The sequence below is a fragment of the Coregonus lavaretus genome (assembly GCF_964263955.1).
Source record: "Coregonus lavaretus genome assembly, chromosome: 38".
Taxonomy (NCBI): domain Eukaryota; kingdom Metazoa; phylum Chordata; class Actinopteri; order Salmoniformes; family Salmonidae; genus Coregonus; species Coregonus lavaretus.
Genome location: NC_140025.1, coordinates 28066882 through 28138970, shown reverse-complemented (window position 1 = coordinate 28138970; position 72089 = coordinate 28066882). Strand labels below are relative to the sequence as shown.

Below are 72089 nucleotides of genomic sequence, written 5' to 3'. Positions count from 1 at the left end.
GGTAACTTTGGAAAGGGATTAATGATACGATGGCAATAGCAAATGTAGGAAGTATGACACCGACAACAACTTTTCTGAAATTAAAGGGGTAGCAAGAAGGACTCAGGTTTATGTTACGGATGGAGAGTGCTGTCAATGATAGTACGAATAGTATTAAAATAGGAGAACAGATAGTAGTAGAGAGAATATAGATTCATCATGGAGGTACAGGATGAGGTCTTTGATTTTAATGACAGACAAGGAGAGGTATCTGATCAGTACCACTCGTTAGGGAAGAGAGAAACTATATGCATGTGGTTTGATTCTTCTGTTGTGAAAGTTAAAGATAAATGGGCAGGTAGGAATCTTTGGTTACAGCAGTTAACTCATTCTGTAAGATCAGGGAGGAATCTTGAGGGTCCATGTCTGTTGAGAATTCCAGTCAAACATGTTAGAGACGGTCGTTCGATCTCTATCAAGTATGTGTCAATCTTATGCTTGGTCATGACTGTTGTATCAGCAACAACAATCAGTAACAGATAAAATAATGTCGTTGTCAAAACATTTGTTTAAGCCTAGGGTTAGGTGTTATTGGGTTAAGTGAATTAACTTGTGTGCATTTGTTAGATGGGAAGAAAAATCAGGTAACAGCAAACCCTGAAGCATTTGAGGTGTAACCATTGAGGGCTAAAAGTTGTTTTGTTCTAATAAAACATATGATGTAAAGGGTATGTTCATGGGAATATCAGATTGTGATGATTATATGATGACTTTGGATAAGCACGAACATAAGGTTAGAGAGGACAAATATAATGTAACTTTTTATGTACCAGTTAGTAAGAAGAGCAGGACTTTGATGGTTAAAAGATTAACTCTTGCCTGTCAATGTGACTATTGGGAATGTTAAAGATATTTAGAGGGTTTGTGGTGATAAAGTATATATATTCTTACCCTATGGATGGACAGGATGTTGTTACATGTCGACGTTGAAGCTTCCATATGAGGTTTCTATCATTAAAAGAGGGGTAGCACCGGACACAGAAATCTGAAGCTAGGTTTGAAATTGGATGAAAAGAGGCATGGCTACATGTCATAGTCTTCAAGCCTATCATTGAAGTATAAATCTAAGGGAGAAGGGGGGACTTTTTCCATGGTATGGTGTAACATTTGGGAAGATCATATTGATAATATTAGGTATACTTTGAGTCCAGGTAGTTCAGATATTATCACTAGGGTTATATATGCATTGAAGAATATAAGGGATGAATTTTGGGAGATCTGAGGGAGCTGGATGGTCAGCGAAGACTTGGTTGCAAGATCAGGTAGGCCAGTAGGGGCAGTGATGGGTTACATTTAATGGCAGCTCTGATAGCACTGTGTGTGATGTTTGTAATTTGTTACTGACCTTTGAGAAAGTTATGATATTGAGATAGGTTGGAGAGTGATGCCTGGAGACAACACTCAGATGCCGTTGTTGACTGTTCCTGATCTGGATGAAGATGGACAAGTGGAACTGAATGGATAAATATCATTTTTGATAATTTGATCATTTTTCAAAAAAAAATGTAAGATACTGTTTGGTTTTTCCTTTTCTTCCAGAAGCATTTGGGGGACATGTGGAGATTGAAATACTCAAACAAGGACAATATGAAAGGACAATATGAAGGGACAATATGACTGGAGGAGATGAAACAAGGAGGGTGTGGAAAGATTCAGATTCCATCATCAACAAATCCATTGGAAGTCGAGACTACGGGGAGATGAAGTGTAGTGGACTACATTCCAGTGTCTGCAATGAAATATAGACATATTTGATGTATAATACATAATTGTGTCATATTCTTAGGTATTAAGTTTTGTAGAGTGATGTTTGATGTTATTGGATACATGTGAGGAACTTAGATGTTTTTGTTTATTTTGTGAATACTTAGGGACAGGGAGTCTAGGCAGGGAGAGGTCCACTGTACGGTCCAATGGGTTGACCAGCCTTAGAGTGGATATTTTTTGGATAGGATTTTGTTTGCAGGGGCTTACATGTGTATTTAATTGCATCATAGTTTCAAATACATTTACATTGTTTATGAGTTTATCGGGAGTACCGAGGTGGTTGCCTGGGGCAGAGGGACCGTGAGAGAATTTTACTGTCTTGATTGATGGATGGATATCTGAAAAGATGGCTGCCGGACAGTTTTTCGCTCTTACACTCCATAGAGATTTGTTCATATTTCATAGTAATGTATTCACACTTCATAAACAGTTATTCATATTTCATAGAAAGGTATTTACACTCTAGAGAAGAATGTTTTTGGTTTAATGTTAAAGATACTCAATAAGATAAATTGTTACTTGTCATAATCCTATTCTGTTTGTTTTCGAGACTTTTAGTTCGTCTCGAAGGGGGGAAATGTCGTGTATTGGGATTATGCCTTTGTTAAATGTTTTTCTTGAAGAAATGGAATGTTGTTTATGTTAGGTCAAATGTAGCCGTTTGGAGGGTGACGCCCCAGGGGAGACTGGTGATTGGCCAGAAGAGGGAGCCACCCATCTTTTTGCATTGTTTATAAGTAGGGGCTAAACGAAGGAGAAGGCAGAGCGGCCATTCTGAGGCGTCGCTCTCCGGGTGGGCATGTCACCTGTCACTTATGCTGAAGCTTGTGATATGAATAAACCTTATGATCCAAGTTCAGTATGAGCGGACTCCTTTGTTCATCAGCAATAATTGCCACCATTCACCCGATACGACACCTCTCCCTTGATCTCCTGCTATTGTGAAACCAAAACGCCTGTGATTTTCTTGTAATCCGGTAGATTCATGGCCATCTGAATATCACATTGTATTTGAATGATACTTTGAGTTCCACTTTGTAAATGAGAGAATAGACCAGTAAGCATAATACTAAGGTTTTGCCTCTACAGCCTGTCCACTTGTATGACATTATCTGTGCCTTCACTTTCACCACCAAGGGTTACTGATTCACAAGTTAGCTGCCAACAGTTTCTGCTGATCATGAAGGGGGACCCATTGTAGAGAACTAGACCTTGTCTTGACTGATCCTGCTTGTTTGATACCCTCCATATATAACAAACAGTATAATGCTTATTTTGTGAATAAATAAAACATAAATTACCTGCTCTATATCTTGATCAACACCCCATCTGTAATAAGGAGACAATCCAGAAAAAGATGCATTTCACATTCTCCATAGTGCACTATAACACCACGCCTACGTCTCCCGAGTGGCGCAGTGGTCTAAAGCACTGCATCGCAGTGCTAGCTGTGCCACTAGAGATCCTGGTTCGAATCCAGGCTCTGTCGTAGCCGGCCTCGACCGGGAGACCCAAGGGGCGGTGCACAATCGGCCAAGCGTCGTCCATGGTAGGGGAGGGAATGGCCGGCAGGGACGTAGCTCAGTTGGTAGAGCATGGCGTTTGCAACGCCAGGGTTGTGGGTTTGATTCCCACGGGGGGCCAGTATGAAAAATCAAAAAAATTATGTATGCACTCACTAACTGTAAGTTGCTCTGGATAAGAGCATCTACTAAAATGTTTTTAAAAAGTTTTAAAAAAGATAAGACACAGGAGGAGGAGAGAGAAGTAAATAGTGAGAATCCCATTCTTTGAAGAGGGCAGTTGTTAATCATAGAGTGAAGTTTATTTGTACCTGAGTGCATGGTCCCTCTCCTTTGCTTTTCCAGCTGTCGTAACATCAAAACCTTCTGTGGGTAATTGGAATGCTCTGGTAAAACGTATGACCATCTGACATATCACAGTGTATTAAAGTTCTGCTTTGGAGCCCAAAATGGTAATAGAAGAGAAAAAACAAGTTATCCCTCTCCTGTCTGTCCACTCCCTGCCTTTAAGGTGTTATCTTTACTTTCACATTCTCCATGGTGCACTATAATACTACGCCCAACACCTATCATTTTATATTGTATGTTCAGCAGTTTCATTATTGATGAGGGCTGCGAATAGTGTAGCTTGTCCCTGAGCTGGTCAACAAATGGTTGCCTCTCTACCTACTGGAGGTACTGCAAGTTAGTTCCAACCTTAAAAGTAACAAAGAAAGCTATGAAAAAAGTGTTTATGAACTGACACGCAAAACAACACCGGATTCAAAAATTAGAATCTTTCAATTTAAAATATTATATAAAATTCTTGCTACCAATAGAATGTTATTTATATGGGGGATACAATCTTCCCAGCTCTGCAGATTTTGCTGTGAAGAGACAGAATCATTAGATCATTTGTTTTGGTTCTGTCCATTTGTAGCTTGTTTTTGGACACAGGTCCAGGAATGGCTAAAGGATTGCAATATTTACCTGGAACTAACCTTGCAGATAGCATTACTGGGTGATCTGAAAAGTCATAGTCAATCAATCAATAATATAATAATACTTTTAGCAAAAATGTTTATTTTTAATTCACAATCTGTAGAAGCAATGAGAATAGAAAGGTTCAGAACTTTTGTAAAACATCACAGTACGGTTGAAATATAGAAATCCTATATGGATGGTGTTAAGAGATAGATGGGAGGTATTGAATAGAGTTGAAGGATGGGACTAATAACAAATAACAACAAATAATAACAAATATAGCTAATATTGTAAGCATACTGTGTCCATAATAAGTATATGGGTTGTATGTTGGGAGCTTTTGGGAAAGAGCACAGTTAGAAAGATATGGCATATAGAAGCAAACCGGATGGACATCATGAAAATGATCGGAGAGGTTGAGAGTAGAAGAAGTTCAGGAGCAAAAATATATATATATGTAATAGAATTATTGTAAAATTAACTCTGTCCATAAGGTGTAGATAGTAAGTATAGACCGGAAGTAGAGGCCTGGGCATTGTTGTTCACTAATTTACTCCAAGTAGGGAAAGGATGGTGGGGTTGAAAAGTAATAAAGGGGAGTATATTTATAAAAAATTAAAATAAACATGGGGGATTGGAAGTGATGCAGACAATTACATTGATAGAAGATACAATCTATCTGCAATATTAAGCTGATCCATTCCCCCCCCCAAAATAAAAAAATAAAATAAAAAAGAAAGCTAGCAGGTCAGTTAGGAAATACCTTTGTCACACCATCTGGGTAAGGGCATTCCCGTGCTGCACCAGAAATACTCTAAATGGAGAGATGGGAAACTCCTTTCGATTCGTGTTATTATATTCCTCTTTCATTTACAAATCTGATTACATGACTGAGACCGGGCTGTATCAAGGGGGATTTTTATTTAGTTGAGCCTGATATCTAGCTATATTTCGTATTTGTATAGTTAGCTACAGTGCCTTCGGAAAGTATTCAAACCCCTTGACTTTTTCCACATTTTGTTACGTTACAGACTTATTCTAAAATGAATTAAATAAATACAAATCCTCAGCAATTTACACACAATACCCCATAATGACAAAGCTAAAACAGGTTTTTAGAAATGTTTGCAAATGTATTAAAAATGGAAAACAGAAATAACTTATTTACAGTATTCAGACGCGTTGCTATGAGACTCGAAAATGAGCTCAGGTGTATCCTGTTTCCATTGATCATCCTTGAGATGTTTCTACAACTTGATTGGAGTCCACCTGTGGTAAATTCAATTGATTGGACATGATTTGGAAAGGCACACACCTGTCTATATAAGGTCCCACAGTTGACAGTGCATGTCAGAGCAAAAACCAAGCCATGAGGTCGAAGGAATTATCCATAGCGCTCCGAGACAGGATTGTGTTGAGGCAGAGATCTGGGGAAGGGTACCAAAACATTTCTGTAGCATTGAAGGTCCCCAAGAACACAGTGGCCTCCATCATTCTTAAATGGAATAAGTTTGGAACTACCAAGACTCTTTCTAGAGCTGGCCGACCGGCCAAACTGAGCAATCGGGGGAGAAGGGCCTTGGTCAGGGTGGTGACCAAGAACCCAATGGTCACTCTGACAGAGCTCCAGAGTTCCTCTGTGGAGATGGGAGAACCTTCCAGAAGGACAACCATCTCTGCAGCACTCCACCAATCAGGCCTTTATGGTAGAGTGGCCAGATGGAAGCCTCAGTAAAAGGCACATGACAGCCTGCTTGGAGTTTGCCAAAAGGCACCTGAAGGACTCTCAGGCCATGAGAAACAAGATTCTCTGGTCTGATGAAACCAAGATTGAACTATTTGGCCTGAATGCCAAGCGTCACGTCTGGAGGCAACCTGGCACCATCCCTACGGTGAAGCATGGTTGTGGCAGCATCATGCTGTGGGGATGTTTTTCAGCGGCAGGGACTGGGAGACTGGTCAGGATTGAGGGAAAGATGAACGGAGCAAAGTACAGAGAGATCCTTGATGAAATCCTGCTCCAGAGCGCTCAGGACCTCAGACTGGGGCGAGGGAGTGGCTTCGGGACAAGTCTCTGAATGTCCTTGAGTGGACCAGCCACAGCCCGGACCTGAACCCGATCTAACATCTCTGGAGAGACCTGAAAATAGTTGTGCAGCGACGCTCCCCATCCAACCTGACAGCGCTTGAGAGGATCTGCAGAGAAGAATGGGAGAAACTCCCCAAATACAGGTGCGCCAAGCTTGTAGCGTAATACCCAAGAACACTCAAGGCTGTAATCGCTGCCGATGGTGCTTCAACAAAGTACTGAGTAAAGGGTCTGAATACTTATGTAAATGTGATATTTCTGGGTTCTTTTATTATACATTTGCAAAAAAATCTAAAAACCTGTTTTTGCTTTGTCCTTATGGGGTATTGTGTGTAGATTGATGAGGGGGAAAACTATTTAAGCCATTTTAGAATAAGGCTGTAACGTAACAAAATTTGGAAAAAGTCAAGGGGACGGAATACTTTTGAAAAGCACTGTATATGTCATTTAGTAGACACTTTTATCCAAAGCGACATGGAAGAACTTGGACATTTTCAGCTTCCAGGAATTGTGTACAGATCCTAGCGACGTGGGGCCGTGCATTATCATGCTGAAACATGAGGTGATGGCGGCGGATGAATGGCACGACAAGGCGCCTCAGGATCTTCTCCCAGTTCTTCCATGGCCTACATACTCAGACATGTCACCCATTGAGCATGTTTGGGATGCTCTGGATTGATTTGTACAACAGCGTTCCAGTTCCCGCCAATATCCAGCAACTTCGCACTGCCATTGAAGAGGAGTGGGACAACATTCCACAGGCCACAAACAACAGCCTGATCAACTCTATGCGAAGGAGATGTGTCGCGCTGCATAAGGCAAATGGTGGTCACACCAGATACTGACTGGTTTTCTGATCCACGCCCCTACCTTTTCTTTAAGGTATCTGTGACCAACAGATGCATATCTGTATTCCCTGTCATGTAAAATACCTAGATTCGGGCCTAATGAATGTATTTCAATTGACTGATTTCCTCATATTAACTGTAACTCAGTAAAATCTTTGAAATTGTTGCATGTTGCGTTTAGATTTTGGTTCAGTATATTGAAACATTCAACAACACCAGTGAAACTTTATCAACAGATTACAGTAATTTATGAATTGGGACAACATTTGAACAGAATTCAAGAATGCAAAGGATATTGCTAATTTGTACTACAGTAGCTTCACAGTATACATTCATAATCTAGCTACAGGAAGAAAAAAAGTTAAGGATTTGTGGTTGATTTTATAGAACTCGCCAGCTTGTAGTCCTAAAGTTAGTTCTGGTTGGTTCAGCCATTCTTTTGGGGAAATAATTGGGTTTTGGGATAAACGCAGAAAATAGCATCTGAGGTTAACACAGGCTTAGGAGATTTTGATCTGAGATAATATCAGTCAGTTAATATGAACGTTATGAATTAAGCCTTTATGTGCTTTTTCTGATTACATAAAAAGTGACGTTAGCTGATAAAGATGATCTCCTAAGCCTGCGTTTACCACAGACCTTATTTTCTATATTTATCCAAAAACCCTACAAAAACTCCTTTCATTTTCCCATAGGGTTTGTTCAATGAACCATGGCGGGTTACTGCCAACAAAAAGACGGCATTAATATTGCTCTCTTTTTCTTGTGGCGTCTGAAAACTTTTCGGGAAAAAGACACACACATTTACAACTGGGCATCACTGAATAACACAAAATGTGTATAACGCATGTCTCATTTGACATGAATTTCACCTGCATCTCGGAACCATTTCACACTATAGTGCTAACCCAACCGATACTGTGCTGGCTCTGATATTGTCCTTTCCAGCACGGTTCCAGCAACTACAGTGGATGCTTAACCCGGCCAACGCAGTACAGCTTAAGGGTTTTGGTAGTCATTCCAATATTCTCAATGGGGTTTTGTCACGTTGTCCTGGGCTGAACACAGGAAAGTAGTTTAATGTCTTCACATCAGTAAATGTGTAGAGAAGTGACTCTGTATCAGCATTATAAAAAGACAGAGTGTGTCTGTCACAGTCTAGAAACACTCCCACTATAGTGAGCTCTGCCACAGTTATCGGTGTTTGAGGGTCAGTATTGACATGGAAACCCTTTTCTTTATCATAAGAAAGAATCCAAAATCCATTCTGTGGAGTTAAAGGAACAATAGATCTAACATTTTCTCTGGCCACACCAACATACCATGACAGTTTTTTGACTTTTTGTTCCTTTACCCTCACTTCCCAATAGTGTTGTCCTGAACTGAAACTCTCTACACAAAATACATGGAGATGCATTCTCATAGAGGGGTTTTCTGTATCTTTTACTTTTACGTAAATAGCCCGCTTTCCTCTATTGACTCTAATAGCAGGGTGCACAGTCTTTGTATCCAGAATGATGTTCTCTGATGGAACTGGAAAGACAAGATTTATTTCATTTACACAATAAATTGGGATGGATTGGTAAGGATTTCAGATAATGTGGACCTACAGGTAACTGCCAAAATAAAGGAAACACTTGAGTAAATGAAGTTTCTGGCGGCTCGGTTATGGTGTGGGGTGCTTTTCCTAGCATGGTTTAGGTCCACTCAACCCCTTAGATGGCAAGGTAAACGCCAATAAATACACAGCCATTCTGAGTGATCACCTTCAACCTATGATCAATCATTTCTATTCTGATGGGAGTGTTCTCTTACAGAATGATAATGCCCCCATAGGGTACGAGTGGTCACAATGGTTTGATGATCATGAAAACAATGTAAATTATATGCCATGGACATCTCAGTCACCAGATCTCAACTCAATTTAACACGTATGGGTGATTCTGGAGCGGCGCCTTAGACAGCATTTTCCACCACCATCAACAAAAGAGCTCCAGACACTTGTAGAATCTATGCCAATGCTGTCCTGGCAGCTCTTGGTGGCCAAATGCCCTATTAAGACACTTTGTTTGTTTCCTCAATTTTGGCTGTTAACTGTATATCGTATTAATTTAATGAACATACAATTTTCCTGTCCTATTGTGATTTTGTTTTACCTTTGAATCCTTTCACCTGGTGCCAATCTGCATTGAAAAAAGTAAATTGTGAGTGTCTTGTATTTCAATTGCTCCAAAAGTTGTATAAATTATAAATGGTTAAATGCACTCCAACACGTCAGCAGAATTAGTTTTATGAACAATGCATTCACTGTAAATTATACAATTCAGAGGGTAACGCATTTTTTCCACCTATATAATTGGACCTATCAGATTAACTTCTTTACCAGATGCTATGTGTTTGGTAGGAGTGTTCTCTGTGTTTTCTGCCCCTAACAGAGCAAATGTAGGTAATTATATTGCAATTCATTATCATAAATATTGTATTGATACAAAACTAGGCTAATACATAATTATCAAAGTTATAATATTACACAATATACTGTATATCATGATAGTGAACATTACCTTCAATGGAGTTGTGGAACTGGGACAGTCAAATCCGATTGAGATTATGTCAAATTATCATCCATTATACAATTAAAAGTGAAATATATATTTTTTAACCTATTACTTTACCTGCCAGATTAACTTCTTTTCCAGCGGCCATCTGTTCGGTAGGTTTCGGCACTGAGTTGTCTGCCCCTAACGGAGACCATTTAGGTCATATTGAAATGAATAAGTTTACTACATTATCAAAGTTATATTATATCATATACAGTACATCATGAGTGAACATTACCTTCAACTAGGTTTTTTGTCTCTGCTGAATGGAAAATGTTAAAGTTATTGTTAAAAGGTGAATGCGGAACTGGGACAGTCAAATCCGATTGAGATGATTTCAAATGATCATCCAACTATAAAATTAAAAGGGTAATATATTTTTTTACCTATTACTTTACCTGCCAGATTAACTTCTTTTCCAGCGGCCATCTGTTCGGTAGGTTTCGGCACTGAGTTTTCTGCCCCTAACGGAGAACATTTAGGTCATATTGAAATTCATTAGGTTACTACATTATCAAAGTTATATTATATCATATACAGCATATCATGAGTGAACATTAACTTCAACTAGGTTTTTTGTCTCTGCTGGATAGAAAATGTTAAAGTTATTGTTAAAAGGTGAATGTGGAACTGGGACAGTCAAATCCTATTGAGATGATGTCAAATTATCATCCATTATACAATTAAAAGGGTAATATATTTTTTATCCTATTACTTTACCTGCCAGATTAACTTCTTTTCCAGCGGCCATCTGTTCGGTAGGTTTCGGCACTGAGTTTTCTGCCCCTAACGGACACCATTTAGGTCATATTGAAATTCATTCGGTTACTACATTATCAAAGTTATATTATATCATATACAGTATATCATGAGTGAACATTACTTTCAATTAGTTTTTTTGACTCTGTTGAATGGAAAAGGTGAAAGTTATTTTTTAAAGATGAATGTGGAACTGGGAATGTCAAACCCTATTGAGATTATGTCAAATTATCATCCATTATACAATTAAAAGGGTAATATATTTTTTATCCTATTACTTTACCTGCCAGATTAACTTCTTTTCCAGCGGCCATCTGTTCAGTAGGTTTCGGCACTGAGTTTTCTGCCCCTAACGGAGAACATTTAGGTCATATTGAAATTCATCAGGTTACTACATTATCAAAGTTATATTATATCATATACAGCATATCATGAGTGAACATTAACTTCAACTAGGTTTTTTGTCTCTGCTGGATAGAAAATGTTAAAGTTATTGTTAAAAGATGAATGTGGAACTGGGACAGTCAAATCCTATTGAGATGATGTCAAATTATCATCCATTATACAATTAAAAGGGTAATATATTTTTTATCCTATTACTTTACCTGCCAGATTAACTTCTTTTCCAGCGGCCATCTGTTCGGTAGGTTTCGGCACTGTGTTTTCTGCCCCTAACGGAGAACATTTAGGTAATATTGAAATTCATTAGGTTACTACATTATCAAAGTTATATTATATCATATACAGCATATCATGAGTGAACATTACCTTCAACTAGGTTTTTTGTCTCTGTTGAATGGAAAAGGTGAAAGTTATTTTTAAAAGATGAATGTGGAACTGGGAATGTTAAACCCTATTGAGATTATGTCAAATTATCTTCCATTATACAATTAAAAGGGTAATATATTTTTTATCCTATTACTTTACCTGCCAGATTAACTTCTTTTCCAGCGGCCATCTGTTCGGTAGGTTTCGGCACTGAGTTTTCTGCCCCTAACGGACACCATTTAGGTCATATTGAAATTCATTAGGTTACTACATTATCAAAGTTATATTATATCATATACAGTATATCATGAGTGAACATTACTTTCAATTAGTTTTTTTGACTCTGTTGACTGGAAAAGGTGAAAGTTATTTTTTAAAGATGAATGTGGAACTGGGAATGTCAAACCCTATTGAGATTATGTCAAAATATCATCCATTATACAATTAAAAGGGTAATACATGTTTTATCCTATTACTTTACCTGCCAGATTAACTTCTTTTCCAGCGGCCATCTGTTCAGTAGGTTTCGGCACTGAGTTTTCTGGCCCTAACGGAGAACATTTAGGTCATATTGAAATTCATCAGGTTACTACATTATCAAAGTTATATTATATCATATACAGCATTTCATGAGTGAACATTAACTTCAACTAGGTTTTTTGTCTCTGCTGAATGGAAAATGTTAAAGTTATTGTTAAAAGGTGAATGTTGAACTGGGACAGTCAAATCCTATTGAGATGATGTCAAATTATCATCCATTATACAATTAAAAGGGTAATATATTTTTTATCCTATTACTTTACCTGCCAGATTAACTTCTTTTCCAGCGGCCATCTGTTCGGTAGGTTTCGGCACTGTGTTTTCTGGCCCTAACGGAGAACATTTAGGTAATATTGAAATTCATTAGGTTACTACATTATCAAAGTTATATTATATCATATACAGCATATCATGAGTGAACATTACCTTCAACTAGGTTTTTTGTCTCTGTTGAATGGAAAAAGTGAAAGTTATTTTTAAAAGATGAATGTGGAACTGGGAATGTTAAACCCTATTGAGATTATGTCAAATTATCTTCCATTATACAATTAAAAGGGTAATATATTTTTTATCCTATTACTTTACCTGCCAGATTAACTTCTTTTCCAGCGGCCATCTGTTCGGTAGGTTTCGGCACTGAGTTTTCTGCCCCTAACGGACACCATTTAGGTCATATTGAAATTCATTAGGTTACTACATTATCAAAGTTATATTATATCATATACAGTATATCATGAGTGAACATTACTTTCAATTAGTTTTTTTGTCTCTGCTGAATGGAAAATGTTAAAGTTATTGTTAAAAGGTGAATGTGGAACTGGGACAGTCAAATCCTATTGAGATGATGTCAAATTATCATCCATTATACAATTAAAAGGGTAATATATTTTTTATCCTATTACTTTACCTGCCAGATTAACTTCTTTTCCAGCGGCCATCTGTTCGGTAGGTTTCGGCACTGTGTTTTCTGCCCCTAACGGAGAACATTTATGTAATATTGAAATTCATTAGGTTACTACATTATCAAAGTTATATTATATCATATACAGCATATCATGAGTGAACATTACCTTCAACTAGGTTTTTTGTCTCTGTTGAATGGAAAAGGTGAAAGTTATTTTTAAAAGATGAATGTGGAACTGGGAATGTTAAACCCTATTGAGATTATGTCAAATTATCTTCCATTATACAATTAAAAGGGTAATATATTTTTTATCCTATTACTTTACCTGCCAGATTAACTTCTTTTCCAGCGGCCATCTGTTCGGTATGTTTCGGCACTGTGTTTTCTGCCCCTAACGGACACCATTTAGGTCATATTGAAATTCATTCGGTTACTACATTATCAAAGTTATATTATATCATATACAGTATATCATGAGTGAACATTACTTTCAATTAGTTTTTTTGACTCTGTTGAATGGAAAAGGTGAAAGTTATTTTTTAAAGATGAATGTGGAACTGGGAATGTCAAACCCTATTGAGATTATGTCAAATTATCATCCATTATACAATTAAAAGGGTAATATATTTTTTATCCTATTACTTTACCTGCCAGATTAACTTCTTTTCCAGCGGCCATCTGTTCAGTAGGTTTCGGCACTGAGTTTTCTGGCCCTAACGGAGAACATTTAGGTCATATTGAAATTCATCAGGTTACTACATTATCAAAGTTATATTATATCATATACAGCATATCATGAGTGAACATTACCTTCAACTAGGTTTTTTGTCTCTGTTGAATGGAAAAGGTGAAAGTTATTTTTAAAAGATTAATGTGGAACTGGGAATGTTAAACCCTATTGAGATTATGTCAAATTATCTTCCATTATACAATTAAAAGGGTAATATATTTCTTATCCTATTACTTTACCTGCCAGATTAACTTCTTTTCCAGCGGCCATCTGTTCGGTAGGTTTCGGCACTGTGTTTTCTGCCCCTAACGGACACCATTTAGGTCATATTGAAATTCATTAGGTTACTACATTATCAAAGTTATATTATATCATATACAGCATATCATGAGTGAACATTACCTTCAACTAGGTTTTTTGTCTCTGTTGAATGGAAAAGGTGAAAGTTATTTTTAAAAGATGAATGTGGAACTGGGAATGTTAAACCCTATTGAGATTATGTCAAATTATCTTCCATTATACAATTAAAAGGGTAATATATTTTTTATCCTATTACTTTACCTGCCAGATTAACTTCTTTTCCAGCGGCCATCTGTTCGGTAGGTTTCGGCACTGAGTTTTCTGCCCCTAACGGACACCATTTAGGTCATATTGAAATTCATTAGGTTACTACATTATCAAAGTTATATTATATCATATACAGTATATCATGAATTAACATTACTTTCAATTAGTTTTTTTGACTCTGTTGAATGGAAAAGGTGAAAGTTATTTTTAAAAGATGAATGTGGAACTGGGAATGTTAAACCCTATTGAGATTATGTCAAATTATCTTCCATTATACAATTAAAAGGGTAATATATTTTTTATCCTATTACTTTACCTGCCAGATTAACTTCTTTTCCAGCGGCCATCTGTTCGGTAGGTTTCGGCACTGTGTTTTCTGCCCCTAACGGAGAACATTTAGGTAATATTGAAATTCATTAGGTTACTACATTATCAAAGTTATATTATATCATATACAGCATATCATGAGTGAACATTACCTTCAACTAGGTTTTTTGTCTCTGTTGAATGGAAAAGGTGAAAGTTATTTTTAAAAGATGAATGTGGAACTGGGAATGTTAAACCCTATTGAGATTATGTCAAATTATCTTCCATTATACAATTAAAAGGTAAATATATTTTTTATCCTATTACTTTACCTGCCAGATTAACTTCTTTTCCAGCGGCCATCTGTTCGGTAGGTTTCGGCACTGAGTTTTCTGCCCCTAACGGACACCATTTAGGTCATATTGAAATTCATTAGGTTACTACATTATCAAAGTTATATTATATCATATACAGTATATCATGAGTGAACATTACTTTCAATTAGTTTTTTTGACTCTGTTGAATGGAAAAGGTGAAAGTTATTTTTTAAAGATGAATGTGGAACTGGGAATGTCAAACCCTATTGAGATTATGTCAAAATATCATCCATTATACAATTAAAAGGGTAATACATGTTTTATCCTATTACTTTACCTGCCAGATTAACTTCTTTTCCAGCGGCCATCTGTTCAGTAGGTTTCGGCACTGAGTTTTCTGGCCCTAACGGAGAACATTTAGGTCATATTGAAATTCATCAGGTTACTACATTATCAAAGTTATATTATATCATATACAGCATATCATGAGTGAACATTAACTTCAACTAGGTTTTTTGTCTCTGCTGAATGGAAAATGTTAAAGTTATTGTTAAAAGGTGAATGTTGAACTGGGACAGTCAAATCCTATTGAGATGATGTCAAATTATCTTCCATTATACAATTAAAAGGGTAATATATTTTTTATCCTATTACTTTACCTGCCAGATTAACTTCTTTTCCAGCGGCCATCTGTTCGGTAGGTTTCGGCACTGTGTTTTCTGCCCCTAACGGAGAACATTTAGGTAATATTGAAATTCATTAGGTTACTACATTATCAAAGTTATATTATATCATATACAGCATATCATGAGTGAACATTACCTTCAACTAGGTTTTTTGTCTCTGTTGAATGGAAAAAGTGAAAGTTATTTTTAAAAGATGAATGTGGAACTGGGAATGTTAAACCCTATTGAGATTATGTCAAATTATCTTCCATTATACAATTAAAAGGGTAATATATTTTTTATCCTATTACTTTACCTGCCAGATTAACTTCTTTTCCAGCGGCCATCTGTTCAGTAGGTTTCGGCACTGAGTTTTCTGGCCCTAACGGAGAACATTTAGGTCATATTGAAATTCATCAGGTTACTACATTATCAAAGTTATATTATATCATATACAGCATATCATGAGTGAACATTACCTTCAACTAGGTTTTTTGTCTCTGTTGAATGGAAAAGGTGAAAGTTATTTTTAAAAGATGAATGTGGAACTGGGAATGTTAAACCCTATTGAGATTATGTCAAATTATCTTCCATTATACAATTAAAAGGGTAATATATTTTTTATCCTATTACTTTACCTGCCAGATTAACTTCTTTTCCAGCGGCCATCTGTTCGGTAGGTTTCGGCACTGAGTTTTCTGCCCCTAACGGACACCATTTAGGTCATATTGAAATTCATTAGGTTACTACATTATCAAAGTTATATTATATCATATACAGTATATCATGAGTGAACATTACTTTCAATTAGTTTTTTTGTCCCTGCTGAATGGAAAATGTTAAAGTTATTGTTAAAAGGTGAATGTGGAACTGGGACAGTCAAATCCTATTGAGATGATGTCAAATTATCATCCATTATACAATTAAAAGGGTAATATATTTTTTATCCTATTACTTTACCTGCCAGATTAACTTCTTTTCCAGCGGCCATCTGTTCGGTAGGTTTCGGCACTGTGTTTTCTGCCCCTAACGGAGAACATTTAGGTAATATTGAAATTCATTAGGTTACTACATTATCAAAGTTATATTATATCATATACAGCATATCATGAGTGAACATTACCTTCAACTAGGTTTTTTGTCTCTGTTGAATGGAAAAGGTGAAAGTTATTTTTAAAAGATGAATGTGGAACTGGGAATGTTAAACCCTATTGAGATTATGTCAAATTATCTTCCATTATACAATTAAAAGGGTAATATATTTTTTATCCTATTACTTTACCTGCCAGATTAACTTCTTTTCCAGCGGCCATCTGTTCGGTAGGTTTCGGCACTGTGTTTTCTGCCCCTAACGGACACCATTTAGGTCATATTGAAATTCTTTCGGTTACTACATTATCAAAGTTATATTATATCATATACAGTATATCATGAGTGAACATTACTTTCAATTAGTTTTTTTGACTCTGTTGAATGGAAAAGGTGAAAGTTATTTTTTAAAGATGAATGTGGAACTGGGAATGTCAAACCCTATTGAGATTATGTCAAATTATCATCCATTATACAATTAAAAGGGTAATATATTTTTTATCCTATTACTTTACCTGCCAGATTAACTTCTTTTCCAGCGGCCATCTGTTCGGTATGTTTCGGCACTGTGTTTTCTGCCCCTAACGGACACCATTTAGGTCATATTGAAATTCATTCGGTTACTACATTATCAAAGTTATATTATATCATATACAGTATATCATGAGTGAACATTACTTTCAATTAGTTTTTTTGACTCTGTTGAATGGAAAAGGTGAAAGTTATTTTTTAAAGATGAATGTGGAACTGGGAATGTCAAACCCTATTGAGATTATGTCAAATTATCATCCATTATACAATTAAAAGGGTAATATATTTTTTATCCTATTACTTTACCTGCCAGATTAACTTCTTTTCCAGCGGCCATCTGTTCAGTAGGTTTCGGCACTGAGTTTTCTGGCCCTAACGGAGAACATTTAGGTCATATTGAAATTCATCAGGTTACTACATTATCAAAGTTATATTATATCATATACAGCATATCATGAGTGAACATTACCTTCAACTAGGTTTTTTGTCTCTGTTGAATGGAAAAGGTGAAAGTTATTTTTAAAAGATTAATGTGGAACTGGGAATGTTAAACCCTATTGAGATTATGTCAAATTATCTTCCATTATACAATTAAAAGGGTAATATATTTCTTATCCTATTACTTTACCTGCCAGATTAACTTCTTTTCCAGCGGCCATCTGTTCGGTAGGTTTCGGCACTGTGTTTTCTGCCCCTAACGGACACCATTTAGGTCATATTGAAATTCATTAGGTTACTACATTATCAAAGTTATATTATATCATATACAGCATATCATGAGTGAACATTACCTTCAACTAGGTTTTTTGTCTCTGTTGAATGGAAAAGGTGAAAGTTATTTTTAAAAGATGAATGTGGAACTGGGAATGTTAAACCCTATTGAGATTATGTCAAATTATCTTCCATTATACAATTAAAAGGGTAATATATTTTTTATCCTATTACTTTACCTGCCAGATTAACTTCTTTTCCAGCGGCCATCTGTTCGGTAGGTTTCGGCACTGAGTTTTCTGCCCCTAACGGACACCATTTAGGTCATATTGAAATTCATTAGGTTACTACATTATCAAAGTTATATTATATCATATACAGTATATCATGAATTAACATTACTTTCAATTAGTTTTTTTGACTCTGTTGAATGGAAAAGGTGAAAGTTATTTTTAAAAGATGAATGTGGAACTGGGAATGTTAAACCCTATTGAGATTATGTCAAATTATCTTCCATTATACAATTAAAAGGGTAATATATTTTTTATCCTATTACTTTACCTGCCAGATTAACTTCTTTTCCAGCGGCCATCTGTTCGGTAGGTTTCGGCACTGTGTTTTCTGCCCCTAACGGAGAACATTTAGGTAATATTGAAATTCATTAGGTTACTACATTATCAAAGTTATATTATATCATATACAGCATATCATGAGTGAACATTACCTTCAACTAGGTTTTTTGTCTCTGTTGAATGGAAAAGGTGAAAGTTATTTTTAAAAGATGAATGTGGAACTGGGAATGTTAAACCCTATTGAGATTATGTCAAATTATCTTCCATTATACAATTAAAAGGTAAATATATTTTTTATCCTATTACTTTACCTGCCAGATTAACTTCTTTTCCAGCGGCCATCTGTTCGGTAGGTTTCGGCACTGAGTTTTCTGCCCCTAACGGACACCATTTAGGTCATATTGAAATTCATTAGGTTACTACATTATCAAAGTTATATTATATCATATACAGTATATCATGAGTGAACATTACTTTCAATTAGTTTTTTTGACTCTGTTGAATGGAAAAGGTGAAAGTTATTTTTTAAAGATGAATGTGGAACTGGGAATGTCAAACCCTATTGAGATTATGTCAAAATATCATCCATTATACAATTAAAAGGGTAATACATGTTTTATCCTATTACTTTACCTGCCAGATTAACTTCTTTTCCAGCGGCCATCTGTTCAGTAGGTTTCGGCACTGAGTTTTCTGGCCCTAACGGAGAACATTTAGGTCATATTGAAATTCATCAGGTTACTACATTATCAAAGTTATATTATATCATATACAGCATATCATGAGTGAACATTAACTTCAACTAGGTTTTTTGTCTCTGCTGAATGGAAAATGTTAAAGTTATTGTTAAAAGGTGAATGTTGAACTGGGACAGTCAAATCCTATTGAGATGATGTCAAATTATCTTCCATTATACAATTAAAAGGGTAATATATTTTTTATCCTATTACTTTACCTGCCAGATTAACTTCTTTTCCAGCGGCCATCTGTTCGGTAGGTTTCGGCACTGTGTTTTCTGCCCCTAACGGAGAACATTTAGGTAATATTGAAATTCATTAGGTTACTACATTATCAAAGTTATATTATATCATATACAGCATATCATGAGTGAACATTACCTTCAACTAGGTTTTTTGTCTCTGTTGAATGGAAAAAGTGAAAGTTATTTTTAAAAGATGAATGTGGAACTGGGAATGTTAAACCCTATTGAGATTATGTCAAATTATCTTCCATTATACAATTAAAAGGGTAATATATTTTTTATCCTATTACTTTACCTGCCAGATTAACTTCTTTTCCAGCGGCCATCTGTTCAGTAGGTTTCGGCACTGAGTTTTCTGGCCCTAACGGAGAACATTTAGGTCATATTGAAATTCATCAGGTTACTACATTATCAAAGTTATATTATATCATATACAGCATATCATGAGTGAACATTACCTTCAACTAGGTTTTTTGTCTCTGTTGAATGGAAAAGGTGAAAGTTATTTTTAAAAGATGAATGTGGAACTGGGAATGTTAAACCCTATTGAGATTATGTCAAATTATCTTCCATTATACAATTAAAAGGGTAATATATTTTTTATCCTATTACTTTACCTGCCAGATTAACTTCTTTTCCAGCGGCCATCTGTTCGGTAGGTTTCGGCACTGAGTTTTCTGCCCCTAACGGACACCATTTAGGTCATATTGAAATTCATTAGGTTACTACATTATCAAAGTTATATTATATCATATACAGTATATCATGAGTGAACATTACTTTCAATTAGTTTTTTTGTCCCTGCTGAATGGAAAATGTTAAAGTTATTGTTAAAAGGTGAATGTGGAACTGGGACAGTCAAATCCTATTGAGATGATGTCAAATTATCATCCATTATACAATTAAAAGGGTAATATATTTTTTATCCTATTACTTTACCTGCCAGATTAACTTCTTTTCCAGCGGCCATCTGTTCGGTAGGTTTCGGCACTGTGTTTTCTGCCCCTAACGGAGAACATTTAGGTAATATTGAAATTCATTAGGTTACTACATTATCAAAGTTATATTATATCATATACAGCATATCATGAGTGAACATTACCTTCAACTAGGTTTTTTGTCTCTGTTGAATGGAAAAGGTGAAAGTTATTTTTAAAAGATGAATGTGGAACTGGGAATGTTAAACCCTATTGAGATTATGTCAAATTATCTTCCATTATACAATTAAAAGGGTAATATATTTTTTATCCTATTACTTTACCTGCCAGATTAACTTCTTTTCCAGCGGCCATCTGTTCGGTAGGTTTCGGCACTGTGTTTTCTGCCCCTAACGGACACCATTTAGGTCATATTGAAATTCTTTCGGTTACTACATTATCAAAGTTATATTATATCATATACAGTATATCATGAGTGAACATTACTTTCAATTAGTTTTTTTGACTCTGTTGAATGGAAAAGGTGAAAGTTATTTTTTAAAGATGAATGTGGAACTGGGAATGTCAAACCCTATTGAGATTATGTCAAATTATCATCCATTATACAATTAAAAGGGTAATATATTTTTTATCCTATTACTTTACCTGCCAGATTAACTTCTTTTCCAGCGGCCATCTGTTCAGTAGGTTTCGGCACTGAGTTTTCTGGCCCTAACGGAGAACATTTAGGTCACATTGAAATTCATCAGGTTACTACATTATCAAAGTTATATTATATCATATACAGCATATCATGAGTGAACATTACCTTCAACTAGGTTTTTTGTCTCTGTTGAATGGAAAAGGTGAAAGTTATTTTTAAAAGATGAATGTGGAACTGGGAATGTTAAACCCTATTGAGATTATGTCAAATTATCTTCCATTATACAATTAAAAGGGTAATATATTTCTTATCCTATTACTTTACCTGCCAGATTAACTTCTTTTCCAGCGGCCATCTGTTCGGTAGGTTTCAGCACTGTGTTTTCTGCCCCTAACGGACACCATTTAGGTCATATTGAAATTCATTAGGTTACTACATTATCAAAGTTATATTATATCATATACAGTATATCATGAATTAACATTACTTTCAATTAGTTTTTTTGACTCTGTTGAATGGAAAAGGTGAAAGTTATTTTTAAAAGATGAATGTGGAACTGGGAATGTTAAACCCTATTGAGATTATGTCAAATTATCTTCCATTATACAATTAAAAGGGTAATATATTTTTTATCGTATTACTTTACCTGCCAGATTAACTTCTTTTCCAGCGGCCATCTGTTCGGTAGGTTTCGGCACTGTGTTTTCTGCCCCTAACGGAGAACATTTAGGTAATATTGAAATTCATTAGGTTACTACATTATCAAAGTTATATTATATCATATACAGCATATCATGAGTGAACATTACCTTCAACTAGGTTTTTTGTCTCTGTTGAATGGAAAAGGTGAAAGTTATTTTTAAAAGATGAATGTGGAACTGGGAATGTTAAACCCTATTGAGATTATGTCAAATTATCTTCCATTATACAATTAAAAGGTAAATATATTTTTTATCCTATTACTTTACCTGCCAGATTAACTTCTTTTCCAGCGGCCATCTGTTCGGTAGGTTTCGGCACTGAGTTTTCTGCCCCTAACGGACACCATTTAGGTCATATTGAAATTCATTAGGTTACTACATTATCAAAGTTATATTATATCATATACAGTATATCATGAGTGAACATTACTTTCAATTAGTTTTTTTGACTCTGTTGAATGGAAAAGGTGAAAGTTATTTTTTAAAGATGAATGTGGAACTGGGAATGTCAAACCCTATTGAGATTATGTCAAAATATCATCCATTATACAATTAAAAGGGTAATACATGTTTTATCCTATTACTTTACCTGCCAGATTAACTTCTTTTCCAGCGGCCATCTGTTCAGTAGGTTTCGGCACTGAGTTTTCTGGCCCTAACGGAGAACATTTAGGTCATATTGAAATTCATCAGGTTACTACATTATCAAAGTTATATTATATCATATACAGCATATCATGAGTGAACATTAACTTCAACTAGGTTTTTTGTCTCTGCTGAATGGAAAATGTTAAAGTTATTGTTAAAAGGTGAATGTTGAACTGGGACAGTCAAATCCTATTGAGATGATGTCAAATTATCTTCCATTATACAATTAAAAGGGTAATATATTTTTTATCCTATTACTTTACCTGCCAGATTAACTTCTTTTCCAGCGGCCATCTGTTCGGTAGGTTTCGGCACTGTGTTTTCTGCCCCTAACGGAGAACATTTAGGTAATATTGAAATTCATTAGGTTACTACATTATCAAAGTTATATTATATCATATACAGCATATCATGAGTGAACATTACCTTCAACTAGGTTTTTTGTCTCTGTTGAATGGAAAAAGTGAAAGTTATTTTTAAAAGATGAATGTGGAACTGGGAATGTTAAACCCTATTGAGATTATGTCAAATTATCTTCCATTATACAATTAAAAGGGTAATATATTTTTTATCCTATTACTTTACCTGCCAGATTAACTTCTTTTCCAGCGGCCATCTGTTCAGTAGGTTTCGGCACTGAGTTTTCTGGCCCTAACGGACACCATTTAGGTCATATTGAAATTCATTAGGTTACTACATTATCAAAGTTATATTATATCATATACAGTATATCATGAGTGAACATTACTTTCAATTAGTTTTTTTGACTCTGTTGAATGGAAAAGGTGAAAGTTATTTTTTAAAGATGAATGTGGAACTGGGAATGTCAAACCCTATTGAGATTATGTCAAAATATCATCCATTATACAATTAAAAGGGTAATACATGTTTTATCCTATTACTTTACCTGCCAGATTAACTTCTTTTCCAGCGGCCATCTGTTCAGTAGGTTTCGGCACTGAGTTTTCTGGCCCTAACGGAGAACATTTAGGTCATATTGAAATTCATCAGGTTACTACATTATCAAAGTTATATTATATCATATACAGCATATCATGAGTGAACATTAACTTCAACTAGGTTTTTTGTCTCTGCTGAATGGAAAATGTTAAAGTTATTGTTAAAAGGTGAATGTTGAACTGGGACAGTCAAATCCTATTGAGATGATGTCAAATTATCTTCCATTATACAATTAAAAGGGTAATATATTTTTTATCCTATTACTTTACCTGCCAGATTAACTTCTTTTCCAGCGGCCATCTGTTCGGTAGGTTTCGGCACTGTGTTTTCTGCCCCTAACGGAGAACATTTAGGTAATATTGAAATTCATTAGGTTACTACATTATCAAAGTTATATTATATCATATACAGCATATCATGAGTGAACATTACCTTCAACTAGGTTTTTTGTCTCTGTTGAATGGAAAAAGTGAAAGTTATTTTTAAAAGATGAATGTGGAACTGGGAATGTTAAACCCTATTGAGATTATGTCAAATTATCTTCCATTATACAATTAAAAGGGTAATATATTTTTTATCCTATTACTTTACCTGCCAGATTAACTTCTTTTCCAGCGGCCATCTGTTCAGTAGGTTTCGGCACTGAGTTTTCTGGCCCTAACGGAGAACATTTAGGTCATATTGAAATTCATCAGGTTACTACATTATCAAAGTTATATTATATCATATACAGCATATCATGAGTGAACATTACCTTCAACTAGGTTTTTTGTCTCTGTTGAATGGAAAAGGTGAAAGTTATTTTTAAAAGATGAATGTGGAACTGGGAATGTTAAACCCTATTGAGATTATGTCAAATTATCTTCCATTATACAATTAAAAGGGTAATATATTTTTTATCCTATTACTTTACCTGCCAGATTAACTTCTTTTCCAGCGGCCATCTGTTCGGTAGGTTTCGGCACTGAGTTTTCTGCCCCTAACGGACACCATTTAGGTCATATTGAAATTCATTAGGTTACTACATTATCAAAGTTATATTATATCATATACAGTATATCATGAGTGAACATTACTTTCAATTAGTTTTTTTGTCTCTGCTGAATGGAAAATGTTAAAGTTATTGTTAAAAGGTGAATGTGGAACTGGGACAGTCAAATCCTATTGAGATGATGTCAAATTATCATCCATTATACAATTAAAAGGGTAATATATTTTTTATCCTATTACTTTACCTGCCAGATTAACTTCTTTTCCAGCGGCCATCTGTTCGGTAGGTTTCGGCACTGTGTTTTCTGCCCCTAACGGAGAACATTTAGGTAATATTGAAATTCATTAGGTTACTACATTATCAAAGTTATATTATATCATATACAGCATATCATGAGTGAACATTACCTTCAACTAGGTTTTTTGTCTCTGTTGAATGGAAAAGGTGAAAGTTATTTTTAAAAGATGAATGTGGAACTGGGAATGTTAAACCCTATTGAGATTATGTCAAATTATCTTCCATTATACAATTAAAAGGGTAATATATTTTTTATCCTATTACTTTACCTGCCAGATTAACTTCTTTTCCAGCGGCCATCTGTTCGGTAGGTTTCGGCACTGTGTTTTCTGCCCCTAACGGACACCATTTAGGTCATATTGAAATTATTTCGGTTACTACATTATCAAAGTTATATTATATCATATACAGTATATCATGAGTGAACATTACTTTCAATTAGTTTTTTTGACTCTGTTGAATGGAAAAGGTGAAAGTTATTTTTTAAAGATGAATGTGGAACTGGGAATGTCAAACCCTATTGAGATTATGTCAAATTATCATCCATTATACAATTAAAAGGGTAATATATTTTTTATCCTATTACTTTACCTGCCAGATTAACTTCTTTTCCAGCGGCCATCTGTTCAGTAGGTTTCGGCACTGAGTTTTCTGGCCCTAACGGAGAACATTTAGGTCACATTGAAATTCATCAGGTTACTACATTATCAAAGTTATATTATATCATATACAGCATATCATGAGTGAACATTACCTTCAACTAGGTTTTTTGTCTCTGTTGAATGGAAAAGGTGAAAGTTATTTTTAAAAGATGAATGTGGAACTGGGAATGTTAAACCCTATTGAGATTATGTCAAATTATCTTCCATTATACAATTAAAAGGGTAATATATTTCTTATCCTATTACTTTACCTGCCAGATTAACTTCTTTTCCAGCGGCCATCTGTTCGGTAGGTTTCAGCACTGTGTTTTCTGCCCCTAACGGACACCATTTAGGTCATATTGAAATTCATTAGGTTACTACATTATCAAAGTTATATTATATCATATACAGTATATCATGAATTAACATTACTTTCAATTAGTTTTTTTGACTCTGTTGAATGGAAAAGGTGAAAGTTATTTTTAAAAGATGAATGTGGAACTGGGAATGTTAAACCCTATTGAGATTATGTCAAATTATCTTCCATTATACAATTAAAAGGGTAATATATTTTTTATCGTATTACTTTACCTGCCAGATTAACTTCTTTTCCAGCGGCCATCTGTTCGGTAGGTTTCGGCACTGTGTTTTCTGCCCCTAACGGAGAACATTTAGGTAATATTGAAATTCATTAGGTTACTACATTATCAAAGTTATATTATATCATATACAGCATATCATGAGTGAACATTACCTTCAACTAGGTTTTTTGTCTCTGTTGAATGGAAAAGGTGAAAGTTATTTTTAAAAGATGAATGTGGAACTGGGAATGTTAAACCCTATTGAGATTATGTCAAATTATCTTCCATTATACAATTAAAAGGTAAATATATTTTTTATCCTATTACTTTACCTGCCAGATTAACTTCTTTTCCAGCGGCCATCTGTTCGGTAGGTTTCGGCACTGAGTTTTCTGCCCCTAACGGACACCATTTAGGTCATATTGAAATTCATTAGGTTACTACATTATCAAAGTTATATTATATCATATACAGTATATCATGAGTGAACATTACTTTCAATTAGTTTTTTTGACTCTGTTGAATGGAAAAGGTGAAAGTTATTTTTTAAAGATGAATGTGGAACTGGGAATGTCAAACCCTATTGAGATTATGTCAAAATATCATCCATTATACAATTAAAAGGGTAATACATGTTTTATCCTATTACTTTACCTGCCAGATTAACTTCTTTTCCAGCGGCCATCTGTTCAGTAGGTTTCGGCACTGAGTTTTCTGGCCCTAACGGAGAACATTTAGGTCATATTGAAATTCATCAGGTTACTACATTATCAAAGTTATATTATATCATATACAGCATATCATGAGTGAACATTAACTTCAACTAGGTTTTTTGTCTCTGCTGAATGGAAAATGTTAAAGTTATTGTTAAAAGGTGAATGTTGAACTGGGACAGTCAAATCCTATTGAGATGATGTCAAATTATCTTCCATTATACAATTAAAAGGGTAATATATTTTTTATCCTATTACTTTACCTGCCAGATTAACTTCTTTTCCAGCGGCCATCTGTTCGGTAGGTTTCGGCACTGTGTTTTCTGCCCCTAACGGACACCATTTAGGTCATATTGAAATTCTTTCGGTTACTACATTATCAAAGTTATATTATATCATATACAGTATATCATGAGTGAACATTACTTTCAATTAGTTTTTTTGACTCTGTTGAATGGAAAAGGTGAAAGTTATTTTTTAAAGATGAATGTGGAACTGGGAATGTCAAACCCTATTGAGATTATGTCAAATTATCATCCATTATACAATTAAAAGGGTAATATATTTTTTATCCTATTACTTTACCTGCCAGATTAACTTCTTTTCCAGCGGCCATCTGTTCAGTAGGTTTCGGCACTGAGTTTTCTGGCCCTAACGGAGAACATTTAGGTCACATTGAAATTCATCAGGTTACTACATTATCAAAGTTATATTATATCATATACAGCATATCATGAGTGAACATTACCTTCAACTAGGTTTTTTGTCTCTGTTGAATGGAAAAGGTGAAAGTTATTTTTAAAAGATGAATGTGGAACTGGGAATGTTAAACCCTATTGAGATTATGTCAAATTATCTTCCATTATACAATTAAAAGGGTAATATATTTCTTATCCTATTACTTTACCTGCCAGATTAACTTCTTTTCCAGCGGCCATCTGTTCGGTAGGTTTCAGCACTGTGTTTTCTGCCCCTAACGGACACCATTTAGGTCATATTGAAATTCATTAGGTTACTACATTATCAAAGTTATATTATATCATATACAGTATATCATGAATTAACATTACTTTCAATTAGTTTTTTTGACTCTGTTGAATGGAAAAGGTGAAAGTTATTTTTAAAAGATGAATGTGGAACTGGGAATGTTAAACCCTATTGAGATTATGTCAAATTATCTTCCATTATACAATTAAAAGGGTAATATATTTTTTATCGTATTACTTTACCTGCCAGATTAACTTCTTTTCCAGCGGCCATCTGTTCGGTAGGTTTCGGCACTGTGTTTTCTGCCCCTAACGGAGAACATTTAGGTAATATTGAAATTCATTAGGTTACTACATTATCAAAGTTATATTATATCATATACAGCATATCATGAGTGAACATTACCTTCAACTAGGTTTTTTGTCTCTGTTGAATGGAAAAGGTGAAAGTTATTTTTAAAAGATGAATGTGGAACTGGGAATGTTAAACCCTATTGAGATTATGTCAAATTATCTTCCATTATACAATTAAAAGGTAAATATATTTTTTATCCTATTACTTTACCTGCCAGATTAACTTCTTTTCCAGCGGCCATCTGTTCGGTAGGTTTCGGCACTGAGTTTTCTGCCCCTAACGGTCACCATTTAGGTCATATTGAAATTCATTAGGTTACTACATTATCAAAGTTATATTATATCATATACAGTATATCATGAGTGAACATTACTTTCAATTAGTTTTTTTGACTCTGTTGAATGGAAAAGGTGAAAGTTATTTTTTAAAGATGAATGTGGAACTGGGAATGTCAAACCCTATTGAGATTATGTCAAAATATCATCCATTATACAATTAAAAGGGTAATACATGTTTTATCCTATTACTTTACCTGCCAGATTAACTTATTTTCCAGCGGCCATCTGTTCAGTAGGTTTCGGCACTGAGTTTTCTGGCCCTAACGGAGAACATTTAGGTCATATTGAAATTCATCAGGTTACTACATTATCAAAGTTATATTATATCATATACAGCATATCATGAGTGAACATTAACTTCAACTAGGTTTTTTGTCTCTGCTGAATGGAAAATGTTAAAGTTATTGTTAAAAGGTGAATGTTGAACTGGGACAGTCAAATCCTATTGAGATGATGTCAAATTATCTTCCATTATACAATTAAAAGGGTAATATATTTTTTATCCTATTACTTTACCTGCCAGATTAACTTCTTTTCCAGCGGCCATCTGTTCGGTAGGTTTCGGCACTGTGTTTTCTGCCCCTAACGGAGAACATTTAGGTAATATTGAAATTCATTAGGTTACTACATTATCAAAGTTATATTATATCATATACAGCATATCATGAGTGAACATTACCTTCAACTAGGTTTTTTGTCTCTGTTGAATGGAAAAAGTGAAAGTTATTTTTAAAAGATGAATGTGGAACTGGGAATGTTAAACCCTATTGAGATTATGTCAAATTATCTTCCATTATACAATTAAAAGGGTAATATATTTTTTATCCTATTACTTTACCTGCCAGATTAACTTCTTTTCCAGCGGCCATCTGTTCAGTAGGTTTCGGCACTGAGTTTTCTGGCCCTAACGGAGAACATTTAGGTCATATTGAAATTCATCAGGTTACTACATTATCAAAGTTATATTATATCATATACAGCATATCATGAGTGAACATTACCTTCAACTAGGTTTTTTGTCTCTGTTGAATGGAAAAGGTGAAAGTTATTTTTAAAAGATGAATGTGGAACTGGGAATGTTAAACCCTATTGAGATTATGTCAAATTATCTTCCATTATACAATTAAAAGGGTAATATATTTTTTATCCTATTACTTTACCTGCCAGATTAACTTCTTTTCCAGCGGCCATCTGTTCGGTAGGTTTCGGCACTGAGTTTTCTGCCCCTAACGGACACCATTTAGGTCATATTGAAATTCATTAGGTTACTACATTATCAAAGTTATATTATATCATATACAGTATATCATGAGTGAACATTACTTTCAATTAGTTTTTTTGTCTCTGCTGAATGGAAAATGTTAAAGTTATTGTTAAAAGGTGAATGTGGAACTGGGACAGTCAAATCCTATTGAGATGATGTCAAATTATCATCCATTATACAATTAAAAGGGTAATATATTTTTTATCCTATTACTTTACCTGCCAGATTAACTTCTTTTCCAGCGGCCATCTGTTCGGTAGGTTTCGGCACTGTGTTTTCTGCCCCTAACGGAGAACATTTAGGTAATATTGAAATTCATTAGGTTACTACATTATCAAAGTTATATTATATCATATACAGCATATCATGAGTGAACATTACCTTCAACTAGGTTTTTTGTCTCTGTTGAATGGAAAAGGTGAAAGTTATTTTTAAAAGATGAATGTGGAACTGGGAATGTTAAACCCTATTGAGATTATGTCAAATTATCTTCCATTATACAATTAAAAGGGTAATATATTTTTTATCCTATTACTTTACCTGCCAGATTAACTTCTTTTCCAGCGGCCATCTGTTCGGTAGGTTTCGGCACTGAGTTTTCTGCCCCTAACGGTCACCATTTAGGTCATATTGAAATTCATTAGGTTACTACATTATCAAAGTTATATTATATCATATACAGTATATCATGAGTGAACATTACTTTCAATTAGTTTTTTTGACTCTGTTGAATGGAAAAGGTGAAAGTTATTTTTTAAAGATGAATGTGGAACTGGGAATGTCAAACCCTATTGAGATTATGTCAAAATATCATCCATTATACAATTAAAAGGGTAATACATGTTTTATCCTATTACTTTACCTGCCAGATTAACTTCTTTTCCAGCGGCCATCTGTTCAGTAGGTTTCGGCACTGAGTTTTCTGGCCCTAACGGAGAACATTTAGGTCATATTGAAATTCATCAGGTTACTACATTATCAAAGTTATATTATATCATATACAGCATATCATGAGTGAACATTAACTTCAACTAGGTTTTTTGTCTCTGCTGAATGGAAAATGTTAAAGTTATTGTTAAAAGGTGAATGTTGAACTGGGACAGTCAAATCCTATTGAGATGATGTCAAATTATCTTCCATTATACAATTAAAAGGGTAATATATTTTTTATCCTATTACTTTACCTGCCAGATTAACTTCTTTTCCAGCGGCCATCTGTTCGGTAGGTTTCGGCACTGTGTTTTCTGCCCCTAACGGAGAACATTTAGGTAATATTGAAATTCATTAGGTTACTACATTATCAAAGTTATATTATATCATATACAGCATATCATGAGTGAACATTACCTTCAACTAGGTTTTTTGTCTCTGTTGAATGGAAAAAGTGAAAGTTATTTTTAAAAGATGAATGTGGAACTGGGAATGTTAAACCCTATTGAGATTATGTCAAATTATCTTCCATTATACAATTAAAAGGGTAATATATTTTTTATCCTATTACTTTACCTGCCAGATTAACTTCTTTTCCAGCGGCCATCTGTTCAGTAGGTTTCGGCACTGAGTTTTCTGGCCCTAACGGAGAACATTTAGGTCATATTGAAATTCATCAGGTTACTACATTATCAAAGTTATATTATATCATATACAGCATATCATGAGTGAACATTACCTTCAACTAGGTTTTTTGTCTCTGTTGAATGGAAAAGGTGAAAGTTATTTTTAAAAGATGAATGTGGAACTGGGAATGTTAAACCCTATTGAGATTATGTCAAATTATCTTCCATTATACAATTAAAAGGGTAATATATTTTTTATCCTATTACTTTACCTGCCAGATTAACTTCTTTTCCAGCGGCCATCTGTTCGGTAGGTTTCGGCACTGAGTTTTCTGCCCCTAACGGACACCATTTAGGTCATATTGAAATTCATTAGGTTACTACATTATCAAAGTTATATTATATCATATACAGTATATCATGAGTGAACATTACTTTCAATTAGTTTTTTTGTCTCTGCTGAATGGAAAATGTTAAAGTTATTGTTAAAAGGTGAATGTGGAACTGGGACAGTCAAATCCTATTGAGATGATGTCAAATTATCATCCATTATACAATTAAAAGGGTAATATATTTTTTATCCTATTACTTTACCTGCCAGATTAACTTCTTTTCCAGCGGCCATCTGTTCGGTAGGTTTCGGCACTGTGTTTTCTGCCCCTAACGGAGAACATTTAGGTAATATTGAAATTCATTAGGTTACTACATTATCAAAGTTATATTATATCATATACAGCATATCATGAGTGAACATTACCTTCAACTAGGTTTTTTGTCTCTGTTGAATGGAAAAGGTGAAAGTTATTTTTAAAAGATGAATGTGGAACTGGGAATGTTAAACCCTATTGAGATTATGTCAAATTATCTTCCATTATACAATTAAAAGGGTAATATATTTTTTATCCTATTACTTTACCTGCCAGATTAACTTCTTTTCCAGCGGCCATCTGTTCGGTAGGTTTCGGCACTGTGTTTTCTGCCCCTAACGGACACCATTTAGGTCATATTGAAATTATTTCGGTTACTACATTATCAAAGTTATATTATATCATATACAGTATATCATGAGTGAACATTACTTTCAATTAGTTTTTTTGACTCTGTTGAATGGAAAAGGTGAAAGTTATTTTTTAAAGATGAATGTGGAACTGGGAATGTCAAACCCTATTGAGATTATGTCAAATTATCATCCATTATACAATTAAAAGGGTAATATATTTTTTATCCTATTACTTTACCTGCCAGATTAACTTCTTTTCCAGCGGCCATCTGTTCAGTAGGTTTCGGCACTGAGTTTTCTGGCCCTAACGGAGAACATTTAGGTCATATTGAAATTCATCAGGTTACTACATTATCAAAGTTATATTATATCATATACAGTATATCATGAGTGAACATTACCTTCAACTAGGTTTTTTGTCTCTGTTGAATGGAAAAGGTGAAAGTTATTTTTAAAAGATGAATGTGGGACTGGGAATGTTAAACCCTATTGAGATTATGTCAAATTATCTTCCATTATACAATTAAAAGGGTAATATATTTTTTATCCTATTACTTTACCTGCCAGATTAACTTCTTTTCCAGCGGCCATCTGTTCGGTAGGTTTCGGCACTGAGTTTTCTGCCCCTAACGGACACCATTTAGGTCATATTGAAATTCATTAGGTTACTACATTATCAAAGTTATATTATATCATATACAGTATATCATGAGTGAACATTACTTTCAATTCGTTTTTTTGACTCTGTTGAATGGAAAAGGTGAAAGTTATTTTTTAAAGATGAATGTGGAACTGGGAATGTCAAACCCTATTGAGATTATGTCAAATTATCATCCATTATACAATTAAAAGGGTAATATATTTTTTATCCTATTACTTTACCTGCCAGATTAACTTCTTTTCCAGCGGCCATCTGTTCGGTAGGTTTCGGCACTGAGTTTTCTGCCCCTAACGGACACCATTTAGGTCATATTGAAATTCATTAGGTTACTACATTATCAAAGTTATATTATATCATATACAGTATATCATGAATGAACATTACTTTCAATTAGTTTTTTTGACTCTGTTGAATGGAAAAGGTGAAAGTTATTTTTAAAAGATGAATGTGGAACTGGGAATGTTAAACCCTATTGAGATTATGTCAAATTATCTTCCATTATACAATTAAAAGGGTAATATATTTTTTATCCTATTACTTTACCTGCCAGATTAACTTCTTTTCCAGCGGCCATCTGTTCGGTAGGTTTCGGCACTGAGTTTTCTGCCCCTAACGGACACCATTTAGGTCATATTGAAATTCATTAGGTTACTACATTATCAAAGTTATATTATATCATATACAGTATATCATGAGTGAACATTACTTTCAATTAGTTTTTTTGTCTCTGTTGAATGGAAAAGGTGAAAGTTATTTTTAAAAGATGAATGTGGAACTGGGAATGTTAAACCCTATTGAGATTATGTCAAATTATCTTCCATTATACAATTTAAATGTGTAATATATTTTTTATCCTATTACTTTACCTGCCAGATTAACTTCTTTTCCAGCGGCCATCTGTTCGGTAGGTTTCGGCACTGAGTTTTCTGCCCCTAACGGACACCATTTAGGTCATATTGAAATTCATTAGGTTACTACATTATCAAAGTTATATTATATCATATACAGTATATCATGAGTGAACATTACTTTCAATTAGTTTTTTTGTCTCTGCTGAATGGAAAATGTTAAAGTTATTGTTAAAAGGTGAATGTGGAACTGGGACAGTCAAATCCTATTGAGATGATGTCAAATTATCATCCATTATACAATTAAAAGGGTAATATATTTTTTATCCTATTACTTTACCTGCCAGATTAATTTCTTTTCCAGCGGCCATCTGTTCGGTAGGTTTCGGCACTGTGTTTTCTGCCCCTAACGGAGAACATTTAGGTAATATTGAAATTCATTAGGTTACTACATTATCAAAGTTATATTATATCATATACAGCATATCATGAGTGAACATTACCTTCAACTAGGTTTTTTGTCTCTGTTGAATGGAAAAGGTGAAAGTTATTTTTAAAAGATGAATGTGGAACTGGGAATGTTAAACCCTATTGAGATTATGTCAAATTATCTTCCATTATACAATTAAAAGGGTAATATATTTTTTATCCTATTACTTTACCTGCCAGATTAACTTCTTTTCCAGCGGCCATCTGTTCGGTAGGTTTCGGCACTGTGTTTTCTGCCCCTAACGGACACCATTTAGGTCATATTGAAATTAATTCGGTTACTACATTATCAAAGTTATATTATATCATATACAGCATATCATGAGTGAACATTACCTTCAACTAGGTTTTTTGTCTCTGTTGAATGGAAAAGGTGAAAGTTATTTTTAAAAGATGAATGTGGAACTGGGAATGTTAAACCCTATTGAGATTATGTCAAATTATCTTCCATTATACAATTAAAAGGGTAATATATTTTTTATCCTATTACTTTACCTGCCAGATTAACTTCTTTTCCAGCGGCCATCTGTTCAGTAGGTTTCGGCACTGAGTTTTCTGGCCCTAACGGTGAACATTTAGGTCATATTGAAATTCATCAGGTTACTACATTATCAAAGTTATATTATATCATATACAGCATATCATGAGTGAACATTACCTTCAACTAGGTTTTTTGTCTCTGTTGAATGGAAAAGGTGAAAGTTATTTTTAAAAGATGAATGTGGAACTGGGAATGTTAAACCCTATTGAGATTATGTCAAATTATCTTCCATTATACAATTTAAATGTGTAATATATTTTTTATCCTATTACTTTACCTGCCAGATTAACTTCTTTTCCAGCGGCCATCTGTTCGGTAGGTTTCGGCACTGAGTTTTCTGCCCCTAACGGACACCATTTAGGTCATATTGAAATTCATTAAGTTACTACATTATCAAAGTTATATTATATCATATACAGTATATCATGAGTGAACATTACTTTCAATTAGTTTTTTTGTCTCTGCTGAATGGAAAATGTTAAAGTTATTGTTAAAAGGTGAATGTGGAACTGGGACAGTCAAATCCTATTGAGATGATGTCAAATTATCATCCATTATACAATTAAAAGGGTAATATATTTTTTATCCTATTACTTTACCTGCCAGATTAATTTCTTTTCCAGCGGCCATCTGTTCGGTAGGTTTCGGCACTGTGTTTTCTGCCCCTAACGGAGAACATTTAGGTAATATTGAAATTCATTAGGTTACTACATTATCAAAGTTATATTATATCATATACAGCATATCATGAGTGAACATTACCTTCAACTAGGTTTTTTGTCTCTGTTGAATGGAAAAGGTGAAAGTTATTTTTAAAAGATGAATGTGGAACTGGGAATGTTAAACCCTATTGAGATTATGTCAAATTATCTTCCATTATACAATTAAAAGGGTAATATATTTTTTATCCTATTACTTTACCTGCCAGATTAACTTCTTTTCCAGCGGCCATCTGTTCGGTAGGTTTCGGCACTGTGTTTTCTGCCCCTAACGGACACCATTTAGGTCATATTGAAATTCATTCGGTTACTACATTATCAAAGTTATATTATATCATATACAGCATATCATGAGTGAACATTACCTTCAACTAGGTTTTTTGTCTCTGTTGAATGGAAAAGGTGAAAGTTATTTTTAAAAGATGAATGTGGAACTGGGAATGTTAAACCCTATTGAGATTATGTCAAATTATCTTCCATTATACAATTAAAAGGGTAATATATTTTTTATCCTATTACTTTACCTGCCAGATTAACTTCTTTTCCAGCGGCCATCTGTTCGGTAGGTTTCGGCACTGTGTTTTCTGCCCCTAACGGACACCATTTAGGTCATATTGAAATTCATTCGGTTACTACATTATCAAAGTTATATTATATCATATACAGTATATCATGAGTGAACATTACTTTCAATTAGTTTTTTTGACTCTGTTGAATGGAAAAGGTGAAAGTTATTTTTTAAAGATGAATGTGGAACTGGGAATGTCAAACCCTATTGAGATTATGTCAAATTATCATCCATTATACAATTAAAAGGGTAATATATTTTTTATCCTATTACTTTACCTGCCAGATTAACTTCTTTTCCAGCGGCCATCTGTTCAGTAGGTTTCGGCACTGAGTTTTCTGGCCCTAACGGAGAACATTTAGGTCACATTGAAATTCATCAGGTTACTACATTATCAAAGTTATATTATATCATATACAGCATATCATGAGTGAACATTACCTTCAACTAGGTTTTTTGTCTCTGTTGAATGGAAAAGGTGAAAGTTATTTTTAAAAGATGAATGTGGAACTGGGAATGTTAAACCCTATTGAGATTATGTCAAATTATCTTCCATTATACAATTAAAAGGGTAATATATTTTTTATCCTATTACTTTACCTGCCAGATTAATTTCTTTTCCAGCGGCCATCTGTTCGGTAGGTTTCGGCACTGTGTTTTCTGCCCCTAACGGAGAACATTTAGGTAATATTGAAATTCATTAGGTTACTACATTATCAAAGTTATATTATATCATATACAGCATATCATGAGTGAACATTACCTTCAACTAGGTTTTTTGTCTCTGTTGAATGGAAAAGGTGAAAGTTATTTTTAAAAGATGAATGTGGAACTGGGAATGTTAAACCCTATTGAGATTATGTCAAATTATCTTCCATTATACAATTAAAAGGGTAATATATTTTTTATCCTATTACTTTACCTGCCAGATTAACTTCTTTTCCAGCGGCCATCTGTTCGGTAGGTTTCGGCACTGTGTTTTCTGCCCCTAACGGACACCATTTAGGTCATATTGAAATTCATTCGGTTACTACATTATCAAAGTTATATTATATCATATACAGCATATCATGAGTGAACATTACCTTCAACTAGGTTTTTTGTCTCTGTTGAATGGAAAAGGTGAAAGTTATTTTTAAAAGATGAATGTGGAACTGGGAATGTTAAACCCTATTGAGATTATGTCAAATTATCTTCCATTATACAATTAAAAGGGTAATATATTTTTTATCCTATTACTTTACCTGCCAGATTAACTTCTTTTCCAGCGGCCATCTGTTCGGTAGGTTTCGGCACTGTGTTTTCTGCCCCTAACGGACACCATTTAGGTCATATTGAAATTCATTCGGTTACTACATTATCAAAGTTATATTATATCATATACAGTATATCATGAGTGAACATTACTTTCAATTAGTTTTTTTGACTCTGTTGAATGGAAAAGGTGAAAGTTATTTTTTAAAGATGAATGTGGAACTGGGAATGTCAAACCCTATTGAGATTATGTCAAATTATCATCCATTATACAATTAAAAGGGTAATATATTTTTTATCCTATTACTTTACCTGCCAGATTAACTTCTTTTCCAGCGGCCATCTGTTCAGTAGGTTTCGGCACTGAGTTTTCTGGCCCTAACGGAGAACATTTAGGTCACATTGAAATTCATCAGGTTACTACATTATCAAAGTTATATTATATCATATACAGCATATCATGAGTGAACATTACCTTCAACTAGGTTTTTTGTCTCTGTTGAATGGAAAAGGTGAAAGTTATTTTTAAAAGATGAATGTGGAACTGGGAATGTTAAACCCTATTGAGATTATGTCAAATTATCTTCCATTATACAATTAAAAGGGTAATATATTTTTTATCCTATTACTTTACCTGCCAGATTAACTTCTTTTCCAGCGGCAATCTGTTCGGTAGGTTTCGGCACTGAGTTTTCTGCCCCTAACGGACACCATTTAGGTCATATTGAAATTCATTAGGTTACTACATTATCAAAGTTATAATTATCATATACAGTATATCATGAATGAACATTACTTTCAATTAGTTTTTTTGACTCTGTTGAATGGAAAAGGTGAAAGTTATTTTTAAAAGATGAATGTGGAACTGGGAATGTTAAACCCTATTGAGATTATGTCAAATTATCTTCCATTATACAATTAAAAGTGTAATATATTTTTTATCCTATTACTTTACCTGCCAGATTAACTTCTTTTCCAGCGGCCATCTGTTCGGTAGGTTTCGGCACTGAGTTTTCTGCCCCTAACGGACACCATTTAGGTCATATTGAAATTCATTAGGTTACTACATTATCAAAGTTATATTATATCATATACAGTATATCATGAGTGAACATTACTTTCAATTAGTTTTTTTGACTCTGTTGAATGGAAAAGGTGAAAGTTATTTTTTAAAGATGAATGTGGAACTGGGAATGTCAAACCCTATTGAGATTATGTCAAATTATCATCCATTATACAATTAAAAGGGTAATATATTTTTTATCCTATTACTTTACCTGCCAGATTAACTTCTTTTCCAGCGGCCATCTGTTCAGTAGGTTTCGGCACTGAGTTTTCTGGCCCTAACGGAGAACATTTAGGTCATATTGAAATTCATCAGGTTACTACATTATCAAAGTTATATTATATCATATACAGTATATCATGAGTGAACATTACCTTCAACTAGGTTTTTTGTCTCTGTTGAATGGAAAAGGTGAAAGTTATTTTTAAAAGATGAATGTGGGACTGGGAATGTTAAACCCTATTGAGATTATGTCAAATTATCTTCCATTATACAATTAAAAGGGTAATATATTTTTTATCCTATTACTTTACCTGCCAGATTAACTTCTTGTCCAGCGGCCATCTGTTCGGTAGGTTTCGGCACTGAGTTTTCTGCCCCTAACGGACACCATTTAGGTCATATTGAAATTCATTAGGTTACTACATTATCAAAGTTATATTATATCATATACAGTATATCATGAGTGAACATTACTTTCAATTCGTTTTTTTGACTCTGTTGAATGGAAAAGGTGAAAGTTATTTTTTAAAGATGAATGTGGAACTGGGAATGTCAAACCCTATTGAGATTATGTCAAATTATCATCCATTATACAATTAAAAGGGTAATATATTTTTTATCCTATTACTTTACCTGCCAGATTAACTTCTTTTCCAGTGGCCATCTGTTCGGTAGGTTTCGGCACTGTGTTTTCTGCCCCTAACGGACACCATTTAGGTCATATTGAAATTCATTAGGTTACTACATTATCAAAGTTATATTATATCATATACAGCATATCATGAGTGAACATTACCTTCAACTAGGTTTTTTGTCTCTGTTGAATGGAAAAGGTGAAAGTTATTTTTAAAAGATGAATGTGGAACTGGGAATGTTAAACCCTATTGAGATTATGTCAAATTATCTTCCATTATACAATTAAAAGGGTAATATATTTTTTATCCTATTACTTTACCTGCCAGATTAACTTCTTTTCCAGCGGCCATCTGGTCGGTAGGTTTCGGCACTGAGTTTTCTGCCCCTAACGGACACCATTTAGGTCATATTGAAATTCATTAGGTTACTACATTATCAAAGTTATATTATATCATATACAGTATATCATGAGTGAACATTACTTTCAATTAGTTTTTTTGACTCTGTTGAATGGAAAAGGTAAAAGTTATTTTTTAAAGATGAATGTGGAACTGGGAATGTCAAACCCTATTGAGATTATGTCAAATTATCATCCATTATACAATTAAAAGGGTAATATATTTTTTATCCTATTACTTTACCTGCCAGATTAACTTCTTTTCCAGCGGCCATCTGTTCGGTAGGTTTCGGCACTGTGTTTTCTGCCCCTAACGGAGAACATTTAGGTAATATTGAAATTCATTAGGTTACTACATTATCAAAGTTATATTATATCATATACAGCATATCATGAGTGAACATTACCTTCAACTAGGTTTTTTGTCTCTGTTGAATGGAAAAGGTGAAAGTTATTTTTAAAAGATGAATGTGGAACTGGGAATGTTAAACCCTATTGAGATTATGTCAAATTATCTTCCATTATACAATTAAAAGGGTAATATATTTTTCATCCTATTACTTTACCTGCCAGATTAACTTCTTTTCCAGCGGCCATCTGTTCGGTAGGTTTCGGCACTGAGTTTTCTGCCCCTAACGGACACCATTTAGGTCATATTGAAATTCATTAGGTTACTACATTATCAAAGTTATATTATATCATATACAGTATATCATGAGTGAACATTACTTTCAATTAGTTTTTTTGACTCTGTTGAATGGAAAAGGTGAAAGTTATTTTTTAAAGATGAATGTGGAACTGGGAATGTCAAACCCTATTGAGATTATGTCAAATTATCATCCATTATACAATTAAAAGGGTAATATATTTTTTATCCTATTACTTTACCTGCCCGATTAACTTCTTTTCCAGCGGCCATCTGTTCGGTAGGTTTCGGCACTGTGTTTTCTGCCCCTAACGGAGAACATTTAGGTAATATTGAAATTCATTAGGTTACTACATTATCAAAGTTATATTATATCATATACAGCATATCATGAGTGAACATTACCTTCAACTAGGTTTTTTGTCTCTGTTGAATGGAAAAGGTGAAAGTTATTTTTAAAAGATGAATGTGGAACTGGGAATGTTAAACCCTATTGAGATTATGTCAAATTATCTTCCATTATACAATTAAAAGGGTAATATATTTTTTATCCTATTACTTTACCTGCCAGATTAACTTCTTTTCCAGCGGCCATCTGTTCGGTAGGTTTCGGCACTGAGTTTTCTGCCCCTAACGGACACCATTTAGGTCATATTGAAATTCATTAGGTTACTACATTATCAAAGTTATATTATATCATATACAGTATATCATGAGTGAACATTACTTTCAATTAGTTTTTTTGACTCTGTTGAATGGAAAAGGTGAAAGTTATTTTTTAAAGATGAATGTGGAACTGGGAATGTCAAACCCTATTGAGATTATGTCAAAATATCATCCATTATACAATTAAAAGGGTAATACATGTTTTATCCTATTACTTTACCTGCCAGATTAACTTCTTTTCCAGCGGCCATCTGTTCAGTAGGTTTCGGCACTGAGTTTTCTGGCCCTAACGGAGAACATTTAGGTCATATTGAAATTCATCAGGTTACTACATTATCAAAGTTATATTATATCATATACAGCATATCATGAGTGAACTTTAACTTCAACTAGGTTTTTTGTCTCTGCTGAATGGAAAATGTTAAAGTTATTGTTAAAAGGTGAATGTTGAACTGGGACAGTCAAATCCTATTGAGATGATGTCAAATTATCTTCCATTATACAATTAAAAGGGTAATATATTTTTTATCCTATTACTTTACCTGCCAGATTAACTTCTTTTCCAGCGGCCATCTGTTCGGTAGGTTTCGGCACTGTGTTTTCTGCCCCTAACGGAGACCATTTAGGTAATATTGAAATTCATTAGGTTACTACATTATCAAAGTTATATTATATCATATACAGCATATCATGAGTGAACATTACCTTCAACTAGGTTTTTTGTCTCTGTTGAATGGAAAAAGTGAAAGTTATTTTTAAAAGATGAATGTGGAACTGGGAATGTTAAACCCTATTGAGATTATGTCAAATTATCTTCCATTATACAATTAAAAGGGTAATATATTTTTTATCCTATTACTTTACCTGCCAGATTAACTTCTTTTCCAGCGGCCATCTGTTCAGTAGGTTTCGGCACTGAGTTTTCTGGCCCTAACGGTGAACATTTAGGTCATATTGAAATTCATCAGGTTACTACATTATCAAAGTTATATTATATCATATACAGCATATCATGAGTGAACATTACCTTCAACTAGGTTTTTTGTCTCTGTTGAATGGAAAAGGTGAAAGTTATTTTTAAAAGATGAATGTGGAACTGGGACAGTCAAATCCTATTGAGATGATGTCAAATTATCATCAATTATACAATTAAAAGGGTAATATATTTATTATCCTATTACTTTACCTGCCAGATTAACTTCTTTTCCAGTGGCCATCTGTTCGGTAGGTTTCGGCACTGTGTTTTCTGCCCCTAACGGAGAACATTTAGGTAATATTGAAATTCATTAGGTTACTACATTATCAAAGTTATATTATATCATATACAGCATATCATGAGTGAACATTACCTTCAACTAGGTTTTTTGTCTCTGTTGAATGGAAAAGGTGAAAGTTATTTTTTAAAGATGAATGTGGAACTGGGAATGTCAAACCCTATTGAGATTATGTCAAATTATCATCCATTATACAATTAAAAGGGTAATATATTTTTTATCCTATTACTTTACCTGCCAGATTAACTTCTTTTCCAGCGGCCATCTGTTCAGTAGGTTTCGGCACTGAGTTTTCTGGCCCTAACGGAGAACATTTAGGTCACATTGAAATTCATCAGGTTACTACATTATCAAAGTTATATTATATCATATACAGCATATCATGAGTGAACATTACTTTCAATTAGTTTTTTTGACTCTGTTGAATGGAAAAGGTGAAAGTTATTTTTTAAAGATGAATGTGGAACTGGGAATGTCAAACCCTATTGAGATTATGTCAAATTATCATCCATTATACAATTAAAAGGGTAATATATTTTTTATCCTATTACTTTACCTGCCAGATTAACTTCTTTTCCAGCGGCCATCTGTTCAGTAGGTTTCGGCACTGAGTTTTCTGGCCCTAACGGAGAACATTTAGGTCATATTGAAATTCATCAGGTTACTACATTATCAAAGTTATATTATATCATATACAGTATATCATGAGTGAACATTACCTTCAACTAGGTTTCTTGTCTCTGTTGAATGGAAAAGGTGAAAGTTATTTTTAAAAGATGAATGTGGGACTGGGAATGTTAAACCCTATTGAGATTATGTCAAATTATCTTCCATTATACAATTAAAAGGGTAATATATTTTTTATCCTATTACTTTACCTGCCAGATTAACTTCTTTTCCAGCGGCCATCTGTTCGGTAGGTTTCGGCACTGAGTTTTCTGCCCCTAACGGACACCATTTAGGTCATATTGAAATTCATTAGGTTACTACATTATCAAAGTTATATTATATCATATACAGTATATCATGAGTGAACATTACTTTCAATTCGTTTTTTTGACTCTGTTGAATGGAAAAGGTGAAAGTTATTTTTTAAAGATGAATGTGGAACTGGGAATGTCAAACCCTATTGAGATTATGTCAAATTATCATCCATTATACAATTAAAAGGGTAATATATTTTTTATCCTATTACTTTACCTGCCAGATTAACTTCTTTTCCAGCGGCCATCTGTTCAGTAGGTTTCGGCACTGAGTTTTCTGGCCCTAACGGAGAACATTTAGGTCATATTGAAATTCATCAGGTTACTACATTATCAAAGTTATATTATATCATATACAGCATATCATGAGTGAACATTACCTTCAAATAGGTCTTTTGTCTCTGCTGAATGGAAAATGTTAAAGTTATTGTTAAAAGGTTAATGTGGAACTGGGACAGTCAAATCCTATTGAGATTATGTCAAATTATCATCCAATTATACAATTAAAAGGGTAATATATTTTTTATCCTATTACTTTACCTGCCAGATTAACTTCTTTTCCAGTGACCATCTGTTCGGTAGGTTTCAGCACTGTGTTTTCTGCCCCTAACGGAGAACATTTAGGTAATATTGAAATTCATCAAGTTACTACATTATCAAAGTTATATTATATCATATACAGTATTTCATGAGTGAACATGACTTTCAATTAGGTTTTTTGTCTCTGCTGAATGGAAAAGGTGAAAGTTATTGTTAAAAGGTGAATGTGGAACTGGGACAGTCAAATCCTATTGAGATTATGTCAAATTATCATCCAATTATACAATTAAAAGGGTAATATATTTTTTCCCCTATTACTTTACCTGCCAGATTAACTTCTTTTCCAGCTTCCATCTTTTCGGTAGGTTTCGGCACTGTGTTTTCTGCCCCTAACGGAGACCATTTACAGTGGGGAAAAAAGTATTTTGTCAGCCACCAATTGTGCAAGTTCTCCCACTTAAAAAGATGAGAGAGGCCTGTAATTTTCATCATAGGTACACGTCAACTATGACAGACATAATGAGGAAAAAAAATCCAGAAAATCACATTGTAGGATCTTTAATTAATTTATTTGCAAATTATGGTGGAAAATAAGTATTTGGTCAATAACAAAAGTTTCTCAATACTTTGTTATATACCCTTTGTTGGCAATGACACAGGTCAAACGTTTTCTGTAAGTCTTCACAAGGTTTTCACACACTGTTGCTGGTATTTTGGCCCATTCCTCCATGCAGATCTCCTCTAGAGCAGTGATGTTTTTGGGCTGTCGCTGGGCAACACGGACTTTCAACTCCCTCCAAAGATTTTCTATGGGGTTGAGATCTGGAGACTGGCTAGGCCACTCCAGGACCTTGAAATGCTTCTTACGAAGCCACTCCTTCGTTGCCCGGGCGGTGTGTTTGGGATCATTGTCATGCTGAAAGACCCAGCCACATTTCATCTTCAATGCCCTTGCTGATGGAAGGAGGTTTTCACTCAAAATCTCACGATACATGGCCGCATTCATTCTTTCCTTTACACCAGGGGTGTCAAACGTCCGGCCCGCGGGCCGGATCAGGCCCACAAACGGGTTTAATCCGGCCCGCGAGATGATTTTGAAAATTTTAAATTTAAAAATTAAAAATATTTTGGGAAAGTATAAAAATGCGCTGCAATTTTTCTATAAAATAAACTGCTGTTCCAATTGCGTCCACTGGATGGCGCAGAGTGCAGAGTGTTCCAAGAAAAATGGTCATCCTATTTATTCACGGAATTGAATGGGAAAGCTGTATGTTTGTTGTGTTCAGAGCATGTTGCAGTGCTGAAAGAATATAACCTTTGTCGCCACTATGTGAGTCTTCATGCCGACAAATATGACAACTTTCAAGGACAGCGGAGATGAGAGAAGGTGAATGAACTGTTGGCGGGTCTGAAGAAACAGCAGTCTGTGTTTACTCACAGCCGAGACATCAGTGACGCTGCAGTGAAAGCTAGCTACCTCATTGCTAATGAAATCGCAGTGGCTTCAAAACCATTTAGTGAGGGTGAATTTGTAAAAACATGCATGATGAAGGCAGCGGAGATTGTGTGCCCTGAAAAGCGGCAGGCTTTTGCAAATATCAGCCTGACAAGAAACACAGTTGCAGACAGGATTTCCGATCTTTCAGTGGATTTGGACAGCCAGTTGAAGCAAAAAGTAAAGTCATTTATTGCGTTTTCGGTTGCAATTGATGAAAACACGGACATTACAGATGTTGCACAACTGGCCATTTTCATCCGCGGAGTTGATGACACATTGACCGTCACCGAGGAGTTCGTGGAGTTGGTGCCGATGACAGATACGACAGCAGCTGATATTTTTACCGCACTCGTCGGCGCGCTGGACAGGGTCGGAGTGGACTGGTCCCGCGCTGTCAGCCTGGCTACAGATGGTGCGCCCTCAATGATCGGGAAAAAAGCAGGCGTTGTGACAAAGTTCAGAGAGAAAGTGCAATCTGCAAATGGAGGACGTGATTTTTTGACTTTTCACTGTATTTTGCACCAGGAGGCTTTGTGTTGCAAGTCATTAAAGATGGATAACGTCATGAAGGTGGTCATCCAAACTGTTATTTTCATCCGATCCAGAAGCCTGAATCACCGTCAGTTTGACAGCCTTCTCAGAGAGAAAGACCACATCTATGGCCTGCCATACCACACTGAGGTAAGATGGTTAAGCCGAGGTGCTGTGCTGAGGCGTTTCTTTGATTTACGAGAAGAAATTGAACAGTTCATGGAAGAAAAGGGCAAACCAGTGTTAGAATTTCATTCCGCATGGATGGATGCCGGACCTTGCATTTATGGTGGATGTTACAGAGCACCTGAATAACTTGAACAAACAGCTGCAAGGGCGCAACAAAGTTGTCACGCAGTATTATGACAGCATACGTTCTTTCAAGTTGAAGCTGTCATTGTGGGAGACGCAACTTGCCGGTGGTGATGCAGCTCACTTCCCCTGTCTGAAAAATGTGTGCGTATGTTTTTATGTTGATGTGCTATTGTTTTTAATTGATTTTATTTTATTTGTATATTTAACCTATTCTTGACTCTGTGGTTCTTGCACTTGTTTGGGGAACAGGATTTCATAATTTTTATCTACATTTCTGCCTGAGAAATGACACCCTGATATAGTTCTGTGATCTGTGAAACAGTTCTGTTAATCACTGAGGCATTGTGTGTTTGTGTGTTCTTTGTCCTCAGAACTTTCAAATAACTTGAGGTGTTTTATGATTAATAGTGATGTTGTGATTTTGGACACTGTCCTCAGGCTCCAGCTTTATGTTTATATGTTTTTATGTTGATGTGCTATTGTTTTTAATTGATTTTATTTTATTTGTATATTTAACCTATTCTTGACTCTGTGGTTCTTGCACTTGTTTGGGGAACAGGATTTCATTATTTTTATCTACATTTCTGCCTGAGAAATGACACCCTGACATAGTTCTGTGATCTGTGAAACAGTTCTGTTAATCACTGAGGCATTGTGTGTTTGTGTTCTTTTTCTTTAGAATTTTCAAATAAACTTGACGTGTTTTATGATTAATAGTGATGTTGTGCTTGTACTATTTTGGACACACTGTCCTCAGGCTCCAGCTTTATGTTGTATGTTGATCGTATTAAAACAAAGAAAACTATCTGAAGTTGTTGTTTTTAAGTTATATATACCATGATTTTTCCGGTCCGGCCCACTTGGGAATAGATTTTCCTCCATGTGGCCCCTGAGCTAAAATGAGTTTGACACCCCTGCTCTAAAGGTTTGTCAGGTTGGATGGGGAGCGTCTCTATGTATTAGGTAATAAGGGTTTTGTCAAAGGACAACACTACTGGCAAGTGGAGGTAGAGGATAATGGTTGTCTCTGAAAAACTGTCATGGTGTGTTGGTGTAACAATAGTGGAATATGCTGTTCCTCTTCAAAATAAAAGTCCCTAATTGAAAGTAATGCAAACGGATACAAATAGTGAAATCATGCCCTATTTGGACTAGATGATGCTAAATAACGTTGGATATCACCTCCCCAGTCAGCCTATTCTGCGTTTTGACATTCATATTCCACTGTACAGCCTTACCTATGGATTGTTGATCCATTATATAGGGTATCATATAATTCTGGACTAAGATTGAACCATACTACACCGGCTCCAACGCTCGTCGGATGTGGCAGGGCCTACAAACTATTATAGACTACAAAGTGAAGCACAGCCGCGAGCTGCCCAGTGACACGAGCCTACCAGATGAGCTAAATTATTTATATGATCGCTTCGAGACAAGCAACACTGAAGCATGCATGAGAGCAGCAGCTGTTCCGGACGACTGTGTGATCACGCTCTCCGTAGCCGATGTGAGTAAGACCTTTAAACAGGTCAACAGACAGATTACCAGGATGTGTACTCCGAACATGCGCTGACCAACTGGCAAGTGTCTTCACTGACATTTTCAACCTGTCCCTGACTGAGTCTGTAATACCAACATGTTTCAAGCAGACCACCATTGTCCCTGTGCCCAAGAACACTAAGGTAACCTCCCTAAATGACTACAGACCCATAGCTCTCATGTATGTAGCTATGAAGTGCTTTGAAAGGCTGGTCATGGCTCACATAAACACCATTATCCCAGAAACCATAGACCCACTCCAATTTGCATACCGCCCAAACTGTTCCACACTGCCCTTTCCCACCTGGACAAAAGGAACACCTATGTGAGAATGCTATTCATTGACTACAGCTCAGCTTTCAACACCATAGTGGCCTCAAAGCTCATCACTAAGCTAAGGACCCTGGGGCTAAACACCTCCCTCTGCAACTGGATCCTGGACTTCCTGACGGGCCGCCCCCAGGTGGTAAGGGTAGGTAACAACACATCTGCCACACTGATACTCAACACGGGGGCCCCTCAGGGGGTGCGTGCTCAGTCCCCTCCTGTACTCCCTGTTCACCCATGACTGCATGGCCAGGCACGACTCCAACACCATCATTAAGTTTGCCGACAACACAACAGTGGTAGGTCTGATCACCGACAATGATGAGACAGCCTATAGGGAGGAGGTCAGAGACCTGGCCGTGTGGTGCCAGAATAACAACCTCTCCCTCAATGTGATCAAGACAATGGATATGATTGTGGACTACAGGAAAAGGAGGACAGAGCACGCCCCCATTCTCATCGACGGGGCTGTAGTGGAGCAGGTTGAGAGCTTCAAGCTCATTGGTGTCCACATCACCAACAAACTATCATGGTCCAAACACACCAAGACAGTCGTGAAGAGGGCACGACAACGCCTATTCACCCTCAGGAGACTAAAAAAATGTGGCATGGGTCCTCAGATCCTCAAAAAGTTCTACAGCTGCACCAACAAGAGCATCCTGACTGGTTGCATCCCTACCTGATATGGCAACTGCTCGGCCTCCGACCGCAAGGCACTACAGAGGGTAGTGCGTATGGCCCAGTACATCACTGGGGCCAAGCTTCCTGCCATCCAGGACCTCTATACCAGGCGGTGTCAGAGGAAGGCCCTAAAAATTTTAAAATACTCCAGCCACCCTAGTCATAGACTGTTCTCTCTGCTACCGCACGGCAAGCGGTACCGGAGCACCAAGACTAGGTCCAAAAAGGCTTCTTAACAGCTTCTACCCCCAAGCCATAAGACTCCTGAACAGCTAATCAAATGGCTACCCAGACTCTTTGTTGGTTAAGGGCTTGGAAGTAAGCATTTCACTGTAAGGTCTACACCTGTTGTATTTGGCGCATGTGACAAATACAATTTGATTTGATGTGATTTGATCAGTCTACTCAGTGACACCCACAGAACACAATTGTGAACAGTTTTTAAAAATATTGCGGAACTTTAACTGTTGGGAAATCACCACACTATCCTACCTATTGTGCATATTGACATGTACAGCCTTTTGTTTAATTTATATAACAACATTCCAACAGTGTTTAGCCTTCTCTAGTCCAATTGTGACATGATATCACAATCTTTGTAAGTTTTAATGGGGGACTTTTATTTTGAAGCAAACCACCGATTCCACTATTGTTGCTCACGCTAATGTTGTTCACGACACACACGTCGTCTGTGCCACATAATGTGCGCACCACTACGTTGGCAAGACAAAAAACTACAGGAAAGATGGTCGTTAAATGTGAGAGAATCAACGATGTTACGATTTTGAAAGTCATGTAGTGTCAACTGGGCATTAGGGAATTACTTTTTGTTAATCAATTTATTCACCTTTTTACACTAACTTAAATGTTTTCCATCCAACAGAGACAAAAAAACGAATTAAAGGTAATTAATGAACATTCATCACCATGTATTATGACATAACACTGACAATCATGCTTCATTTCTTACAATTTGGTTTGCAATATATTTACCTAAGTATGTTTATTACAAATGTGCATTAATCTTTGAGGTAAAAAAAAAAGCTTTACATATATTTTCCACACAATTTAAATTGTAGGCTCTGTGTTTTCTATTTACTTGGTATTTGTTTTATGCAGATTGGCAGGTGAAAGAATTCAAAGGTAGGAAAAACAATCCATGGCAAGATTAGTGCATGTTTATGTTATGTTTAACACAATTGTTGTATAGGCCTAGATTACATGGCTTTAGTCAGTACAGCGGGAAGGTAGAGGTGGAATACGGATAGTAGGGGCATTAGTTTTTGCAGAGTTGCCAAAAACCGGAAATTCCGGTTTTCAGGGGACATGAGAGTACCTGTGACAGGACTTCTGCTGCTTCTCGTTCTTAAAATTTGTTTTTGCATCTTTTACTTTTGGTTTTGTACACCAGTCTCAAACATTTGAAAATACAATATTTTTGGTTACGGAAAATATTATTTATAGCGGTTTAGATGGTACAATTGAACAATTGAAATTGGACAAGCTATTAGAATTTTAGCAACCAGGAAATGGCGGAGTGATTTCTTCATAGTGCCTTTAAAACAATAAAGCAGCATGTCTTTCTAAATACAATTAAACAAGGGGAGGAGATGAGAGAAAGTGAAGGGAGATACAACATTCTTAAAAGAATGATAGTAGTTTATCTGGTGAAATTCATTTCTACCTGAATGCATGATCCCTCTCCTTCAATTTCCAGCTGTTGTAACAAAGTTATCTTCGGCTTTGGAATCCTCAGATGACACTATGGATTCATGACCAGTTGACATATCCACAGTGTATGTTAATTCTACTTTGTAAGCGAGAATGAAGATAGAACAGCTTCTCCCCTCCCCTCTCCCTCATCTTATTATATTTCCCTATTTCCGTGTAGTCATGTGACAGGGCTATGTTTTTGAAAACTGCACAGCCCAATCTCCAAATAAAACGCCAACCCTGGCGTAACAGCAGTAACATAATTACATCATGTGGTGCTTTATCTTGGCTCTTAGTTAAACTCCGCAAAAGTGAAACTAAAATGTAGGTTTAGGCATTCATTCCAAATGGTTATGTTAAGGTTTGGGAAAGGCTTAAAAAACACACACAAAAACAATTGTCTAGGACTGGGATTGAACACATGCGCCTCGGAGCTTGACTCTGCACCTTAAACACCTATCCACCATCCCCCATCGCCCTAGCGAGCCGTCAGCTGCTAGAAGGTAATAGGCGCTCACATTGCACCTAGTGGATGTTATAGCTTCTGTAACAGTGTTGCTTCAGTCCCTCTCCTCGCCCCTACCTGGGCTTGAACCAGGGACCCTCTGCACACATCGACAACAGTCACCCTCGAAGCACCGTTACCCGTCGCTCCACAGAAGCCGCGGCCCTTGCAGAGCAAGGGAAACAACTACTTCAAGGTCTCAGAGCGAGTGATGTCACCGATTGAAATGCTACTAGCGCGCACCGCTAACTAGCTAGCCATTTCACACCGGTTACACTTCCACATGTCGCAAAAATAAAATAAGATCAAGCTTTATTTATACAGCACATTTCAGACATGGAATGCAATGCAATGTGCTTCACAGGAAAAAACGAATAAAAACAATGAAAATAAAAACGGAAATATTTACTACACAGATGCATGACGCATTTAGAATTCCATGAACAGAACTCTATGATCAGAATACTAAAGCTGCATGAACTGTCAAGTCTAGACATGGCCTAGAAACAGTAGATCTGTTCTATGTGCGCTATTTCTAGGCTTCCCGTTCTTAAGATTTGTTTTTGCGTCTTTTACTTTTGGTTTTGTACACCAGTCTCAGCCACTTCTCATCTATGCCCCTACTAACCTAAGGTAGCCAGGCGTAAAATAAACACCTGAAACGAGATCTCCCACATTCTGGTCTTGATGAGAGTTTAAAAAAACTGTCAGGAGAGGTTCTCTTCTGCACTGTTCAACCAATCCAGTAAATGTGAAGGAGGAGTTAAGATGGAGTGTATCCTTGTTAAAGGGAAATATCACTCAAAAACTATATATATATATATATATATATATATATATGTATATACTGCTCAAAAAAATAAAGGGAACACTTAAACCACACATCCTAGATCTGAATGAATTAAATAATCTTATTAAATACTTTTTTCTTTACATAGTTGAATGTGCTGACAACAAAATCACACAAAAATGATCAATGGAAATGGTCTGGATTTGGAGTCACCCTCAAAATTAAAGTGGAAAACCACACTAGAGGCTGATCCAACTTTGATGTAATGTCCTTAAAACAAGTCAAAATGAAGCTCAGTAGTGTGTGTTGTCTCCACATGCCTGTATGACCTCCCTACAACGCCTGGGCATGCTCCTGATGAGGTGGCGGATGGTCTCCTGAGGGATCTCCTCCCAGACCTGGACTAAAGCATCCGCCAACTCCTGGACAGTCTGTGGTGCAACGTGGCGTTGGTGGATGGAGCGAGACATGATGTCCCAGATGTGCTCAATTGGATTCAGGTCTGGGGAACGGGCGGGCCAGTCCATAGCATCAATGCCTTCCTCTTGCAGGAACTGCTGACACACTCCAGCCACATGAGGTCTAGCATTGTCTTGCATTAGGAGGAACCCAGGGCCAACCGCACCAGCATATGGTCTCACAAGGGGTCTGAGGATCTCATCTCGGTACCTAATGGCAGTCAGGCTACCTCTGGCGAGCACATGGAGGGCTGTGCGGCCCCCCAAAGAAATGCCACCCCACACCATGACTGACCCACCGCCAAACCGGTCATGCTGGAGGATGTTGCAGGCAGCAGAACGTTCTCCACGGCGTCTCCAGACTCTGTCACGTCTGTCACGTGATCAGTGTGAACCTGCTTTCATCTGTGAAGAGCACAGGGCGCCAGTGGCGAATTTGCCAATCTTGGTGTTCTCTGGCAAATGCCAAACGTCCTGCACGGTGTTGGGCTGTAAGCACAACCCCCACCTGTGGACATCGGGCCCTCATACCACCCTCATGGAGTCTGTTTCTGACCCTTTGAGCAGACACATGCACATTTGTGGCCTGCTGGAGGTCATTTTGCAGGGCTCTGGCAGTGCTCCTCCTGCTCCTCTTTGCACAAAGGCGGAGGTAGTGGTCCTGCTGCTGGGTTGTTGCCCTCCTACGGCCTCCTCCACGTCTCCTGATGTACTGGCCTGTCTCCTGGTAGCGCCTCCATGCTCTGGACACTACGCTGACAGACACAGCAAACCTTCTGGCCACAGTTCGCATTGATGTGCCATCCTGGATGAGCTGCACTACCTGAGCCACTTGTGTGGGTTGTAGACTCCGTCTCATGCTACCACTAGAGTGAAAGCACCGCCAGCATTCAAAAGTGACCAAAACATCAGCCAGGAAGCATAGGAACTGAGAAGTGGTCTGTGGTCACCACCTGCAGAACCACTTCTTTATTGGGGGTGTCTTGCTAATTGCCTATAATTTCCACCTGTTGTCTATTCCATTTGCACAACAGCATGTGAAATGCATTGTCAATCAGTGTTGCTTCCTAAGTGGACAGTTTGATTTCACAGAAGTGTGATTGACTTGGAGTTACATTGTGTTGTTTAAGTGTTCCCTTTATTTTTTTGAGCAGTGTATATACAGTGAGGGGGCGTTTCTTTGATTTACGAGAAGAAATTGAACAGTTCATGGAAGAAAAGGGCAAACCAGTGTTAGAATTTCATTCCGCATGGATGGATGCCGGACCTTGCATTTATGGTGGATGTTACAGAGCACCTGAATAACTTGAACAAACAGCTGCAAGGGCGCAACAAAGTTGTCACGCAGTATTATGACAGCATACGTTCTTTCAAGTTGAAGCTGTCATTGTGGGAGACGCAACTTGCCGGTGGTGATGCAGCTCACTTCCCCTGTCTGAAAAATGTGTGCGCGACCCAACATGTGGCAGACATGAAGCGGTTCAAAGATAAAATAACGGGACTGTTACGGGAGTTTGAGCAACGCTTTCAGATTTATGTTTATATGTTTTTATGTTGATGTGCTATTGTTTTTAATTGATTTTATTTTATTTGTATATTTAACCTATTCTTGACTCTGTGGTTCTTGCACTTGTTTGGGGAACAGGATTTCATAATTTTTATCTACATTTCTGCCTGAGAAATGACACCCTGATATAGTTCTGTGATCTGTGAAACAGTTCTGTTAATCACTGAGGCATTGTGTGTTTGTGTGTTCTTTGTCCTCAGAACTTTCAAATAACTTGAGGTGTTTTATGATTAATAGTGATGTTGTGATTTTGGACACTGTCCTCAGGCTCCAGCTTTATGTTTATATGTTTTTATGTTGATGTGCTATTGTTTTTAATTGATTTTATTTTATTTGTATATTTAACCTATTCTTGACTCTGTGGTTCTTGCACTTGTTTGGGGAACAGGATTTCATTATTTTTATCTACATTTCTGCCTGAGAAATGACACCCTGACATAGTTCTGTGATCTGTGAAACAGTTCTGTTAATCACTGAGGCATTGTGTGTTTGTGTTCTTTTTCTTTAGAATTTTCAAATAAACTTGACGTGTTTTATGTTTAATAGTGATGTTGTGCTTGTACTATTTTGGACACACTGTCCTCAGGCTCCAGCTTTATGTTGTATGTTGATCGTATTAAAACAAAGAAAACTATCTGAAGTTGTTGTTTTTAAGTTATATATACCATGATTTTTCCGGTCCGGCCCACTTGGGAATAGATTTTCCTCCATGTGGCCCCTGAGCTAAAATGAGTTTGACACCCCTGCTCTAAAGGTTTGTCAGGTTGGATGGGGAGCGTCTCTATGTATTAGGTAATAAGGGTTTTGTCAAAGGACAACACTACTGGCAAGTGGAGGTAGAGGATAATGGTTGTCTCTGAAAAACTGTCATGGTGTGTTGGTGTAACAATAGTGGAATATGCTGTTCCTCTTCAAAATAAAAGTCCCTAATTGAAAGTAATGCAAACGGATACAAATAGTGAAATCATGCCCTATTTGGACTAGATGATGCTAAATAACGTTGGATATCACCTCCCCAGTCAGCCTATTCTGCGTTTTGACATTCATATTCCACTGTACAGCCTTACCTATGGATTGTTGATCCATTATATAGGGTATCATATAATTCTGGACTAAGATTGAACCATACTACACCGGCTCCAACGCTCGTCGGATGTGGCAGGGCCTACAAACTATTATAGACTACAAAGTGAAGCACAGCCGCGAGCTGCCCAGTGACACGAGCCTACCAGATGAGCTAAATTATTTATATGATCGCTTCGAGACAAGCAACACTGAAGCATGCATGAGAGCAGCAGCTGTTCCGGACGACTGTGTGATCACGCTCTCCGTAGCCGATGTGAGTAAGACCTTTAAACAGGTCAACAGACAGATTACCAGGATGTGTACTCCGAACATGCGCTGACCAACTGGCAAGTGTCTTCACTGACATTTTCAACCTGTCCCTGACTGAGTCTGTAATACCAACATGTTTCAAGCAGACCACCATTGTCCCTGTGCCCAAGAACACTAAGGTAACCTCCCTAAATGACTACAGACCCATAGCTCTCATGTATGTAGCTATGAAGTGCTTTGAAAGGCTGGTCATGGCTCACATAAACACCATTATCCCAGAAACCATAGACCCACTCCAATTTGCATACCGCCCAAACTGATCCACACTGCCCTTTCCCACCTGGACAAAAGGAACACCTACGTGAGAATGCTATTCATTGACTACAGCTCAGCTTTCAACACCATAGTGGCCTCAAAGCTCATCACTAAGCTAAGGACCCTGGGGCTAAACACCTCCCTCTGCAACTGGATCCTGGACTTCCTGACGGGCCGCCCCCAGGTGGTAAGGGTAGGTAACAACACATCTGCCACACTGATACTCAACACGGGGGCCCCTCAGGGGGTGCGTGCTCAGTCCCCTCCTGTACTCCCTGTTCACCCATGACTGCATGGCCAGGCACGACTCCAACACCATCATTAAGTTTGCCGACAACACAACAGTGGTAGGTCTGATCACCGACAATGATGAGACAGCCTATAGGGAGGAGGTCAGAGACCTGGCCGTGTGGTGCCAGAATAACAACCTCTCCCTCAATGTGATCAAGACAATGGATATGATTGTGGACTACAGGAAAAGGAGGACAGAGCACGCCCCCATTCTCATCGACGGGGCTGTAGTGGAGCAGGTTGAGAGCTTCAAGCTCATTGGTGTCCACATCACCAACAAACTATCATGGTCCAAACACACCAAGACAGTCGTGAAGAGGGCACGACAACGCCTATTCACCCTCAGGAGACTAAAAAAATGTGGCATGGGTCCTCAGATCCTCAAAAAGTTCTACAGCTGCACCAACAAGAGCATCCTGACTGGTTGCATCCCTACCTGATATGGCAACTGCTCGGCCTCCGACCGCAAGGCACTACAGAGGGTAGTGCGTATGGCCCAGTACATCACTGGGGCCAAGCTTCCTGCCATCCAGGACCTCTATACCAGGCGGTGTCAGAGGAAGGCCCTAAAAATTTTAAAATACTCCAGCCACCCTAGTCATAGACTGTTCTCTCTGCTACCGCACGGCAAGCGGTACCGGAGCACCAAGACTAGGTCCAAAAAGGCTTCTTAACAGCTTCTACCCCCAAGCCATAAGACTCCTGAACAGCTAATCAAATGGCTACCCAGACTCTTTGTTGGTTAAGGGCTTGGAAGTAAGCATTTCAATGTAAGGTCTACACCTGTTGTATTTGGCGCATGTGACAAATCCAATTTGATTTGATGTGATTTGATCAGTCTACTCAGTGACACCCACAGAACACAATTGTGAACAGTTTTTAAAAATATTGCGGAACTTTAACTGTTGGGAAATCACCACACTATCCTACCTATTGTGCATATTGACATGTACAGCCTTTTGTTTAATTTATATAACAACATTCCAACAGTGTTTAGCCTTCTCTAGTCCAATTGTGACATGATATCACAATCTTTGTAAGTTTTAATGGGGGACTTTTATTTTGAAGCAAACCAACGATTCCACTATTGTTGCTCACGCTAATGTTGTTCACGACACACACGTCGTCTGTGCCACATAATGTGCGCACCACTACGTTGGCAAGACAAAAAACTACAGGAAAGATGGTCGTTAAATGTGAGAGAATCAACGATGTTACGATTTTGAAAGTCATGTAGTGTCAACTGGGCATTAGGGAATTACTTTTTGTTAATCAATTTATTCACCTTTTTACACTAACTTAAATGTTTTCCATCCAACAGAGACAAAAAAACGAATTAAAGGTAATTAATGAACATTCATCACCATGTATTATGACATAACACTGACAATCATGCTTCATTTCTTACAATTTGGTTTGCAATATATTTACCTAAGTATGTTTATTACAAATGTGCATTAATCTTTGAGGTAAAAAAAAAAGCTTTACATATATTTTCCACACAATTTAAATTGTAGGCTCTGTGTTTTCTATTTACTTGGTATTTGTTTTATGCAGATTGGCAGGTGAAAGAATTCAAAGGTAGGAAAAACAATCCATGGCAAGATTAGTGCATGTTTATGTTATGTTTAACACAATTGTTGTATAGGCCTAGATTACATGGCTTTAGTCAGTACAGCGGGAAGGTAGAGGTGGAATACGGATAGTAGGGGCATTAGTTTTTGCAGAGTTGCCAAAAACCGGAAATTCCGGTTTTCAGGGGACATGAGAGTACCTGTGACAGGACTTCTGCTGCTTCTCGTTCTTAAAATTTGTTTTTGCATCTTTTACTTTTGGTTTTGTACACCAGTCTCAAACATTTGAAAATACAATATTTTTGGTTACGGAAAATATTATTTATAGCGGTTTAGATGGTACAATTGAACAATTGAAATTGGACAAGCTATTAGAATTTTAGCAACCAGGAAATGGCGGAGTGATTTCTTCATAGTGCCTTTAAAACAATAAAGCAGCATGTCTTTTTAAATACAATTAAACAAGGGGAGGAGATGAGAGAAAGTGAAGGGAGATACAACATTCTTAAAAGAATGATAGTAGTTTATCTGGTGAAATTCATTTCTACCTGAATGCATGATCCCTCTCCTTCAATTTCCAGCTGTTGTAACAAAGTTATCTTCGGCTTTGGAATCCTCAGATGACACTATGGATTCATGACCAGTTGACATATCCACAGTGTATGTTAATTCTACTTTGTAAGCGAGAATGAAGATAGAACAGCTTCTCCCCTCCCCTCTCCCTCATCTTATTATATTTCCCTATTTCCGTGTAGTCATGTGACAGGGCTATGTTTTTGAAAACTGCACAGCCCAATCTCCAAATAAAACGCCAACCCTGGCGTAACAGCAGTAACATAATTACATCATGTGGTGCTTTATCTTGGCTCTTAGTTAAACTCCGCAAAAGTGAAACTAAAATGTAGGTTTAGGCATTCATTCCAAATGGTTATGTTAAGGTTTGGGAAAGGCTTAAAAAACACACACAAAAACAATTGTCTAGGACTGGGATTGAACACATGCGCCTCGGAGCTTGACTCTGCACCTTAAACACCTATCCACCATCCCCCATCGCCCTAGCGAGCCGTCAGCTGCTAGAAGGTAATAGGCGCTCACATTGCACCTAGTGGATGTTATAGCTTCTGTAACAGTGTTGCTTCAGTCCCTCTCCTCGCCCCTACCTGGGCTTGAACCAGGGACCCTCTGCACACATCGACAACAGTCACCCTCGAAGCACCGTTACCCGTCGCTCCACAGAAGCCGCGGCCCTTGCAGAGCAAGGGAAACAACTACTTCAAGGTCTCAGAGCGAGTGATGTCACCGATTGAAATGCTACTAGCGCGCACCGCTAACTAGCTAGCCATTTCACACCGGTTACACTTCCACATGTCGCAAAAATAAAATAAGATCAAGCTTTATTTATACAGCACATTTCAGACATGGAATGCAATGCAATGTGCTTCACAGGAAAAAACGAATAAAAACAATGAAAATAAAAACGGAAATATTTACTACACAGATGCATGATGCATTTAGAATTCCATGAACAGAACTCTATGATCAGAATACTAAAGCTGCATGAACTGTCAAGTCTAGACATGGCCTAGAAACAGTAGATCTGTTCTATGTGCGCTATTTCTAGGCTTCCCGTTCTTAAGATTTGTTTTTGCGTCTTTTACTTTTGGTTTTGTACACCAGTCTCAGCCACTTCTCATCTATGCCCCTACTAACCTAAGGTAGCCAGGCGTAAAATAAACACCTGAAACGAGATCTCCCACATTCTGGTCTTGATGAGAGTTTAAAAAAACTGTCAGGAGAGGTTCTCTTCTGCACTGTTCAACCAATCCAGTAAATGTGAAGGAGGAGTTAAGATGGAGTGTATCCTTGTTAAAGGGAAATATCACTCAAAAACTATATATATATATATATATATATATATATATATATATATATATATATATATATATATGTATATACTGCTCAAAAAAATAAAGGGAACACTTAAACCACACATCCTAGATCTGAATGAATTAAATAATCTTATTAAATACTTTTTTCTTTACATAGTTGAATGTGCTGACAACAAAATCACACAAAAATGATCAATGGAAATGGTCTGGATTTGGAGTCACCCTCAAAATTAAAGTGGAAAACCACACTAGAGGCTGATCCAACTTTGATGTAATGTCCTTAAAACAAGTCAAAATGAAGCTCAGTAGTGTGTGTTGTCTCCACATGCCTGTATGACCTCCCTACAACGCCTGGGCATGCTCCTGATGAGGTGGCGGATGGTCTCCTGAGGGATCTCCTCCCAGACCTGGACTAAAGCATCCGCCAACTCCTGGACAGTCTGTGGTGCAACGTGGCGTTGGTGGATGGAGCGAGACATGATGTCCCAGATGTGCTCAATTGGATTCAGGTCTGGGGAACGGGCGGGCCAGTCCATAGCATCAATGCCTTCCTCTTGCAGGAACTGCTGACACACTCCAGCCACATGAGGTCTAGCATTGTCTTGCATTAGGAGGAACCCAGGGCCAACCGCACCAGCATATGGTCTCACAAGGGGTCTGAGGATCTCATCTCGGTACCTAATGGCAGTCAGGCTACCTCTGGCGAGCACATGGAGGGCTGTGCGGCCCCCCAAAGAAATGCCACCCCACAGCATGACTGACCCACCGCCAAACCGGTCATGCTGGAGGATGTTGCAGGCAGCAGAACGTTCTCCACGGCGTCTCCAGACTCTGTCACGTCTGTCACGTGATCAGTGTGAACCTGCTTTCATCTGTGAAGAGCACAGGGCGCCAGTGGCGAATTTGCCAATCTTGGTGTTCTCTGGCAAATGCCAAACGTCCTGCACGGTGTTGGGCTGTAAGCACAACCCCCACCTGTGGACATCGGACCCTCATACCACCCTCATGGAGTCTGTTTCTGACCCTTTGAGCAGACACATGCACATTTGTGGCCTGCTGGAGGTCATTTTGCAGGGCTCTGGCAGTGCTCCTCCTGCTCCTCTTTGCACAAAGGCGGAGGTAGTGGTCCTGCTGCTGGGTTGTTGCCCTCCTACGGCCTCCTCCACGTCTCCTGATGTACTGGCCTGTCTCCTGGTAGCGCCTCCATGCTCTGGACACTACGCTGACAGACACAGCAAACCTTCTGGCCACAGTTCGCATTGATGTGCCATCCTGGATGAGCTGCACTACCTGAGCCACTTGTGTGGGTTGTAGACTCCGTCTCATGCTACCACTAGAGTGAAAGCACCGCCAGCATTCAAAAGTGACCAAAACATCAGCCAGGAAGCATAGGAACTGAGAAGTGGTCTGTGGTCACCACCCGCAGAACCACTTCTTTATTGGGGGTGTCTTGCTAATTGCCTATAATTTCCACCTGTTGTCTATTCCATTTGCACAACAGCATGTGAAATGCATTGTCAATCAGTGTTGCTTCCTAAGTGGACAGTTTGATTTCACAGAAGTGTGATTGACTTGGAGTTACATTGTGTTGTTTAAGTGTTCCCTTTATTTTTTTGAGCAGTGTATATACAGTGAGGGAAAAAAGTATTTGATCCCCTGCTGATTTTGTACGTTTGCCCACTGACAAAGACATGATCAGTCTATAATTTTAATGGTAGGTTTATTTGAACAGTGAGAGACAGAATAACAACAACAAAAATACAGAAAAACGCATGTCAGAAATGTTATAAATTGATTTGCATTTTAATGAGGGAAATAAGTATTTGACCCCTCTGCAAAACATGACTTAGTACTTGGTGGCAAAACCCTTGTTGGCAATCACAGAGGTCAGACGTTTCTTGCAGTTGGCCACCAGGTTTGCACACATCTCAGGAGGGATTTTGTCCCACTCCTCTTTGCAGATCTTCTCCAAGTCATTAAGGTTTAGAGCCTGATGTTTGGCAACTCGAACCTTCAGCTCCCTCCACAGATTTTCTATGGGATTAAGGTCTGGAGACTGGCTAGGCCACTCCAGGACCTTAATGTCCTTCTTATTGAGCAACTCCTTTGTTGCCTTGGCCGTGTGTTTTGGGTCATTGTCATGCTGGAATACCCATCCGCAACCCATTTTCAATGCCCTGGCTGAGGGAAGGAGGTTCTCACCCAAGATTTGACGGTACATGGCCCCGTCCGTCGTCCCTTTGATGCAGTGAAGTTGTCCTGTCCCCTTAGCAGAAAAACACCCCCAAAGCATAATGTTTCCACCTCCATGTTTGACGGTGGGGATGGTATTCTTGGGGTCATAGGCAGCATTCCTCCTCCTCCAAACACGGCGAGTTGAGTTGATGCCAAAGAGCTCGATTTTGGTCTCATCTGACCATAACACTTTCACCCAGTTCTCCTCTGAATCATTCAGATGTTCATTGGCAAACTTCAGACAGGCCTGTATATGTGCTTTCTTGAGCAGGGGGACCTTGCGGGCGCTGCAGGATTTCAGTCCTTCAGTGTGTTACCAATTGTTTTCTTGGTGACTATGGTCCCATTTGCCTTGAGATCATTGACAAGATCCTCCAGTGTAGTTCTGGGCTGATTCCTCACTGTTCTCATGATCATTGCAACTTCACGAGGTGAGATTCTGCATGGAGCCCCAGGCCGAGGGAGATTGACAGTTCTTTTGTGTTTCTTCCATTTGCGAAGAATCGCACTAACTGTTGTCACCTTCTCACTAAGCTGCTTGGCGATGGTCTTGTAGCCCATTCCTGCCTTGTGTAGGTCTACAATCTTGTCCCTGACATCCTTGGAGAGCTCTTTGGTCTTGGCCATGGTGGAGAGTTTGGAATCTGATTGATTGATTGCTTCTCTGGACAGGTGTCTTTTATACAGGTAACAAGCTGAGATTAGGAGCACTCCCTTTAAGAGTGTGCTCCTAATCTCAGCTCGGTACCTGCATAAAAGACACCTGGGAGACAGAAATCTTTCTGATTGAGAGGGGGTCAAATACTTATTTCCCTCATTAATATGCAAATAAATTTATAACATTTTTGACATGCGTTTTTCTGGATTTTGTTGTTGTTATTCTGTCTCTCACTGTTCAAATAAACCTACCATTAAAATTATAGACTGATAATTTTTTTGTCAGTGGGCAAACGTACAAAATCAGCAGGGGCTCAAATACTTTTTTCCTACACTGTATATAGATATATTTAATTAGTCCACAGTTGATACAAAATGCATCATATGATGCAAAACGCATCATCATGATGATGTGGCTGGATAAACTTTTCTTCTTAAAAGTCCAATATCTTAACAAGTTGACTGCTGACAGACAAAACATTTTGGGACGGTATCAACACTGGACTAATGAAATAAATACCAAAGGATCGTTTTTGAGTGAAATTCCCCTTTAACGTCCAAAAGCAGAAGTCCTGTCACAGGCTCTCTTATTTCCCCTGAAAATTAAACGTCCAGTTGTTGGCAACTCTGCAAAGGCTAATGCCCCTACTGTCCGTCACCCATCTCTACCTTCCGGGTGTACTGACTAAAGCCATAAAAAAATATGAAAGGTGGTCGGAACCCCCTTTAGAAAATACAAAAAAACATAGAGTCATAGCTGTAGTATTGGCCTAATTAAAATACATATGTGTATAATGTAAAGTATGTCTAATTTGACATGTTTTCACCTTCATCTCCTAGTACTCGTTCAATATATTCTTATTTGCTATGAGTCACGTTGTCCAGGACTGAACACAGGAAGAAAGTTTGATGCTTTCACATCAGTAAAAGTGTAGAGCTGTGACACTGTATCAACATTATAAAAACACTCCCAATGTAAATAGCTCTTCTCTAACAATTACTGGTGTTGAAGGGTCAGTAAGGAGATGGAAACCTTGTCTTTTATCATAAGAGAGAATCCAGAAACCATACTTGGGTGTTAATGGAACAGTAGGCCTTCTCTCAGCATTTGCTTTGGTCACACCAACATTCCATGTCTGTTTTTCAGAGACAACCATTTGTTTATCCTTTACCTCCACTTGCCAGTGGTGTTGTCCTTAGACAAAACCCTTATTACCTAATACATATAGATGCATGTTAGACTTCCCAGTATCTTTTGCTTTGATGTACTGAGCCCTCCTTCCTTCAGCAGTCACTTTAATAGCAGGATGGGCAGTCTGGACATCAATAGTGATGTTGTCTAAAGGAAGAGAATATGATTTAATTCATTCACAAATATATTTTTTGGGGGGGTATTTTATTAGGATCACCATTAGCAGTTGTGAAAGCCGCAGCTACTATTCCTGGGGTCCACACAGAACATGAAACATGACTGTCACGGTTTCGGCCGAGGCTGCTCCTCCTCCTTGTTCGGGCAGGTTTCGGCGGTCGTCGTCCCCGGAGTACTAGCTGCCACCGATCTATGTTTCATGTTCATTTGGTTTTGTCTGGATGTCGTACACCTGTGTCTAGTTAGTCCTCATTAGTGTCCTATTTAGTTCTCGTTGTGTGTGTATGGTGTTGTGTGTGATTGCTCCTCTGTTTGGTGTTCTGAGCTACGTATTCTTCCCTCCGTGTTTGGAGAGGTTTTCGCACATGTTAGTGCGCCTTTTGTTTGACTCCTGTGTGCGCCGTTATTTCGCCTCCGGGCTTATTGTTCTCGTGTACTACGTGAATAACTCACTAAAGTCTTTTGGACTTAGCTTCTGCGTCCTGCGCTTGATTCCTGCACCACACCCACCTTCAGCACCACTTGACAATGACACAATACAGAACATTAATAGACAAGAACAGCTCAAGGACAGAACTACAGTTGAAGTCAGAAGTTTACATACACCTTAGCCAAATACATTTAAACTCAGTTTTTCACAATTCCTGACATTTAATCCTAGTAAAAATTCCCTGTCTTAGGTCAGTTAGGCTCACCACTTTATTTTAAGAATGTGAAAGGTAATAATAATAATAAATAATAATAATAATAAGAGAATTATTTATTTCAGCTTTTATTTATTTCAACACATTCCCAGTGGGTCAGAAGTTTACATACACTCAATTAGTATTTGGTAGCATTGCCTTTAAATTGTTTAACTTGGGTCAAACGTTTCGGGTAGCCTTCCACAAGCTTCCCACAATAAGTTGGGTGAATTTTGGCCCATTCTTCCTGACAGAGCTGGTGTAACTGAGTCAGGTTTGTAGGCCTCCTTGCTCGCACACGCTTTTTCAGTTCTGCCCACAAATGTTCTATAGGATTGAGGTCAGGGCTTTGTGATGGCCACTCCTTCCTCATGATGTCATCTATTTTGTGAAGTGCACCAGTCCCTCCTGCAGCAAAGCACCCCCACAGCATGATGCTGCCACCCCTGTGCTTCACGGTTGGGATGGTGTACTTCGGCTTGCAAGTACCCCCTTTTTCCTCCAAACATAACGATGGTCATTATGGCCAAATAGTTCTATTTTTGTTTAATCAGACCAGAGGACATTTCTCCAAAAAGTACAATCTTTGTCCCCATGTGCAGTGGCTTTTTTATGGTGGTTTTGGAGCAGTGTCTTCTTCCTTGCTGAGCGGCCTTTCAGGTTATGTTGATATAGGACTCGTTTTACTGTGGATATAGATACTTTTGTACCTGTTTCCTCCAGCATCTTCACAAGGTCCTTTGCTGTTGTTCTGGGATTGATTTGCACTTTTCGCACCAAAGTACGTTCATCTCTAGGAGACAGAACGCGTCTCCTTCCTGAGCGGTATGACGGCTGCGTGTTCCCATGGTGTTTATACTTGCGTACTATTGTTTGTACAGATGAACGTGGTACCTTCAGGCATTTGGAAATTGCTCCCAAGGATGAACCAGACTTGTGTAGGTGTACAATTTTTTTTCTGCGGTCTTGGCTGATTTCTTTTGATTTTCCCATGATGTCAAGCAAAGAGGCACTAAGTTTGAAGGTAGGCCTTGAAATACATCCACAGGTACACCTCCAATTGACTCAAATGATGTCAATTAGCCTATCAGAAGCTTCTAAAGCCATTGTAGTCTATCGCGTCGATGCTGGCAATTATTGCTGTCAAACAAAGGAGTCCGCTTATACTGAACTTTGATCACAAGTTTTATTCATATCACAAGTTTTCAGCATAAGTTTACAGACCTGCAGTGTCTGGAGAAACAGTGTCCCAAAATAATCTGTCTGTTTCTAACCCCCTCTTCCTCCAGCATATACTTATAAACAATGCAAAAATATGGGTTGCTCCCCATGCTGTCCAATCACCTGTCTCCCCTGGGGCGTCACCCTACAAATGGCTACTTTTGAACTAACATAAACATCTTTTCATTTCTACATGAAAAACATTAACAAAGACATAATCCTAATACACTACATTCCCCCCTTCGAGACAAACTAAAAGTCTCGAAAACAAACAAAACAGGATTATGACAAGTAACAATTTATCTTATTGAGTATCTTTAACATTAAACCAAAAAACCTTTTTCTCTAGAGTGTAAATACCTTTCTATGAAATATGAACAAATGTTTATGGAGTGTGAATACATTGATCAGTCCCTACACCCAAACGAGGACATTGCGTTCATCCACCTCTGGCCTGCTGGCTCCCCTTCCTCTGCGGAAGCATAGCTCCCGCTCAGCCCAGTCAAAACTGTTCGCTGCTCTGGCACCCCAATGGTGGAACAAGCTCCCTCACGACGCCAGGACAGCGGAGTCACTCACCACCTTCCGGAGACATTTGAAACCCCACCTCTTTAAGGAATACCTGGGATAGGATAAAGTATTCCTTCTAACCCCCCCCCCCCCCCAAATTGTAAAGTGGTTATCCCACTGGCTATAGGGTGAACGCACCAATTTGTGAGTCGCTCTGGCTAAGAGCGTCTGCTAAATGACGTTAATGTGCCCTTGAGCAAGGCACTTAACCCTAATTGCTCCTGTAAGTCGCTCTGGTTAAGAGCGTCTGCTAAATGACTAAAATGTAAATGTAATTACTATGAAATATGAACAAATCTTTATGGAGTGTGAGAGCGAAAAACTGTCTGGCAACCTTCGTTCCAAATCCATCCATCAATCAAGACAGTAAAATTCTCTCACGGTCCCTCTGCCCCAGGCAACCACCTAGGTACTCCCGATGAATTCATAAATCTTTATCAATGAATTTGAAACTATGATGCAATTAAATACACATGAAAGCCCCAGCAAACAAAATACTATCCAAAATGTCCACTCTAAGGCTGGTCAACCCATCGGACCCTATAGTGAATCTCTATCCCTGCCTGGACTCCCTGTCCCTAAGCATTCACGAAATAAACAAAAACATCTAAGTTCCCCACATGTATTCAATAACATCAAATATCATTCTACAAAAATTAATACCTAATACTATGACACAAATTATGTATTACACATGCAAATATGTCTATATTTCATTGCAGACACTGGAATGTAGTCCACTACACTTCATCTCCCCCGTAGTCTCGACTTCCAATGCATTGTTGATGATGGAATCGGAACCTTTCCACCCCTTCCTTGTTCCATCTCCTCCAGTCATTGTCCTTTCATATTGTCCTTGTTTGCGTTTTTCAATCTCTACATATTCCCCCATATGCTTCTGGAAGAAAAGAAAAGAACAAACAGTATCTTTTGCAAAACAACACTTTCAAATTAAACATCAATATCAACTAAGAATATAAAAATGATATATAAATGATGTATGAATCACATTTTCCTATTTCCCGCCTTTGATTCATAACATCATACTAAAATCACACTAATATTGAAAAAAAATTGGAAAATGATCAAATAATCAAAAAGGATATTTATCCATTAATATTCCATCCAGACCCCCTTGTCCATCTTCATCCAGATCAGGAACAGTCAACAACGGCATCTGAGTGTTGTCTCCAGGCATCACAACTCCAACCCATCTTAATATCATAGCTTTCGCAAAGGTCAGTAACAAAGTACAAAAGCAAAACATCACACACAGCGCTATCAATGCTGCAACTAAAATCTGAACCATCACTGCTCCTACTGGGCCTAACTGATCTTGCAACCAAGTCTTCGCTGACCATCCAGCTCCTTCAGATCTACCAAACGCATCCCTTATATTCTTCAACGCATCTATAACACTCGTGATATTATCGGAACTATCTGGGATCAAAGTATAACAATCATCCCCCGTCAGATTCATAGCCAAACATATAATAATAATAATAATATGCCATTTAGCAGACACTTTTATCCAAAGCGACTTACAGTCATGCGTGCATACATTTTTGTGTATGGGTGGTCCCGGGGATCGAACCCACTACCTTGGCGTTACAAGCGCCGTGCTCTACCAGCTGAGCTACAGAGGACCACAAACATAAGCCACCTTGTTTTGCTAAAATATAGTCAAGAGCCATGTCATGTTTAAACAGCGTCAGTCTGTGACTTCTTTGAGTATTTGACAGAAGGTTAAACCCTCTTATTGTTTCATTCGCAAACCCCTGCAAAGTATAGGTAATATTATCAATATGATCTGCCAAAAATGTTACACCATACCATGGAAAAAGTCTGAGTCCCCACTTCTCTCCTAGACTTATCCTCCAATGGTAGGCTTCAAGACTATGAAATGTCGCCATGTCTCTTTTCACCCTGTTTTCAACCCTAGCTTCAGATTTATCTGTGTCCGGTGCTACCCCTCTTTTAATGGTAAAAGCCTCATATGGAAGCTTCAACGTTGACATGTAACAACATCCTGTCCATCCATAGGGTAAGAATATATATGCTTTATCACCACAAACCCACCAAATATCTCTAAAATTCCCAATAGTCACATTGCCAGGCAAAAGCTGATCTTTCACCATCAAAGTCCTGCTCTTCTTACTAACTGGTACATAAAAAGTTACATTATATTTGTCATCTCTAACCTTATGTTCATGCTTATCCAAAGTCATCATATAACCATCACAATCTGATATTCCCATGAACATACCCTTTCCATCATATGTTTTATTAGAACAAAAACAACTTTTAGCCCTCACTGCTTTCACCTCCAATGCTTCAGGGTTCGCTGTTACCTGATTTTCCTTACCATCTAACAAATTCACATAGGGTAATTCATTTAACCAAGAACACCTAAACCTAGGCCTAAACAAATGTTTTGACAATGACATTACTTTATCTGTTAATGCTTGTTGCTGATACAACAGCCATGACAAAGCATAAGATTGACACATACTTGATAGAGGTTGAGCAACCGTCTTTAAAATGGAACCCCACGTCTCTGGTGCCGGAATTCTCAACAGACATGGACCCTCAAGATTCCTCACTGATCTTACAGAATGAGTTAACTGCTGGAACCAAAGATTTCTACCTGCCCATTCATCTTTAATCTTCAAAACAGAAGAATCAAATCCATATGCTTTCCATTTAGTTTCTCTTTTCCCTAACGAGCGGTATTGATCAGATGTATCTTCTGATGTTATGTTGAAATCAAAGAACTCATCCTGTACCTCCATGATATTATCTTGCACTATTTCAGATGAATCTATATTGTTCTCTATCACTATCTGCTGAGTCATTCCTGCTACATCCTTTAATTTCAGAAAAGTTGTTGTCGGTGTCGGTGTCATACTTCCTACATTTGTTATTGCCGTCGTACCATTAATTCCTTCCAAAGTTACCATTAAAGTAGTTGATTTAGTTGATGAATTAACACCCTTAATTACTTCTAGTGGGAAAGTTACCGATATCCTCTGTGTATTATTTACTGTTGGAGTGGCTACTGTAATATACTTCTCCTGAACTCCTTTGGTGACTGTGGAGGCTACAACAGACCTCAACTCTTCCATTATAAGCGTCACTTTACGAATTACATAGCCTTTTAACCAATAATTCTTAACCGGAACAAATTTTAATGCTTGCACTAGATAAGTACACATATATTCTCCCTGATCTTTCTCTGTAACATTACGCAAAATAAGTGAACAATCACTCATAACCCTCTTCCCCTTCATATTGTTGTACAAAATATACTTCCTTTGACTAGGGGGTACCGCTTCTACATCTGGTCCTGATAACAATACTTATTCTCCATAATTATCTCTCCATGTGGGAGGAACGTCCCCTCCCCCACTCCATCTCTCACAGCTACAAGGAAGATGAGCTGTCTCACCCCTCCTAACCTTAATAATAGTATTTTCTTCTAAAATTGGTGCTGGAGCTATTGGTTCCCTTGTAATCAAATGCGATATATTTATGGCTTTAATAACTATCAATGTTGAAAGAGTTAAATTGCTTCCCACTGTTGTTATAACAGACTGAAGTGTTGATGTCATTGTTGTTACTTCATCCCTAGTTTTCGTAACGTTTTGGTCTGACTTTTCTCCTAACTGGTCTAGGCCTACTTTGTCTAACTGAATCACTAACTTCTCCTGCAACGGAGTTGCCCTTGGTGCTCTCTGCTGCTTCATATTCCACTGAAATATTCCCTGTTGCTTGTGGGACGTATTGAAAATCAATTTCCCCAAATCCCCTTTCCTTTCCATCCATTGCATAGTCATCTCTGGCATCATCAGAAGTGTAAACATTATCAACGTTATCCCCAACATTGACAATCTCTCCCTCTTTCTGTTCTCCCCTATCTCCATCCTCTCTCTCTGCGCGTGGCACCTCTTCTCCAGGCGCTTTAACACAATGTGACAAATGATACCACGTAGGAGACCCCTTAACCTGGACAGCTGTTCCAGTACTACGAACCACTTCAAATGGTCCTTCACGACGTTCGTTATACCACTTCCTTCTGAATACCTTTACGAATTCTTTGTCCCCCGGTTGTACTGTATTCCTCTTATCCTCCTCAAGCTCCTCCTGCACCTCTTCTTGTCTTTGCCTGTCAGAAACATATGTGGACAACTTTTTATGAAAATTGGCCATATATGTAACGTACGCTCTCATTTCATCTTCCAACAGAGCCAACCTTGGACCCTTTCCGCTTGTTCGCAAACAAGGCGTAGGCATCCTTCTTCCTGTTACCAACTCATGGGGTTTCATACGTAGATCACGTAACTCACTTGAGCGACACACCATTAGTGCTAAAGGAAGCGCCGCTATCCAGTTTAGACCTGTATGTTGACAAATCTTCACAATACGATTTTTCAAGACACCGTTCATTCTTTCACACATCCCTTGACTTTGTGGGTGATAAACTGCTCCAAAACGTTGCTTAATTCCCAATTTTTGCAACATCAATTTAACTGATTTATCCACAAATTCCCTTCCATTGTCTGAGGATATTCGATCGGGTAATCCCCACCTGCTTATGACTTCTTTACACAAGAACTTGGCAACCGACTGAGCATCCTTACGCTTGGTTGGACAAGCTTCCGTCCATCGTGAAAATCTATCTACAACCACCAACATGTATCTTTTTCCATCAACTGGTTTTATCATAACAACAAAGTCAATAACGAACTCATGCATAGGACCCCTTGGTGTAGGAATGTAACCCGGATGAACAGTTACCCCTCTTCGAACATTATTTTTAAGACAGATAGTGCACCTTCCTATCATATAATCAATTTGTTCAAACAAATATGGAGCCCAAAAACCATATTCCTTTGTGATCTTTCTGTTAACCTCCCCCCTCGCAACATGAGCTAACCCATGTGCTTCCTGAATCATCAGACCTAAGAGGTCTAGAGGCGCTACTATCAACCCCTCATGGTTTCTCCACAGACCAGTAGCATCTTTGACCGCTCCTCTGTCTAGCCATAGCTGTTTGTCAATCATAGAAGCAGCTTCTTGCATCAAAATTACATCCTGAAGCGTAATTTTGTCTTCCAATTCCACTCCATGAGTGACCAGAAAAACTTTTCCCAATTTATCAGCTCCTGCGACGGCTTTTGCAGCTTCATCAGCAGCTTTGTTCCCTTGTGTCACTCTTGACATATCTGTTTTGTGAGCTGCACACTTAGCTATCGCTATCTCTTTAGGCTTCATCATAGCATGCAACAGTTTCATTATTTGCGCATGATGTTGTATCGGAGAACCATCCGTTTTCTTAAACCCTCGACCTTTCCATACTGCCCCAAACAAATGACATACACTATGTGCATATGCTGAATCAGTGTATATCGTTACTCGCTTTCCTTCTGCTAACAAACATGCTTCTGTTAGCCCCACAAGTTCAGCAAGTTGTGCAGACGCAGGCTGTGGTATTACTTCAGCCTTTTCCACAACAAATCCAGTTCCTCTGCCTTTAACTACTGCATAACCAGCACACAATTTATCTCCCACCCGATAACAAGACCCATCAGTCCAATACTCCAGGTCTGCCTCACGTAATGGAAAGGCTTGTAAATCTGATCTAAGCCTAGAATATCTCTCTGCTTCTTGGACACAATCATGTGGCTCACCATCCTCTGAAGTTGGTAAACTCTCGGCTGGATTTACTGTATCACACCTCACTAGGGTGACATCTTCCTGCTCTAAGAGCCTATGATAGTTTCTGAGCCTAGGCATAGTCAATGTATATTTCCCATAGTTCAGAAGATTTCTGAGACTATGATGGGTAAGAATTGTTACTGCGTAGCCCATTGTGACCGATGATGCTTTGTCATACATTGAATATACTCCCACCATTGCTCTGTAGCACAGTGGTAACCCTAGTTCTACCTCTGAATAAGCAGTAGAGTAGTAGGAAATAGGCTGAGGATTCGTCCCCGTGCCTGTCGGTTGACAAAGAACCGCACACGCATATCTACCTCCAGTAGAAGTAGACACATATAGCAAAAAGTTCTTTGAGTAATCTGGTAGTGTAAGTGCAGGTGCCTCCTGCAACCTCTGTTTGATCGTTTCAAATGCCACATGGCCTTCCTGTGTCCAGGAAAGATTGCTATGGAGTTGACCACTCTCAGTACCCCTAACCATAGCTCTCAAAGGTGCCATCAAATGAGTATAACCCTCCACCCAAGATGAGGAATAACCAGCAATACCCAGAAATGTCATCATCTCTCTGACCGTTCTAGGCTTCGGAGCCTTACGAATAGTTTCCAGTTGCCTGTCCGAAATGTTTCTGTGGCCATGCGTTATGTTTTGACCTAAATACACAACCTTCTCCTGGCAATATTGCAGCTTTTTCTGTGAAACCTTATGCCCCTTTTCTGCCAATACCTGTAGCAATTTAATTGAGTCTCTATGACATGTTTCCTTATTTTGTGAGCAAACCATTATATAATCTACGTACTGAATGACAGTGCTCTGCAATATCTGATCTATCCCTACCAAATCATCCTTCAGTACTTTATTGAAGATATGAGGAGAATGCCGGTACCCCTGTGGCATTCTACTGTAC

General features: G+C 37.4%; 1 protein-coding gene across 1 annotated transcript; it reads right to left on the bottom strand.

Moving 5' to 3' along the window:
• Positions 1–36938: 36938 nt before the first annotated feature.
• LOC311112117 (uncharacterized protein) lies at positions 36939–50182 on the bottom strand (the record flags this gene model as incomplete). The annotated part of the gene is made up of 33 exons (XM_084155096.1): positions 49974–50182; positions 43719–43784; positions 43396–43461; positions 43236–43259; positions 43073–43138; positions 42751–42816; positions 42592–42612; positions 42429–42494; positions 42107–42172; positions 41948–41968; positions 41785–41850; positions 41626–41646; positions 41463–41528; positions 41304–41324; positions 41141–41206; positions 40819–40884; positions 40497–40562; positions 40338–40358; positions 40175–40240; positions 39853–39918; positions 39694–39714; positions 39531–39596; positions 39209–39274; positions 39050–39070; positions 38887–38952; positions 38565–38630; positions 38406–38426; positions 38243–38308; positions 37921–37986; positions 37600–37665; positions 37441–37461; positions 37278–37343; positions 36939–37021 (listed from the first exon to the last, which is right to left on the bottom strand). Exons 1-33 carry the CDS (start codon positions 49981–49983, stop codon positions 36939–36941), a joined length of 1692 nt encoding a protein of 563 aa, XP_084011222.1. The 5' UTR covers positions 49984–50182.
• Between the last annotated feature and the right edge of the window lie 21907 nt (positions 50183–72089).